Below are 68,375 nucleotides of genomic sequence, written 5' to 3'. Positions count from 1 at the left end.
TCCCAGCAGTCTTCGGGCGGAAGGCAGGATACACCCTGGACAGGTCGCCAGTCCATCGCAGGGCTAGATGTAGACATTGCATTGCAATTTCATTGCAGTGTACTTAAAAAAACTTCTTTTTATTAGGATGTGAAATAAATGAACTGTCTGATCAAAATAAACAACCAATGAATAATAGCCCTGTATTACTGTATTACTGTGATGAAGCACCCCATACAGGGTGCAGTCACAGGCAATGAGCTTTGATTGTTTGATTGTTTAACATTTCATCAGTCATACTGATTTCTATGCTTCTCTCATAACAATGTACATCACCATAATCTCCTTATTTATCTGTCTCATGTACACATTCCCCTCCTTTCACCATGATACACAGTTCTAATTGCATTCACATGAACAGCCCCTATTTAAATGAGAAGAGAAACAGATTCATTGCAGACCATTCTTAATTATTTTGTGATTGGGTAAGGTATTCACGATGCTCTTACTGATCATGTTTGCTATCCCAGAGTCTATTACAGGCTTTATCTATCTTTTCCGCATCTGCAAAACTCCAAAATCCTCAAGCCCCCTTTAATTATGTGTGTATCTAATGTGTACCTCCACACTAAAGTGGCTGGAGTTATCCAGGATCTTACTAAGGAGACACTACAAGAACACATCAAGAGCAAGAGCTGCACAATATAAAGTATGTACTTGAAAGATTTTGCCCATTTTCCTTTGCTGGGTACCTCCCGTTGTTTTGAACAAAACTTCAGAACCCCACTGAGATGATGCTTTAGTAATTACAGAGCGTTCCTTTTTCTCCTTTGGGTTTTTGAAAAGTTGCTAACAAAAACACAATGATTCAGAAAAGCAAGAGTAGCAAGGTGCTCTTCCTCAATTTAAACGTCCTCTATTGTAGCAGCACATTTTATACAAAAAGCTTTAAGATGTTACAGTGGCATGATTTTGTCAAAGCACCATTCAAAGCATGAAACTAACAGCTTTTCAAACCAAGGATGAATGCACGAAACATAAAGGTGTGATTGTGTAAAAGTATTGACTTTACACTGAAACGCTGCTTTTAAAGCAAATCAAACTTGTAAGTGCATTGAGCACATTCAAGTTCAAGTTCACAACTGTATGTCGCACTTAATGAAGCTCCACACAATGTCGCTTTTTGTCAGTTAATACTTTTGGCAAGGGTCCATCATGAAAGGGCCCCTCCTTCATTCACATAAAATTAGAGACAGTAGCAGTGCATTATGAACGAAAGGCATTCAGAAATAGCATTCATTAGCTCATCTAAACAAGGTTCTCGGTAGAGTGGGGGCAGAGAGCGGCGCAGCATTTGTACTGGCCTAGAGCCACGCCAACTGTTCTATGGACAGACACCCACCACTACACAGCAAGCCAATGCCTTAGGAGACTGTTCTAGAAACAGTCACCATTAGAAGGTCCATGCCAAGGATGTAACCTGTACAGTGTAGCTGTGGCTACATCTACTGCTCTAGGACCAGTGATGTTCGCAGGAAACCGTAGAGTAGTTTCATGTCGACAGCTTCTCAGGATTGACAGTGCTGTGTGAAACTGACATGAGTGAGGGGGGAGCCATCTGCCTCTGCAAGCACTGAGCCGAGCGTGTGCTGTAGATAAAATCACAAAGTCAGGATTACCTTTTCTCTACTTTCCATTTCGGAGACATCTACTGCCTCCAAAACCATTAAAGTCAGCAGTAACTGTTTTAAGAGATGTACAATCAGCCCTAAAGGTGTTTCAGCAGTGGTGCATACCATTAAATGGCGCTGTACTGCTGCATTCTGAAATGAATTGACAGTGGAAGTAAAGATTTTTCTCTGATGAAAAATTAAACAAGTCTTGTTTTCATACCTGTTTATTTGCACTTTTAATTTTCATTCATATATCACATTTCAAGTCGAAAATATTGAGATGCTTGACATACAAATTATTCAAAAATAAAATACAACTTTAGAGTTAAACATAAATCAAAACTGCAGTCATAAAGAATAGGCATGACACAGGAGATTAGTATATGTCCAAAAATGCTTTGAGTATATATATATATATATATATATATATATATATATATATATATATATATATATATATATACTCAAAGCATTTTTTGGACATTCACATGTAAATACCATAGCCTCTGTATAATTGCAACCTGAAGATGTCTGGGTGCCTTAGGTGCCCACATTAAAGCCTGCAGGCTGTCTTTCACCCCAGCAGGACATTATTTAATAAGGGTCAGTGAGTCAGTGCCATGTGCATGTCCAGTGGGCTCAGGGGAGTTTAGTTCCTGGAAATTACAGGCTTGTTTGCCTCAGTGGAGGGCGGTCAGTGTGTATGGTCAACATTTGAAAAAGAGCATGCCAAATATTGACTATCTGACTCACATGGCTGCAACATTTATGAAAATTCTGAGGAGCTTTTAAGAGGTCGCTTCTGTTGTGGTATTTTTTTTCTGTAGAAGCTTGTCAGTCACAAAATGAAAAGAAAACCTTTCTTTATAATATGTAAACAAATTTATTATGCCATCAAAGACCTGGAAATGGAAGTAGTAACAATCAGTACCCTCTCATTTAGTATTTATAGACATGAGAAGTAGCAAGAGTGTTGACAGGCAGGTGAATCACTGTAACTGGAGTGCTTGAAAGGAAGTACTGACAAAGAATTATGTACTGTTCTTTAAATAAAGAGACAGAGAATCCTATGTTTCTCAAGGAGAGAAACAGCATTGTTTTTTCCACAGTGCTATTGATTTTTTTGTGCTGCAGCTAGTTTCATTCTATCTCTGTGTGTGTTTTTTCTCCAAGTTTGCCAAACTCCTGGAATAGCAATTCTTCCTACAAATCGTGAGCACAAGAGAGACATTGCTGTCTTTTGTAACTTAATATTTCAGAGAAGATCAAATTTGGAAATATATCAAGCTGCTCACCCCCCACTGAACTCTCATTATTTTATATCAGTCACACAGTGCTGAAGGCGCTCTGATGGTGGCAATACAGTGTAGCCCATATGCCTGTGCAATAACCTGCCCAGTAAAGAAGGGGCTTTTAAAAGGTGTTGATTCAACTTTTTGATTCAGCAGACAGATATGATGGGGTCTTTGATGGGAGCATGTTTGGAACTCACCATACTTAATTTTACTTTAAAGAGAGAGAGAGAGAGAGAGAGAGGGATAGAGAGAGAGAGAGTCAGAAGAGAGAGAAGAGAGCATGAGACAGAGAAAAGAGACAGCGAAAGAGAGAGAGAATATTAAGAGAGACAGAGAACAGAGAAAGAGAGAAGTGTGTGACATAATAGTTAGAAATAGAGAGAGAAAAAGAGAGAAATGAAAACAGTCAAAGAGATCGAACAGAGACAAAGGAGAGAAAAGTGAGAAAGAAAGAACAGAAACCCAAGAGAAAGTGGAGGACAAGAAAGGTGAGAGACAGAGATGCACGAACAGAGAGAGAAGTGAGGGAGATAGAAGGAAGACAGGTAAGTCACAGAGAGAGAGAGAGAGAGAGAGAGAGAGACAGAAAGATAGAGGGAAAAAGAGAGAGAAATGGAGAGAGAGGGAAAACAGAGAGAAATAGAGAGAGGGGGAAAGAAGAGAGACATAGAGAGAGATTGTTCGTTCCATGCAGTTTCAGTTTATCAATAGCTGCCTTTCCTTGATCTAAAAATCTGTCTGCTCTTGTCTGTCACTCAGTCCTTTTGTAAAATACGTATCGACACTGCAGCGTTTTCTCTAAATGCTTTTGGAGACCCTGAGTGGAGAGATGAAGAGAACACTGCGCAGTGAGATTACCCCTGAGCCCAAAGGCTTTTCAAGTCGTTTGGACACTAACTGAAACTCGTTGGTGGCTTTCAGCCTTGCCTTACACTATCAGAGATGCACTGAGATGGAACAGGATCATTACATCTTGGAAGAAAGGCTTTATTGCTAATCAACACTGCTGTGCTGAGAGGTCACTACTCACACCTCCCCAAGGTGCCTGATCTGTACAGCTCGCTGGAGTTTCCTAGACAGAATTCATTTGGTCCAAAGTATGCATAATCAATGCTGGCTCTATAGGTTCTGGAGTGAAATGACGAAGAGTGTGCATGAATAGACTTTCAATTAGGATTAAGTTTGAAATGAATCAGCGGTCTACTTATTCCAAATTTTTCTCCCTGTGCATTCAAATTCTTCCGGCCATAGTTGTGAAGTGGTTGATGCTGACTCAGAATAAGGTAAAAACAAAATTTATATTATAAGATTCTGAAGGAAAATGCCATTCTAAGACTTCTGAAAGGTAATTTCCAGTTACATTTCTCCTGCCCTTTTCATGATGTGCTGAATTTTGCTTTTAGAATGGAATCTAAAACAGGTTCTGCCTGCAAATATTTCTCTTATATAAAAGAAAAGCTCCACAGATTGTACACGATATAATGCGTGACCCTCTTTGGGCTGTTTTTTGTTTACTTTTTTCATATGAGGAGGTCACGAAGGACACATGTTCCTTTCTTAAATCCTTCAATATATTGCAGACCTCCTTTTCATCACTCAGCTGAAGGACCTGTCAGGAAATTTCTGTTTTTTTTTTGGGGGGGGGGGGTTAACGTCCTCTTTTGGACCAAATTAGATTGTGAACATTGATAAAATTAACTATGGTCTGTGAGGGCAAAGAAAGCTCTCAGCTTTAGTGAGTGAGCTGTGCAAAGGCAGCTAGGGTGGTCATTAGAGTTGACTATTACACCACCGAAACCCTGGGGAGAGGATAAGGAAGTGTGATTGCAGCTTTGATTAGCTCTGCTTCTTCACGTTTCCTGCGTGACCTGCTTTCAAGAGAACCTCACTAGTGTGACACACACCACAGGACGTGCTGAAAATAACTCCAACAGCACCCAAACAAAGTCTGTTTTCATGAAGATGCTCAATGTGAGAGTGCCAATCCAGAATTACATCCAGTCGATCCATGATGAAGTGCTCAAAGAGTGAACTAATTTTATTTCAAGCTGAAGTGATCAAAAAATTACATTCTGGTCAACCTACATGTGTGGTGAATTATGAAATGTGTAGTTGCAGCCACAGTTGAAGCCACTGTAATATATTCAATTTACACACACCTATGACTGCCGCACTACTGAGTTCTATATCAACACCATTATGCTCTTATGGTCCACTGAGCATATTGATATATAGTCTGTAGTATATAATGCAAAAAGTATTAAATATACCTTACATAAGAATCCAGCTTTATTTTCTTATTTCTTAACAACTAAGGCTTAGCTAATTATCACAACAGAGTAATAAACTAGAAGGTCCCTTAAAAGTGTAAAAGTGCCCCACCTGGGATCTTGATGTCTACAATGCAAATATAACCATTTTATTTGATATCCAAAACTAACAGTGAACCTTAATGAGTCTTCTGAGTTACAACAATTGCCATAAAAATTATTTTACCTTAGAATACTCTTCACGTAACCATGAAAGGATTAAAAAAAACAGATTATAAAACATTTTAGACCAAAAGTTTTATGGTTTTCTCAGAGGGAGCTTTTAGCATATTTAAACATTTTAAATGTCTGGTTCCCATCACCACCACTGTGAACAATCCCGACTCCTGAAGTTTCTCTACAAATGAATTATTTTATATCAAACCATCAAGATGTTGTTTATATAATGACCACAGAATTATGCAAAAATCTTTTTAAAAAAAATTGTGAAATTCCCCTTTAATAGTCAGTGTTAGGATTAAGGCCAACATTTGGCGTTGACGCATGGCAACTCCATCACTGTTCAATTTCTCAGCGTATCACAGTACATCACTCAGCATTTTGCCATTACTATGTTCAATTAAAGTCATATCAGGACACAGAAAGCAACAGATGACATGTGGCTTGAAATGTACATGGAGAAAGGCAGTCAACCTATAGATAAACAGACAAATGCTATGGTCTGTCACCTCAGCCAATGTTACTACTCTTTTTGCATTGTATCTGTTAGCTAGAAAGCAAGTTTGTGAGGAGACAGTGAATTAATGCCTAGCATGACAGATCATGTTGAAAGCTTTATTTAATTACATTTATAGAGTAGAGTAGAGAACAAACTTGATAGCTATCAGCACTCTAATTTTAATGCATTCTATATGGCATAGCAGTGTGTAGTAATGTATCTGCTTTGTGACACAATGCCAGCGTGATACGGCACATCCAGTGTGCACTGGCTTTTAAAACTGAGGTATTTACTGAAACATTCACACCAAAGCTAATACATACAGTCCAGTATATGTTACATTAATGTATTGCAAGCTTCAAATGTCAATGTGTTTTTTGGTAAATTATTAAACCTAGTAGAGGAAAACAAATATGAGTGCATGGCACCATTAGCTTGACACTAACGTGGTACTTAGAGGCACTAGCAGAGTTTAGCATTATTGTTGCTGTAGTAATAAGAAAAAACTACCTACAAGGTGAAGGTGTCTTCAGTAAACATTGCTATATTTGTGTTCATGAATATATGACAAAAATGATATCATTCAAGAAGTGACCGTAATATGCAGTTATGAGTGACCAACTGCATTTGTTTATTGTGATTATTATTAATAATAAATCAAATTACTTATTAAACTTTTGTGATTTTTATCATGATTGTCAGAGTTTTATAAAAGTAGTAAGTCATGAGAGGCCTTGCATTACCACAGGTATGAGGGATACATGTGATGATGGCCTCTCGTGGCTCATTGCTTTATCTTTTACATTCTTGTCGTTCCACGTGTGTGTGTTGAAGAAAGTGAAATCGATTCAGAATCAAACACTTCTGATACTGGATACTATCAAAATTGGCCCTGAGCAAGTCACTTCCAGTAAGTCAAAGATGTAGGATACGCTAAGTGCTTCCTGTAAAGGAATATGGCTTGAAATGGGGCAGTCGTGGGCTGGAGGTTAGCGAATCAGCGCTGTGACCGGAAGGTTGCCAGTTCGATCCCCTTGGCTGATAGTCTGTGACTGAAGTGCCCTTGAACAAGCCACCTAACCCCCAACTGCTCCCCAAGCACTGTGGATAGGGCTGCCCACTGCTCTGGGCAAGTGTGCTCACTTCCCCTAGAGTTTGTGTTCACTAGTGTGCATGTATGTGGGTGTTTCAGTGCATGGATGGGTTAAATGCAGAGGTCTAATTCCACAGTTTGTAAACACAGTTGGCTGATGGTTCTGAATTCTATTCAAATAGAAGGATTTTTAGTAGCAGAACAACACAGATGGGTTTTTGATGTTTTTGTGTCACAAATAGCTGAGTATGACTTCCAAGAAATTGAAGCAGCTTGATAGAAAGACATGTTACACATCGAAATCAAAGATAAGTGGTACAAAAGCCAAAGGAGAATGAGAAAATTACCCTCAGAACCAAAGAATCCATATTATCAGTGAAGAGCTTGTAATGCTATATGATTACCACATCTTCAGCTCAGACATGCCACAGAACATATACAACATATCAAGTGCTGCTGTTTTTTGATCTATTTTTCGTACTTGATCATTTGAGCAACTGCGGCTTTCAGTTCACTGATTACGAAGAGAATAAGATAGCACTGATTTCAATGCCATATGCAGCTGCTACGAATGATGAATGTGGCAACAATATGATATTATTTGGTTCCAAAGTGTCAGGCATTCCATAATTCACAACATTCTATAGGATATTTGTACACCACACTTTAACCAAAACAGAAGAAAAAGCAGGCGCTTTCAAGGAGCAATCAAACCTAAAACACAAAAGATCTCTTATTATTATAAACACTCAATTTGATAACAGACTTAAGTACTGATGAAAGCCTTGCATGTGGGATAAAACATCATGCTTTTAAATGTACATAATATATAATTGTATTATTACTACAGAGTGGGTCTCACTGTTTTTAATTATTGCAGTAAAATAGTATGGATGTGTGTGTTAGGTTTGCACCAGCCAGCTTGCAGTGTAATGTTGTGCGGAGAGTTTTTTACTATAGAGCTCCAGACTGCTGGCCTAATCAGTATGCTTGTCAGTGCAGTACACTACAGCAATCACTAATCACCTCGTACTTCACCAAAGGGCCTTTCTGACATGAGAGAGAGCAAGAGGGGGAGAGAGAGAGAGAAAGAGAGAGAAGGAGAAAGAGAGAAGTTTGGCATTTTGAAAGAGAGGAAAAATTGGAGGGGGTGTGGTTGCTAGAACTCCATAAATCATAATAAGGTCCTCAAGTGTAAAGAAAGATGAAAGGCTGTGCTACACATTAGTGATTAACCCATTGATGAGTACTTGCACAAAAGTGTATTTTGCATAATAAAGCATCATGAAACAGTTTATCATCACAGGGATTGGATTAACAGACATGCGCAACCTAAATGGTCCACTGAAATGTAAGTTCATACCCTAGCCTCATTCTTCATTGTATGTTGTAATTGTAACCACATTCTTTCAACATTATGTAACCCACAAAATTGATTCAGTGGTGTACACAGGCAAATGGACAGAGGTTTTTACATTGTTTGCAATGCAGAATGAAAGCTATTTCCTTTGGCTTGAAAATGGAACTTGCGTTTGATGATAGCAGTGTAATAGAGAGATAACCATGCAGCGTTACTGTAGAAACTAAAGCACTGGGCAGGCTGAACAGCCCCATAATGGCTCTTGAGCCTACAGATCTAGCTGAGAGGAGTATGATTCCCCCACTCATCAGGACAGCTTCAACACTCACCCTTCAAAGAGAAGAAAACCAAGCCACAAAGCATGTGAGAGCACTGAACAAACAGCTTGCAAAGAAGTCGCATATCCATTCAATCCAATCCAACTCACTGATTAATTGAGGGCTTTTTTGTTGCTGCTATCTCTTCACAAAACTTACTACAGCCTTGTGGAGTACGCTATCAGTGTAGGCTTGTTATTGCTACTCATTTGATATACACAAAAAGCCAATATTCTTTGGTTAAAAAAATGGAGTACCGCTAACATAAAACAATAAATCAAAATGCCTCTCGTCAGGGCACAAACATCTATATCCAGAGTCATGATTCAAGTGCATGTCTTAAATATTTATGACATCTGGCAAGGTTTAGAGGAAGCCTGAGACAAATATTTACATCATTCTAACATTGCTTTGTGTCCGACCGCAGCTCAACCAGTTCTCCTCAAAGGACGAACCCGTATAACCTCCATCTCTCCTCCGTAGGTGTGAACAATGGTCTGGGGCTAAACTTAATGCTCTCAATAAAACATAACTCCATATTTCACACTGAGATAAAAAATTCATGGCCCTTCCCTCATAAGGCCTGCTGAGTGTGGTGCAGAGCTCTGCTCTAATATTAAAATGGCCTCTTGTTTCTTTTGCGGGCACGGCTGCGGGGGGAGCTCTCTGACATGACTCCCCATGACGCTCCTCACTCACTATGATGTATTAATGCAGCCATGTGTAGATTCATTACAGCAGAAAGAAAGCCCTACATCAATGCCCAGCTTGTAGCAACTGGAGCACAATTCCTGCAGTTGTGCGCCAACACATGGCCATATGGAGACGTACACACACATACACACACAAAAATTGGTTGTACATATAAAAAGGTCCAGTATGGCAAAGAGTGCCATCCATTTAGCCATTTTTAAAGCAAAGCATAAAGAAAGAGTGCCATACTGTACAAGGCCCCATCTCAGGACTTTTTTTTAACATGCCCTCACCAACTATGCAATGCAAAGTGTTTTCCTAAGAAGCTTGAACATAAAATGTGTCATTAATTGTTTTGTCTTGGTATAAATTTAGACGTGGAACCATTTCCCTTTCTAGCAGAGTAAAATAAGGAAGTTTTATCATCAGTCATGTATAATAAATAGAATAGTTTGCAACCTAAAGCCCAGCAAATCATATGTTATGGTTTTGAAGTTTTAGAAGTACTAGGCATTCAAGTACTTTTGAAAAGGGGTTGAAAAGGGAAGTGTGTCAGTTCACGATTATTTCTGCTGCTGAAGTCATCTGTGCTCACTCAGTCCCTCGTCCCTCCCAGGGCTCATCTAACACGTTGCACTGGAGCTAATAAAGTCACCCTTACAATGGCGTCAGGGATTCGCCCAAAGGAGCAAGTCTCTGACAGTGCAGGCCAGAAAATGTGGACCCATGGCACACACATCTTTTTTTGGGCCCTATTGCTACTTACACTATTTTTTAATATGTGTGTTTCATGAGAAGCCATAACATGTAACATGTTTCAACCAACTTGAAACACCAACTTAGTTGAAATTAAAATTGGTTGGGGCCATATCCTACATTTTTCTTGTATTTTTTTTTTTTTTTCCTAAAGGTCTACTTATGTCTGGATTTATGTACAAAAAAGTAATTATGACTGTTTTCCAACATCTTTTTGTCCCAAAAAACAAGCTGTTTTTTTTTGTTTTTTGTTTTTGTTTTTTTTTTGTTACTGTGCCTTTAAGACAAATATATGTAAATAACCTCAGTTCTGATTGGCTGTATTGTATTGTGACTATTCACAGATTAGCCCAGGCTGAAACACTCTTTATAACATGAACAGGCAGAGCCAAACTGCTGAAGGCTGAACAGGCATATATGTAAATGTATTTCTTTTTTTGATATCACAAAAACAATTGATTCAAAACAGGACATTCTGACATCTTAATTTCTTTATATAAACCGTGCAGAGTGGGGAATGAACAGTGTGTTTTGAAACTGTTTGCATACTACATCTAATTCTTTTATTTACAAAAGTGGGGAAAAATACAGTTTTCTGTGACATTTTAGTGATGTCAACATCTCTGTTTTTAGTATATGGAACATTTGCAGCTATTAGATTAACAGTAGGTGTCCAGCAGACTCTTCACTCCTTTGAAAAGACTACATCCATTAACAATGTGCACTCGTGACTGCATGAGTAGTGTGGAATCATACAGTGTACTGCAGGGTGTGCGAGTAGATGGATATGTGAGAGCTAGACCGTGTTGAATAGTACTGTCCTGCAGTTATGCCTTTATCTTCATGGCAACGTTATTGGACAAGCCATGTAATGTGGAATAAATTGCTTACTTGGCAGCACTGTAATTTTAAAATTGACTATTGTCTCCTTTGTTAAGTGATTTTCAATGGATTCAGATCTGTTAAAACAAGACATCAGTCAGTAGGTGGAAACTACCTCATCTCCATTATAGTACTGGATATTTAGGTCCAACCAGTATCAACCTACAGATCAGATCATAGTGTCACAATCAACATATACTGAAAATAAGTTATAAAAAGTGCACTACAATTCATCAGCCATCTACCACTGCTTGTTCTCTCTCTCTCTTTCTTTGTTTACTGTTACTTGGGACAGAAGCTCCCTTGGGTGAGATGTAAATTTCTCTACTGATTAAATCATTTGGCCAAATTTTATCACAACGTACTTGCTGAATGGCAATTTCATCTGGATGGCTGTATTCCTGAGAATTATGGGGGTCAGTTGAATAAATTGTTTTGTCATTGGATAAAAATGACCTATTCATTTATATTAAGCTACACAAGAAATGTTTTTAAAAATGCATGGTTGTGCAGAGAAGAGTATGTTTGGTTTTGAGAGTAAAAATATTTGTTTTCGTTTGAAAATGTAAAATTAGGCTTTTGGGGCAAGAAGCCCCCAGACACAGGCAAAATGTCCCCTTAAAAAATCACCTTAAAAATGTTTATTTTAGTTTCTCATTATGACTCACAGTTGTTCACTGGAGTTTCACTAGCATTGCATGCTAGCTATAGTGTTTGTTACATTGAATGAGATTGTAGTCTGTGAGTTTTGCACCTCGGCAGAACTTGTTTTGTCATGTGCGGGAATCATTTTTGAGCTTACTGATTAAAAATTGAATGCTTTTAGTTTGTTTACACCACTGTTGTTATTATTGCAATAATGATAATAATCCATCCATCCATCTTCTAAGCCGCTTCTCCGTCAGGGTCACGCTGGAGCCTATCCCAGCAGTCTCCAGGCAGAAGGCAGGATACACCCTGGACAGGTCGCCAGTCCATCACAGGGCAGACAGACAGACACAGACAGTCACTCACACCTAGGGGCAATTTAGCACGTCCAATTGGCCTGACTGCATGTGTTTGGACTGTGGGAGGAAACCGGAGAACCCGGAGGAAACCCATGCAGACACGGGGAGAACATGCAAACTCCACACAGAGAGGACCCTGGTTGCCCGGCCAGGGAATCGAACCCAGGCCCTCCTCGCTGTGAGGCGACAGCGCTACCCACCACGCCACCGTGCCACCGTGCCGCCCTTAATAATAATAATAATAATAATAATAATAATAATAATAATAATAATAATAATAATAATAATAATAATAATAATAATAATAATAATAATAATAATAATAATAATAATAATAATAATAATAATAATAATAATAAAAAAAACAGCAACAACAATTTTTGAAAAATAAAAACATTTGTAAACTGCAAGATTCACTGGCTTCTTACCCCGGGTAGGGGGGTTTCATGTTTCAGTAGTGGGACTAGATGCCACTTTCCATGACTGTGAATTAAAACAAAATTGACTGCTGTTTATTTGAGAGCATGCACCATTGAGCATTGAGGGGGCGATGGTGGAAAGGGTGAACAGCTTCAAGTTTCTTGGTGTCTACATATCCGAGGATCTCACCTGGTCGCTCAACACATCCCAGATCGTCAGGAAAAGCCAACAACGCCTTCACTTCCTCAGAAGGTTAAAAAGAGTCAACCTGCCACAACAGCTCCTCTGCAACTTCCACAGAGCCACGGTGGAGAGCTTCCTGACCAGCTGCATCGCCGTCTGGTACGGCAGCACCACTGCTGCTGAACTCAAGGCCCTGCAGAGGATGGTCAAAACTGCTCAAAACATCACCGCAACTGTCCTCCCACCACAAAGGACATATATGACAACTGATGTTAGAGGAAAGCCACCAACATATCCTCGGACCCCACACATCCCAGCCACCCCTTGCTCCATCCTCTGCCATTCGGAAAGAGGTACCGGAACATCCGAGCCAGAACTACCAGGTTCAAGAACAGTTTCTATCCCCGAGCTGTCAAACTGGTCACACCGGCAGCATCGACCTGTGCTTAACAACAACACTACAGTCCGTTACTGATCAGCCTGACCACCCAGCACACTACACACTGAGCTCCACCAGCTCAGAGGACCATATGCTGTGCACCTCATCTCTGACTAAGCCTTATTTCTAGTATATTTATATATTTATACTGTAACTGTTTATTTAAGATTTTTCCTGAACATTATGCTGCTACTCTGTAAATGCACTGTCCACTTTATATACAGATCACTATTTACATCTCTTTTTTTACCAATAGTACTTCTGCATTTACTGTACTGTACTGCAATTCACCATGCACATTTCTGTCTATATATCTGATACACTTAAATATCTGACTATGCACTAACTGTCTATATGTCCAGTACACTTGCCTATGCACATTTTGTGTATGTTTGACACCTGTACCTACTTACTATGCACATTTTGTCTTATCTTTTACTGTCTTTTGTCTTTGCACTGTTTACTATGCATCTTTTATTACTGCACTGGAAATGTAGTCAGATAGTGTTTGGTATACTGTACTACCCTGTATTGTATAATGGCAATACAGTTTAATTGAATTGAATTGAATTGAATTGAATTGAATTGAATTGAATTGAATTGAATTGAATTGAATTTCCCTAACTGCATATGTATCATGCATAGGCATAATTTAGCTTTAAAAAATTGACATCAATTTAATGTCTTCTTGCCCCATTTGCCCCTGTTTGGTATAAACAGCTGCTTAGGGTTCCTTTCACTTTGATTGTAATAAGTGTTTTTTTTTTTTTTCAAAAGTGCTGTAATTTTACAAAATCCAGTAGTGACTCTAGCAGAATATTTTAGTGCAAACAGCAGATGTAAGGCTTTGATGTTAGCCATTATCTGTATCTGTACCCAGTGTTTCTTTTATATTGTCCAGATGCTATAGGAAAATATTTTGAGGTGTCAGTGAATCTAGTTCAAAAGGAATGTAATGGCAGTCATATTTCATTATAATCACCATGAATCAGCATATTTCATCCTGATTATAATAGGATATAACTAATTTCTCTGTAGTCATGAGTAAATTGTTAGCTGCAGTTAAAAGTTAGCTAACAGGATAACATTACTTCTTCACAATTATGCTGTTATAAGTATATTTACAGCTATAGCTATAAATGACAGATTATTATAATTATTCACAATAGATGTGATTATTAATTGTAAAAATATTGCCAGGCCTACATGGGAGTGAGAAGGGGTAGGGGTCAAGTAAAATGTTGCTTAGGGACCTCAAATGTTGAAAAACAGCCCCATCTCTACTGCTCTCCATCTTGTCCTCATCAATATCCATGAGACTGAGAAACAAAGCCTTGGGTCTACACTTGACTACTGTCCAGGGAGATATTCAGTAATAAACACACAAAGCACATCCATCTGTTGTTTAAAGGGCAAGAGGCACTCAGTGAAGTCTAGTGAGTGCCCCGGTCGCCCTATTTACCTCATCTCCTCTATTCTCTCTCTTTGTTCTCAACAAGTGTCAGAAAAGACATGACACGCAAAAACAGAGCAGAAGGAGGGAAACAAAGGGAACTTAATTACAGCAGAGAGCATGGAGGATGGAGAATAAACAGATGAGTGAAGAGTAGAGTGCAGAGCAGAATGAAGAGATGAGAAGACTAGAGATTCAAACATAAGGATGCCAGCCAGGCATAGAATAACTACCTCTGGTCCATCAAAACCCTTTCAGTGGTTCATTTCTTCTTCAAAGAGATGTGCAAGTTAATAACTATCAAAAAGGGCAGAGAACCTGCTACATGTAAAGGTTCTATAGTGATTAAAGACTGGTTTTAGAAGCATACATCCAAGCCAAGAACCATTTAGAAACCTTTAGTTTTAGAAGTGTAGAGAGAAAAGCTTGTGAATTCAAGATGAGTTTGGGCTGACACTGGACTCGTGGGCCTCAGGCGACTAATTACAATCCCACCGAAGAGGAAAGGCCATGTTTCAGTGATGCATGCATTATTGATCAGTCCTTATACTCACCGCACACATCTCTCAGTCTGCCTGCAGCGCCACACACCTTCCAGCTCTAAATGTGTTACAGAGTCTCTCCCAGAGATGTCTCTGAATCAGCAGCAGCAGAGCCTTCCCAAAGCAACATAACAGGCATTGCAAAGCTGTTTTATGATGCCGTTTTTGGCCATTTGATCCATATCAAAGGTAATCTTATGGGAAGTAAATTGTTTAATATTTATGGCTTTAGGTCTAAACTTTCTTTTTCAAAAAATAATAAAAATACTGGAGGATCTATTTTATAATGATGTAAGATGTGCAAAACATTGCAGATTCTTTTAATTCTCACAACACCACACCGTTGATCAACAGCACCATCTTCTGAGCAGTACCGGAATCATGCACTGAGCTGTTTTATCTTGTCTACACAGATTCTTTTATTACTTATCTCAAGTCAATTCACTCACAAAGAGAGTTAATGAAGACAGTCTTCCACTTGATATTAAACTCTCTGATTCCACAGCCACTTTTAAGCCAGCATGAAGCAGAAATCATAACACATGGTATCAGGAAGAGTCTCTTAGCTGATTGAATAGGTGGTGGGTAATGGGGGGTGGGGGCATTTAAACATGACTGTTGGTTATATTATTTTTTCCCTCATCTGCTGGTGCATGGTAACGTGATCAGGTATCAGAGGATGTTTTAATTAAAGTAAAAAAAAAAGAAAAGAATTTAATTAAACATGAGAAAACAGAACAATTGTCTTTTTATTAGTATGGCTATGCCAAATATGACCAGGGCATGATCTTGAAACATCAGTTTTAATTTCAGGTTGACTTTAAGAGAGAAGGGCTTAGTTGTGAGTACGTGTAGAGTGTTTGTTTGTTTGTTGGTTTGTTTGTTTTTTTTTCATTTGATTTGCTTTCTGTATTTTTGATTGTTTTAACCTGTGTTTATTTATTGTTTTGTTTTTTTCATTTTTGTATTGCATCTTAAAATTTATTGTGAAGACCTGTGTAACCTCAATTTAGAAAAGTGCTATATATACACTATGTGGACACAGCATGTGGATACATAGCATGTGGACACCTATGCATGGAACCCATATAAACTGGTTGGACATCTAATTCCAAAGCTAATGGGATCAATATTGATTTGTAATAATAGCCTCCAGTCTTCTCGAAAGGCTTTCCACAAGTCAAAAGAACGCCTGTGCAGATGTTGAACAAGACCGCCTGGCTCATAGTCGATGCTCCAGTTTATCCCAAAGGTGTTTAGTGGGGATCAGCTCAAGGCTTTGTGCAGACCACTGGAGTTCTTCAAGCTTTCAGAGTTCATGGCTTGATTTATAGCAATTGGTATGGCTAAAACTCCTGAACTCAATAATTCAGAGGGGTGTCCACATACTTTTGGCCTTACAATATACATAAAGATTATTCACTGCCTGTTTTTTGAGGTAATCTAATTTTTGTAATGGGCAATATGTTTACATAAGGGTCTTGGGAAGTCATCATAATGTCCGATGCAATTTGGCTAGTGTTGGCGCTAGTGTCGAGGGGTATTATTGTGTTGCAGCCCTACTATAGTGTCCCTCTCTAGGCAGTTGTGGTTGGTGGTTCCTTACATATCATACTAATGGACAAACATCACAGTCTTTGTATGTGTACTTTCCACCACAGTACAACTTTGTTTACTGATGTATTTCTAATAGATATGAATGCAGATGTCACTCTTGTCACTGTTTCTATTGAAACACAAGTCAGTTGAGAAGTCTTTCTGACTTTGTTGCAATCTATGCCACAATAATGGACCCATCTTTTCCTCTTGTTTTAAAAATCCACTTCCTAGAATCCAACTGTGCCTGCTCTGTATTTTTATGCAAGCCATAGAGCATGGTAAGAAGTTAATTGCTCAATTGTATTATTCAGTACACCTGTCTGGAAGAATCTGCACTCATTGTGCTTATTTACACATTTATTCAAGTTGTTTTTTCAAATGTAACACATCTGAATATTTTTAAACCTAAGGAGATATGTTCCAGCAATGCTAGCCAGCACACAGAATATGATGGGGCTAGACTTATTGTAGGGAGAAAGAAGAAGAAAATTAGGGCATGTAAACTGAATCAGTCATAAACTTCAGCTCACCCTGTAAAACTCACATTAGTACACAGAGGCTGTAAAAGATGAGGCTTTAAAACTACAGAACCTGCGGTGTGGACTTTCTGCTCTGAGTCCAGATTTCCAAAATAATTGCAGTGTTGTGCCCTTGTAACCCTTGTGTCCTTGTGACCATGCTGGGTGACCAGCTAGACTAGCACCACACCAGCATAAACCAGCTAAGGCCAACATTTCTTAATTGGTCTAAACTGTGTTTTTTAGCAGGTGTAGTAACATTACCCACCTCATTGATTTCTAACCTGTCTCACAAGCTCCTAACCTTGTTACCTCCTAACCTGTCATGTATCCACATTTCTAACATCTTCTGTACCACTCAACACAATCAGTGGACTGTTTAGACCTTACACAAAGCTTAGCTTTAGCTACTTGATTGTTCTCGTGCCTTTGTATGGTTTAATAACAATTGTGTTAATGACTGGCATAATATGTACACTTTATGTTCAAAGGTTTGTAAACACCTGCTTATCCAACATTTCTTCTGAAGTCAGGGGTACTAATAGGGAACTTGCTTCTGCTTTCCTGCCATAACAGCTGTTCTGGGAAGGTTTTACACTAGATATTGGAACACAGCTGTGAGGCACATTCAGAGCATTAGTGAGGTTTGATAATCAGGTCCTGCTGTGGGTGTTGGATGATCAAGGCTTGTGTATGGTTGCTCCAGAGTGCCCCATTCTGTTGGCAATGTTTTTCTACAGAGATTATACAAGCTGTGTCAGCAATATGTGGACTTCACTGAAAGTGAAATGCTTTCTCATTCTTACCTGATATAGGATTTCAGTTGTTTAACAATTCAGTGTCTCCTTTGTCATAGTTTTAATTTCATAATGTGCAAAATGTTTTCTCTGGGTAACAGGTCTGGACTTCAGGCAGGCCAGTTTAGCACCAGTTTAGCATAGTCTTTTACTATGGAGCCATGCTGTCTTAACATGTACAGAAAGTGGTTTGGCACCGTCTTGCTGAAATAATATTATACAAGCTGTGTCAGCAATATGTGGACCTTTAGGCACAAAGTGTATGTTTCCCACACTAACTCAGATCTGTTGCAAAATCAGAGCTCATCTGGTTTTGAATGTGGTACAAGTAGCTTGTATTTAAAAAAAAATACTCACAATATGATTGTTATGAAAAGTTGGTCCAATCAAATATTTTGTTGATATTTGAAATAAAAAGAAATAAATACAAGCTCCTATTTTTGTTTTAGGCATTCTCACCCACTCTTCCTTGCAGAATGTTTCTATTCATTTCTGTCATATTGGAGCTTTGTTTTGCCTTTTTGGTCACCATAATAATAGTTTTAAACAGAGTTTTCTTGGGCTTCCAGATTTTGCCTTCACTTCCACATTTCTCCTTAATTGCCTTTCCTCAATGACATTTCAGACAGTGTAACTGTGAGCTGTGCCTTCATATCTTTTTTAGCTTGGCCCTGCTTTAAAAGCAATTAGCTTAATTTCCAGATCTTCAGCCATCTGCTTAGAAGAGCTTATGGTTGTTGACTGTTAGTACCAGAGAAGTTTGAACAGTTAGAGAATTTATCACAATCTATTCCTAATGACAATTCTTGACCTGCCTAGTCACTCCTGTTGAGTCAGTTAAGACCTAATGATTTATTTAAGTTTACCACTGGAAGGGTATGCAAACTTTTGCATGTGCCACCGTGAATGTTTTATTTTTTGCTAACAGCTGTTCTGGGAAGGTTTTACACTAGATATTGGAACACAGCTGTGAGGCACATTCAGAGCATTAGTGAGGTTTGATAATCAGGTCCTGCTGTTGGTGTTGGATGATCAAGGCTTGTGTATGGTTGCTCCAGAGTGCCCCATTCTGTTGGCAATGTTTTTCTACAGAGATTATACAAGCTGTGTCAGCAATATGTAGACTTTCTCATTCTTTCCTGATATAGGATTTCAGTTGTTTAACAATTCAGTGTTTTCTTTTGTCATAGTTTTAATTTCATAATGTGCAAAATGTTTTCTCTGGGTAACAGGTCTGGACTTCTGGCAGGCCAGTTTAGCACCCGGAGTCTTTTACTATGGAGCCATGCTGTCTTAACATGTACAGAAAGTAGTTTGGCATCGTCTTGCTGAAATAAGTAAGGCCTTCTCCAGAAACCATGTTGTCTGGGTGTCGATAAAAAGTTAGATGGTCCTTCTCGTCTTAATCTGGAGGATATGGTGCCCATTATTTCCAAAAAGAATTTTAAATATTGATTTTTCCACTTTACCTCAGTCCATGAGCTTGGGTCCAGTAAAGGCGGTGGCATTTCTGGATCTTGTTCATTCATGTTGTCTTCTTTTGGTGGAGTTTTAACTTATATTTGTGGATGTAGCAAAGAACTTGTCTGTATCACAGACAAGGGTTTTCAGAAGTATTTCTGAGCTCATGCAATGATTACACTACAGAATTGCCTGAGGGTCTGCAGATCACGGCCAGCCAATATTGGTTTTTGACCTTGCCCCTTGCATTGAGAGGTTTCTCCAAATTCTCTGTTATTTGCTATTTTCTATTCTCAAGTTTTTTGCTACTTTGTTAAACATATTCTTAAATTATTGCACTATTTGACCACACATTCTTTCACAGAGTAGTGAACACCTCCCCATCTTTACTGATTCAGCCTCTAAGGAGATGCTCTTTTCATACCCAATCATTTTACTGACCTGTTGCCAATTAACCCTTAGATGCACAAGTGACTGGACCCTACACTCTTCCATAAGTGGGTCAAAAAATGACCCACATTAGAATCAATGTGTTTTTATGCCATTTTTGTCATTTTGGTTAAGAATAATCACTTGTATAATATTTAGTATTATATTTAGGACGACCACACAAGAATGATTTCATGTTTGAAATATCTTTATTTTTCACTTTTTAACATCTTTGAAAAAGAAAATTACCCAGAACAGTAATAGAAAAAAGTGAACATTGCGAATCCAGTGTGTGTGTGTGTGTGTGTGTGTGTGTCTGTAACTGTCCAGTCATTGACAGTTCCTCTCTCTTTTCTCTCTTTTCCCTGTTTTGCCTTCTTCTCTCATCTCTATATGCAGTTCAGACAAACTACCTGTTTCTGGCTGTGATCATTGCACACAGGTACATTGCATTTCCCACACGTATTGCTGACTTTTCGATCTTTGTTACTTGGGCAGATCTGACACCTCTTTCTCTTTGGTTGGCCCTGTCTGCTTCTTTTCTGTGGCTGGGTTGTGGCTTTTGTCACCCCACACCTTTCCATTGCTTTAATAATCGGGGTTTGCAGTTGGGGGCAGCCTTCCAGTCGATTCCTCATGTGTGGTGTGACTAGGTCCTTTGACAGCTCTTTGAGGAAGAGCCGTCGTGCACTGGTGATGCCACTCTTGAATTCTGGGTTCTGAGACGTGAAAAAAGTGTAGGCATTCAGGGTGGCAATGTCAATTAGGTTATACCACAGCACCATGGGCCACCTCTGTGTTTGGCGCTTGCAGGTGTAGGTGCCAACCATCTAGTCAATGGTGTCTACACCTCCTTTTGTGTTGTAAAATGTGATCACTTCTGATTTTTTCTTTCTGCTATTTTCATCCACTAGTTTGTCGTGGTGCATCGTGCTCAGGAGCACAATAGCTTTTCCTTTCTTTCTGACATAGCTGACCATCATAAGGCAATCGTTGAAATCTAACTCTGTGCTGTGAACCTCCCTGGACTTGGAAGGCTTCATCAGAGGAGGGATGTCTGGCTTATTCTGACGAAGAGTCCCAACAATAGTGAGATTCTTCTCCAGGAGATGCCGAGCAAGGGGCACACTGGTGAAAAAGTTGTCCATGGTGATGTTGCGACCTGTGTGTGATAATATTCCTGAGGGATGACACTTCTGATATAATCTGTGTGGTCCACAGTTAATTTATTCCTGACAGCCACCGTTGATAAGAATCAAAGGTTCCCATTGGATTCCATAGAAAATGCATGCGGGTCATTTTTGACCCACTAAAGGAAGCTTGGGGTAGTAATACAAAAACTACAATTTCTTAAAATTTATAAAAGGTAAGTTAAAAATATAAATGGCATTATGTCAAAAACATGTTTTTTGAGAAATACCTGGAATATGAAAACAATTTTTCATTATGAAGATATTTCAAGAAAACAATCTCACCGGTCATTTTTGACCCAGTTATGCATCTAAGGGTCAATCAAATTAGTTGTGAGATGTTCCAGGTTTTTTTCTTATCATTACATAACTTTAAAAGTCTTTTGTTGTCCCATTGCAACTTTTTTGGAATGTGTTGCTGACATTAAATTCAAAATGGACATATATTTTTCAAAAAACAGTAAACTTTCAACATTTGATATGTTGTCTTTATGCTATTTCGATTAAATACAGAGTTTAAATTATTTGCATATGATTGTATTCTTTGTTTATTTACATTTTGCACAGCATCCCAACTTTGTTGGAAACAGGGATGTACATATTTGTACCACTTTACTACATAATGTTTGAAAACAATAAACAACAGTAAAATAAAACAATACAATAAAAAGCTAGAGACAAGACACAATGTGTGAAGTCAATACAACTTACAAATTCAATGCATTATAGTACAATTACATTCCCTAACAAAAGGTACTGAAGATGTACTCCTGAGGATTTCACTCACTTACTGTTTGGTACATATTTTCTGAGAGTTCTTTAATCCTGTATCGCGTGAAAAATAATAAGTGCTGCGCAGTACTTTGTGATTCATGCTGAAAAATGTAACTGCTCAATTCCCATTTCTCTATGTGAGCTTTTCAGCCACTCTCAGTCATCGATATGGTCTAACTGCAATAAAACACTTCATGTTTCCATCCTCTGACACACATCTATGACATCTCCCTGTACTGTGCTTCCTTTTTATGTAAAGTACTGATTTAATTCTCTGTTACCTATCCACGTTCTGGTATATAGAATGTCTCTGAATATGAGAGCACTATCCACAGACTAGTTGAGCACAACCATTAATGATGATGTATGAGTTAACGTCAGTATTTAATGCATGTTCCACCCATTAGCATATCAGTGGTTCATGATTATATGTTATATTTGAGAAAATTACTAAAATTATAAATGTAAGAGTAAAAAAAATAAATGGAGAGGAAATAAAGTCTGGAATCAAAATCATTACAACTGTTTTTGTTTGCTTTTGTAAACTGAAAAAATGGTATGATTTGAATTCTAGTTAATACTTGATGTGTTTTCATTTTATTTCAGTCTTCTTATTTGGTCTTTACTCAGTCTTGCCCTCCTTTAAAATGGTTTTTACTCAGTCTTGAGTATTCATAGTTTTGGACATAGTCTTGAACTCAGCAAAGATGGTCTACAGCCCCAATCTAAACATGAGACACACTTCCATCTTTCAATATTTTTTGAAGGACATGGCCATGGAAGTTTGATGACATTAAATGTTGACATTAAATGTGCTGTGATTCATCTCACTCTGCAATCCTACATCAGTAGAAGGTTAAAGCGGGATAAAAAGTTGAATGAACAAAGTAAAAAGCAAGATGATCGTGGTGATCATAGAGATGAGTTATAACTCTTTACTGTCACTAGAGGGAGGCATAATACAATTTTAAAGACTTTCCTTCAGGTTTACCTCAGACCTTAAATAAACTATGCATTTTGGGTTGAATCTTTGTAGATAAGTTGATTAAAAAGAATTTCATAAACATAAAAAGCAGCAAACTCAGCTGAATTAGTTCATAAATAGAGGCACCTTTCTGTATTTGTGAAAATAATTAGGGTGTGAAAGGTATTTCTGACAACAAAGTCACATCTCATGAAAATCACAGTACTGTAGGCCTATTTACTGCATTTTAGGTACAAGCAGTGCAGCAGCTGAGTGGGTATTTACTCACTGATCCACTAATATAATACCAGTCAGCTGATTCTGCCTCCCTCTACATCTCCAAAGTCCCTCCCTTAATCCTCAAACAGCAGCTTATTGAAATCAGATAAGACTGACACTACCAAGACTGCCAATATCCTCAATCTGGACACAGTCATCGTTCAAATTCTCATAAAATCCAGCAGAGAGGGCAGTAATGCTGCTGTGGCACAGTGAGCTCAGCTCAGCTAGGAAGAAAATCCCTTTACAGTTGGGCATGTCCATCTGAGGTGCAGTCTCAAAGAAACCTGTGGTCTAGAATATATATACATGCATGGTCACATGCTCAGGGAACTACTGCATTGTTGTCAAACGTGATAGCAAACAAGGAAGGGGAATGCTCTATTGGAGCCCACTGTTAAGATAATGTGCTCAGCCATTAAAGAGCTCATAATCATCCAGATCTATTTAGCCAGTGAAGGAAGCAATTTATTCAGAAAAGAGTAAATCAGACAGGAGTTTCAACCGCAAGCAAAGAAGACACGAATCAGTGTCATGTGAGCAGACACTGCTGGAATCAATGACCTGGTTTATTGATTTGGATTGGATTATTAATGTAGAAGCTCAGTGCTCAGAATAACCATAAGTGAATGACGTGCAACACGTAGCTTACCAGTAGCCTACAATGAAGTTCAAATAGACAGTAACGAACGAGAGTCAAATACCAGAATTTCACTGAACAAGCTTCTCTGAACGGCTGTCCGCAGGTTTTTAAAGATGCTACATGAGGCCACAAATAACTTGAGCCTGAGTGAAGAGCTTCAATGTCATCGACGTCCATGTCCAAATGAAACGTATGGGCGCGTCTGCAGCAGAGACCTTTACGCCTGCGCGCGCTCGCGCTCACACACGCACACACACACACACACACACACACACACACACACACACACACACACACGCACACTCAGAAGGTATGAGGTCATTGTTTGGTCACGTGACTCCTGCAGTAGCTGTCAAAAGTGATACAGCAGCGCATCCCTACCAGCCCACCCGCTTCCAGCTGATTGGACTGCCATCAGGTGTTAGGGCTCATCTACAAATTTCATTGTGGGATGAAAAAAACATGCCTTTCAGCTTTTAACAGCATACGTTTCCACCACACCACATACACCCCATTAATTCTGCTACGGAGCCTGGCTATACGATATAAGCCCATTATTTTTTATGTCACCCCTATTTTAATCCACTTTTAGAATATGGTGCACTATTAATGGCACTTGAAGTAGATAAGTCAAAGACAATGTGCAAGGATCGATGAAGCTCTTTATGCATTAAAAGTTAGTTGAACCAAAATGTTACTGTCTATTGATAGCTGGAAATATAGACTGAATACTTTTCTGTATATTTTAGTCTTTGCAATGAAAAGAAAGTTATTAATCATTGTTTGATGAGACATGATGCACTGTAGAGAAACTTACTGACACTGATTTCTTTACAGTGCTGGTGATGGCAACCAGGAGTCATGATGTCTACAACACACACACACACACACACACATTATATATATATATATATATATATATATATATATATATATATATATATATATATATATATATATATAATATACACACACACACACACACACATAAAAGTATTCACTCACCCATCCAAATCACTGAATTCAGGTGTTCCAATCACTTCCATGGCCACAGGTGTATAAAACTAAGCACCTAGGCATGCAGACTGCTTCTACAAACATTTGCGAAAGAATGGGTCGCTCTCAGGATCTCAGTGAATTCCAGCATGGTACTGTGATAGGATGCCACCTGCGCTACAAGTCCAGTCATGACGTTTCCTCACTACTAAATATTCCAAGCCTTACATCACCAAGCGCAATGCAAAGCGTCGATTGCAGTGTTGTAAAACGCCACCACTGGACTCTAGAGCAGTGAAGACATGTTCTCTGGAGTGACGAATCACGCTTCTCCATCTGGCAATCCGATGGATGAGTCTGGGTTTGGTGGTTGCCAATAGAACGGTACTTGTCTGACTGCGCCAAGTATAAAGTTTGGTGGAGGATATATTATAGTGTGTGGTTGTTTTTCAGGAGTTGGGCTTGGCCCCTTAGTTGCAGTGAAGGAACTCTCAATGCTTCAGCAGACCAAGAGATTTTGGACAATTTCATATTCCCAGCTTTGTGGGAACAAGGGATGGTCCCTTGCTGCTCCAAAATGGCTGTGCACCAGTGCACAAAGCAAGGTCCACAAATACATGGATGAGCGAGTTTGGTGTGGAAGAACTTGACTGGCCTCCACAGAGTCCTGACCTCAGCCCAATAGAACACCTTTGGAATTAATTAGAGTGGAGACTGCAAGCCAGGCCTTCTCATCCAACATCAGTGTCTTAACTCACAAATGTGCTTCTGAAAGAACGGTCAAAAATTCTCATAAACACATTCCTAAGCCTTGTGGAAAGCTTTCCCAGAAGAGTTGAAGCTGTTATGGCTGCAAAGGGTGGGCCGACATCATATTAAACCCTATGGACTAAGAATGTGATGTCACCCAATTTCATACGTGTGTGAAGGCAGACAGACGAATATTTTTAGCAATATAATGTATACTATATTTTGTGTGTGTGTGTGTGTGTGTGTGTGAGAGAGAGTGAAAGTGAGAGTGCTGGTATGAGTGGATAAGTTGCTGGAGCTGCTGGAGTTTTTAAACACTTCAGTGTCACTGTTGGACTGAGAACAGTCTAACAACCAAAAATATCCAGCCAACAGCGTCCTGTGGGCAGCATCCTGCGACCACTGATTAAGGACTAGAGGATGACCAACACAAACTGTGCGGCAGCAGATGAGCCTTCGTCTCTGACTTCACATCTACAAGGTGGGCTGACAAGGTAGGAGTGTCTGATGAGTGGACAGTGAGTGGACACCGTGTTTAAAAACTCCAGCAGCACTGCTGTGTCTGATCCACTGAGACCAGCGCAACACACACTAATGCACCACCTCCATATCAGTGATATTCCAGTGCTAAGATCAATCCACCACCCAAATAGTACATGCTCTGTTGCTCTGTGGTGGTCCGGTGGGGGTCCTGACTATTGAAGAACAGGATAAAATGGGGCTAACAAAGTATGCAGAGAATTATTTGTGTGTGTATGTGTGTGAGACATATAGGGACTATATTTTCAACACACTACATCTCCTCATGAACTTTTGCCTCGGTCCCTTCCTCCGGAGCTGTGACCCCGCCCATGTCGGGAGTCCTCTCGTGCAGGCTCGCGAGTCACAGGAGGTGAGGAGCGTTCAGAAAGTGGGGAAAGTGGGGTCGTGGAGAGGGGCGCTGAGGGGCTGCTTTCACAGGGCAGGGCTGATGTCTGTGGGTTTATAGAAGGTGTGTGGGTAGCTGAGGTGTTCAGAGTTCGCCGAGTTCGTCGAGGAGGAAAGACGGACGCACGCGCGCGACTGTGGGTGCGGGGGGTGGGGGGCGGTGTGTGTGTGTGTGTGTGAGAGAGAGAGAGAGAGAGAGAGAGAGAGAGAGAAGGGAAAAAAAAACTGAACACCAAATTTGGGAAGCGGGGAGGAGAAACGGTGCTTCAGCCTTTCTTTTCTCTCTGCGAGTAGCAGACAGAGCGGGGCGCTGGTGACGCCTGAAGAGGAAGAGGAGGGGGAGGATGATGATGATGATGAAGAAGATGATGATGATAATTTCGCGTGTGTCATGGCAAACGGAACCGGCACGATCATGTTGAAGTGCGTGGTGGTCGGCGACGGCGCCGTTGGTAAAACTTGCCTGTTGATGAGCTACGCCAACGACGCCTTCCCTGAGGAATATGTGCCCACTGTCTTCGACCATTACGCAGGTAAATAAACACAGAGCTTTCATGGTCATCTGTTCAACGTGATAGTGATAGCCTCAGGGCTCTTGTATCAGCAAGAGTCTGCACTGTCATACCAGTGGTCAAAAAGGGTGAAGAAACTGGTCTGAAGTGGCACTGTGGCTTTTGTCTGCTGCTGCCTCTGATCAAAACCACCTGTGGGCTTCAAGGAAGGAAAGCAGTTGGTGTGTTTTGCCATTTTCTCCCCCCACCCCCATCAGCCACTCACACTTTTTTAGTCCAGAAACCACACATCCTGCCGGTTTTCACCTCGTTCGCCCATATGCGACTGAATTATTTCATCATGTTGCTACGTTTGAGTGTTAGATGCTGCTGTAAAGTAACCTTTTTCCTAATTTGATTTTGCAGTGAGTGTGACAGTGGGAGGAAAGCAGTATCTCCTTGGGCTGTATGACACTGCAGGTCAGGTAGGGACCAAATCCTGCTTTCTGTCTGTCTTTCTCTGTCTGTGATATATTTTATTGGAACTGACAGCAGCTGTATCAATGACACCAATACATGGTGACCTGTGTGCCTGTATTCATCAATGGGGGGACATGGCAGACTCTGCTTCGGCAAAATGGCTCAGTGTCTGAGTCACTCAACAGGTGACTGTTGTCCAGCGTAATGGGTTTCATTTACACAGTAGAGCTGTTCAGTATATTGTCACTGCAGTATTGCCAATATTGTTGATGCTGATAATGCAGAAGGTTGCAATATGTAAATGAACTCCAATAAACCCCCAATGACCAACCTCAGATATGCCAGGTGGCATTCTGTATTTTGGGTGAATCAAGGTGTTCCAAGTGATCTTGCAATAAAATGCAGGGCAGTCTTTATAGAACCTGTATTCTGCTATTTTTTCTTCTTTTACTATTTTTCCTGCAAGGTCCTCTTATCCTATTTGCATCTGTTTATGCACTAAAATAGCCCTAATTCGTTTTAACTTGACAATTTCCCAACCTCTATTTATACCTCCCTTTATTTAATAGGTTGTTTTTATTACTGTGGCTTTAAGACTGAGATATTAATGATCTCTATTCTGATTGACTGACCTGTAAAAAGGAATCCAGACTGAAGCACTTCTTAGAACTCCAACATTAACTGCTGTAAGCTGAATGGGCGAATATGTGTAAATGTGTTTGTGACACAAAAACGTAAACTATACATTTTGAAACTTTAGCAATATTTACATGCTCTATCGAACTTTTACTTTATAAAACGTATCTTATGTTAAATGTATGATCATATAAATATGTAAAATGTATGATTGTCAAGGACAGTTAGTTTTTTTTTCATGATATGAGCCATTTAAACATGTCTCATTATATTACATGACACATCTCAGTCGCACTGTGCAGCAATATAGGCACAGTACTGTACCATTTTTGAGCAGCACTGGCCAAAAGCTTTTCAACAAGCTCATTACAAGTCAACCTTTCTTTCAAATGTTATGATTTGGGTCCATTTCAGCCCACAGTCACAGTCCTACGGTTTGGGTAACTAAGCAAATTCAGTCGGGTTTAAAAAATGGACCTGGAAAAACAAGGCTGATTTGCTTGACTGTGGTCACAGTGTGTAAATCAGGGAAGTTGCCTCAGTGCTTCTCACTGAATTAACAACAAAAGTGCAACCATATGATCTGAAATGAGGATCTGGAGGAGTTCAGCCGCTCTATGCATTAATCAGCAGTATACGCTGTGTCTGCTCTCGGGGTTTGAGAGGAAGTTTTTTTTTCTTCTTCTTCTTCTTGGAAGGTGGTCTGCTTCATAGAAAATGAATCTCTATGGGTCTGACACACTAATGAGTAGGCCTAGGAGTCATGAGCTGTTGGAATGGAAACAGTTCTGCTATTCTGCTCTATGAGCGTATAAGAGGAGCTCAGAGACCGAGCCCACTCTCTTGGGCAAAGTGGAGAGCCGGATCTGACATGGCTGCTGTTTTTCATTCAGAGAGCACTTTAAAGAGTGCTCGAGTTGAAGGAATGAAAATGTGGGGAGTGGGCCAGATGTGGAGAGGGGTCAGGAAGGGCCAAATGCTGGGTTTTTCTTTCAAAGCAATTTGAAACCCAAAAGCTACTCCCTGCTCTCACCCCCCCTCACAGCTGGGTTCAGTTAAAAACTATTCAGAGACTGTGATTGATCAGATGATCAGAGGCTTCATTTAGATTACGAGCGAGAGGGTGGGTCTGCAGCCCTGACTAAACTAAAGCTGATAGAAAGAGAACAAAGGAAAGTTTTCATTGGAGTTCACCTCTTTGCTAATTACCATCAGTTTTTTTTCCCAGTCGTGCTCCAAGATGTAGGCTAAGTGTGTAGTGAGTGAACCTGATACACACACGTACTACTTGAGGAGAGATCAAAGCAGCTGCAGCATTTGGCTTTGGTAGTGTACGCCGCTCTATCAGCTCTGGGAGGCTTCACCCACACACCTACTTCCCTGCCGGCCCACTTTGAACTGCTCTCCTCTACTGCATCGTGTTGCACACACCAGGGCACTGGACAAATATCTCACACAATGGTGCTTTGACTTGTTTAGCTGAGAACGTCCAAGTTTATATTTTAGTTGCCAATTTTTTTTTTTATCTCTTTGAACCATCAAAAGCAGCATGGAGAGCAGGTATGTTGTCCAGAGCCATGTTTGAAGCAATGTATAATTTGCCATCTTGTTGTAAAGCTAATGCAGCAAGTCGTCTACTTTGGTATTGCACTTGCTCTTTAATTCTACTTTTTGACTAGTTTGTACGTTAAAGCTCCAGCCAGGTTGCCAAAACAGTACCACTGTGTTGCTTGAAAGCCTCTATTGTGGTATCAAACACCAGTTTACAGCACTGTAAGTTTGGAATACTAACTCACATAAGGAATGCAAACTGCGGTACTAAAATCAGTTTCTACTAGGGCTGTAATAATACAATCAGCTCACGAGTCGACTTCAATTCACAATAGTGGGGTCCTAATTCAATATTCTGAATTATGTCATTTTTACATTAAGTATTATGGTGCAGTGTTTTTCCTGAATATGATCGCTGTTCTGAACCCAGAACTATCCATACTCTGCTCAAGTACCCATGTCCATTTCCCATTGCATAACAGAACAGACAGAGTAGCCGGACATCTCTGGATTTTGTGTGGTCATATGATTTTTCACATGAATCTAGTGGTAACAGTAAAAAAAAAAAAAAAAAAAAAACCTAACAAAAACGAAAGACATTTAAGTTAAATTTTGCTTGGGTTTAGCAGTATACCCTTTTTAAGATAATGCAGCGCCCCTTGTCCTATGTCATTTCAAGATAGAAATAAATAAAAATTAATAGTATGTGGTCATCATAAGCAAACACAGTCCGTGATGTCCAAGAAATCATTCAACAAATGTCAAATTTATCTAATGAATGATAAATGTTAATCAGTGCTGATAACAAGGAGAGAGGAGCTTGTTAGCATTGGCTTAGCTAGCATGATATCAGCTCTGCTCACCACAGAACATGTTTTATTCTGACTAACTAAAACTACCTGGCTAGCTTTGCTACAACCAAGATCACTAGAGAATTGTGTCCCAGCACCTAAAACTTATTCTTAAATGTCTCAAGAATAAGAATCTACAAATGTAGCTCAAATGCAACTTGCAGGGTCTCAGTTTGCTTGGTTTTTAATGGATTTTTTTATAGGTATTCTGCCCGTTTTTTTATCTTAGTGAGAACATGGCAGAATAAAAAAAATCATGTAGTGTCTGGTGTGTATAGTTTTGCTGTGAAAAAATAGTGTCTTAATATTTCACATTTTTGTGTCATTTATTTGCATTACATTGTGTGTTATGACATTTTGAAAGCTGAAATCAGAACAAGTTATGTAGTGCTCTTATCCATTATTAAGCCACTGTCATGCTGTTTTCTGAGGTTTTTGCTGGCTCAGATTTTTTTTTCCCTCTTTCTATCTGTGCCACCTATCCGTGAGCTCCCTGAACACCAATCAGTGAGCCCCTCTAAAATGTAAATGGGTGGAATGTGTTGATTTATTCTGCACAATTTCCACACATTATTGCTTTGGCAGGCCTGGTAGCCCAACAAGAAATGTAACAGTATGGGTATTCTTGTCCTGTAGGTATGGCTAAGAAAATGATCACAGATTTGAAATTGTGCTGTACCACACCCAAGGATTGGTGGGAAAACATAAGCTGGGGTGACGATTGGCCTCGAGCTGTGAGTGTGGTGGAAAACAATGAATGTGCTGATGAGGGTGAAGTTGGTTGTGACCTTTGTGTACAGTGCTGTTGCATCAGATGGCATAATAAATGTAACTGATTTTGCCCACAGATATGCATATTATTACATTTTTGCATTGTCTGGTATCAGTGTTCTACTACACCACTTCCTGGATGAGCCGAGTGTGTATAGTGCTGGACAGTATACCATATTTGTGTCACATAACAATACTTCTTTGTTTTGGACAGCGACCACATATTCCTGTTACAAACTAGCATGTCGCTACATGGTTCCCTGTGGAGAAGAGACCACTTTTATGAAGGCAATGTGTCTCCCGCAGCATCTGGAATGGTACTAGTTAGCTCTATTTGCTCATTAGCTCATCTGAGTGGGTAGCTTTCTTAAGTCATACTGCACGAAAACCTCCTGATTTCCCTTGGCTATTTTTTCAGCACACGTTTTCAAACATGTTTTAAAACATGTTTTCAAATGTATACATCTGCACAAGTGCTGTCTCTTAAAAGGTAAGCCTGCAGCCCTACATTACTACATTAGTGTTTGCTGATGATGATTTTCTTGCCAGCAGTTGAGTGATCATCTTTCCCTTAAGCCTTGTGGATACTGGTATTGATAAATATCAAAACATACTTAACTGAAATGTGTGTTATGTGCTGAGTAGTTCTTTGTTTTTAAGACCATTTTGAAATACATTGAAACTAAATATATAGTAAATTTCATGTTTGTAAACTTCTGCCTAATGTTTAGAATACAACGTTTCCTTTGGTGTAATTGTAATAAGAGAGAAAAGGAAAAACAGTCCAATCAAAACAAGCAGTCAGGTATTTAAGACATTCCACTACCACTAACCTTGATTCATAAACTTTATACCAGTAACATTATTATTAAAAGCTGAAATAGCATTGAATATTATGAATTTTACAATGTTGAGTTGTATCAATTGAATTCATTATAAGTCTAAATCATAATGATATTAAATAAAGCGTGCACTCATTTTTTCACAGTTTGAGCATGCTTTCAAATGTAGAAATCCATTTATTTTGATTAACACTGAATATCAGTGCTGCGGAGCCCTATTTGTGCACTTGTCTAAGTGTCTCTATCTCTGGTTTTCTTTATGGGTGTGTGTGTCTCACAGCTCGTGGGCATGGTGTCTGGGTTTAGGTGGTGATGGATGGATGGACTGTGCATGGACTGTGCTGTCCGCTGCACTCCATATTCCCCACAGCCATAGAATCATCACACATAGCTGACCATATCTGACACTAAGTCTGCAATGCTGCATAGTACAGACTGAACAGGACTATGAATACATTGTGGGGAGGAAAAAAATAGGCAGATAGTTAGCTAAGGTAGCCACAGGCAGGTACCAGTAATAGTCCAGCTGGCTGGGATATCTTGTTAGAAATGTCATCTCTCGTCTGTAGTTTCCTTCATGGCTCGGAGCAGAGCGTCTCTCAGCTCATTGGCAGATGCGCGTCAGTTGAATGACTTCATACACTCTGTCTGATTGGTTCTGACATGTGGAGTGCTCTAGCAGCAATCTGGGAGAGAGAGGATAAAAGAGGCAGGCGAATTCTCTCTCTTTCTCTCTGTCTTTGTTTCACCCCACCTCTCCCCATTTTCAGAGACACTTCTTTACAGAAGCTCATCCTGTTCCCATTCACAGGTCTGCCTCATAATTCTCTCTTTCTCACTCTCTCTGTATTACCCTATGCTCTACCGTTACACTGGGTTCTGAGCAGCCCCGTCTGTCACTGAGTTTCAAAGAGCCCCAGATGTGTGTAACAGCTGTAGTGATTGCATGCTGCTTTCAATTCAGGAAAACTCCCACCTTGGAGAAGCTGAGAGGAGAATGGCATGGTGACATCTTCAATGGAAGGCAGGGCAGGTTCAAGGTCAAAATCCAGAAGATTTAGGACTTCTCATCGCTTTCTTTCCCATATGTTCTCTTTCTTTTGGTCTGCATGATACTCACGAGTTCTTTGATCCACAGTAGTGGTGTAAAAATGCACTGATGCATTTTTACACCAGTGGTTAAACCACCACCTTCAGATCAATTCATCATAAATAGAGATGGCACAGTGCCACCTTTTCTTTTCCGATACCAATCTGATATTTATAAAAGCTACTGAGCTTTAAAATGGGCTATTTTTAACAGAAGTACTTTACATAAAATGATCATCTAAAATCTTGATCATGCTCAAACTACTCAAATTCTTCTACCTTACAGGAATAAATGCACAGCTAACATCATATAATGTGAGTGTGTGCTATTTCAGGCTAGATTTGTTACGTGGTATTTGATGTGTGCCATTGATCTGAAGGTGGTGGTTCAACATCTTAGAATGCTATTAGTTAGAATCAAATGGAATAATATGTAAAATGGTAAAAATTTTAAAAGGTATTTCAAATTTGAAACAGGTTGTTGGCAGTTGTAAAATTGTAATGCCCTCTCTTGCTTCCAAGCCTAGTCTCTCTCATTTGTCACCAATGCCAACTATGAGAACATGCCGTCTAAGTGCATTAGAGTAAAATGGATGGTGATGGGCGGGGCCTGTGTTATGCACACTTAAATGACTTATAAATGGCTTTTTATAAACTTATATTAAGTTCTAGGGGTTGTGATTTTGGGGTCTATTTTGTTAGAGAGAGGCACAGCAGTCATTGAAAAAGTTCTGTTTTGATAATGTTGTATATCTGAGCCAATCAAGACATGTTTAATACACAAAATATTGAAAATGTAATTAAATCCCAGAATTGAAAATCTAACTGAAACTGAAAATATGTGCATCATTACACAGTAAGTTGTGCATATCATGCAAATATCAATTTATTAACATTAACATATAATGGCACATATTCAGTCACTTCATTTTTGCTGTATCACAATTGAGATCCCACTGTAACTAGACCGCCATTCGTTTGTTTAAGAAGTCAAAATGTAAAAAAGTATGTTATTCATTTTTCAGGAGATGTATTTGAGGAGATATTAGATATAAGATGAAGCACTTGCATAAGTAAGGGCAAAGGAAAATAGTTGGAAAATAGAAAGGAATTACTGGAAAGAAAGAAAGAAGTTCAAGAAAATCAAACAAAGAAGCTGCTGGTGTTCTCAGAACAATAAACTGACTGCCCCAGGGCTCAGAGCTCAGCATCATTGAATTGGATAGTGAAATACAGAAAATGCAACCAGCTTCTAAGACTGAACTTTGGTGGTGTTGAAAAACATCCTTGCAGGTTCCTTTGAAAAGATGAAAGCAGACTTTCCAAAAAGAATGAAAGCTGTAATAAAGGCAAAAGATGGACACATTAAATGCTGAAAATTGTGATATTGTATTTAGTTCATATGGTTTTGTAGTTATTCAAATAGTTAGTTAGTCTGTATACTTCGCCGTTAAATATTTTCTCTTTCTTTCCCCCCCGACTCTGAAATATGATTAACTTGTACTTAATGCCTGTTTTAACAAGAAATTTTGTCTCTGAATTTTGCACAGTACTGTATGTCTTAAAATAATGCTGAATACCAAATGATGCTGAATACCAATATAACTGAATCAGTCAAGAGACTCTATGATTCGTGGAATTGTTTCCTAAAGAATCATGATTGGATCATGATGAGGTAAAGATTTACACCCCTGCTCTGCAGTTTTAAATCACTGTGTTCTATTGTGGATTTCTGGAAGGAAGAACAAATATTGATTTTGATCAGCTTAATCATCATATACCAATCATCATAGCATACAACATGCACATAGTGACACACACCCACAGTCTTACATGTCATAAGCTATCAGTCAGTGAAGACAGCACAGTTGAAGCAGGCTGGTCGCAGCTGATCCCTTCCCTTCGGGTGCGCGTGTAGCATTGTTAGCTTTCTAGCAGCTCGAACAGTTTGTGGAGGTGTTAGCACATGCAGAGCGTGTGTAATCCCAGGTGCGGGAAGCCAGGAGCATCATGCCGTGGCATCTGCCTTGAGCCTCATTCAGCCTCCATAGGAGGCAACAGAAAAGGCAAAAGAAGAGTTTCAGATGAGGGAGTGACTCTGCCTCAGCACAGTGTGTCTGTGCACGTCTGTGTGTGTTGGAGTGCGCAGCAAGCTTCATTTAATCTGCATTGGATGAATAAATACAGGCATGAATTATTCTCTTTGGATAACAGCACAGAATCCCCCTCCCCTCCACCACCATCTTTCTTCCACTGCTAGCTGTCTTCTGCCTTCACTATTTTCTTTCCCTGTTTGCATTAGCTTGGATGTAAATATAGCTGCCTTACATTCACTTGCTCTTGTGCTGTCTTATGTAAGGAACCGGGCGCTGTCGGTAATCAAACATTCAGCTCCAAATTGACCCATTTACTGCTTAACACCAAAATGGCAGGTCCACATGAGTGCATACGGGCAAACAGACACATTTACAAACAAATGGATGACTTTCTCCAATGGGAATTAAAGAACCAGACAGAGATGGATAGAATAGATCAGCATGCACACAGAAAGCCAGACACATGCATACACAGACAGAGATGTTAGTTTTACTATGTTTGCAAGGACTTCCATTGGCCCACGCAATATTCTACACTCCTAAAAATGATAGTTCTTCAAGGGTTCTTTAAAATTATTCTATATAGAACCATGAACACTCAAAGAACCCTTTGCATGATTAAATGTTTCTTTACATCAAGAAAGGGTTCTTTAGATTGACAGAGAGTGTGTTTTATATGGTTCTATAGATCTTTTTGTAAATGGTTCAATATAGCACCAAAAAGGGTTATTCTATTGCTATGATGTCAAGTCTGTAACAATAGAAGAACATTTTTGTGCTATATCGAAGCCTTTACAAAAGGTTTCTATATAGAACCATTTTCTTTACTAAAGAACCCTTGAAGAACCATCATTTATAAGTGTGTAACTGAATAATGCTACACTTAAACTTAACCTTACCTCGATAATGAGGTTGGACGTAATCTCATAACAGGGACCTCTGGGTACAATCATGAGAAATGTTGGGCTAAATTCTGGTGGGAATGTAGACGTGTTAGTGTGGGAACAAGCTGTGTGAAATGTTTAAACAAATCCAATACCTCATGAAGGCAAAGCTCAAAGTAGGGGTGCAACAGTGCTGTCGTCAGCAATGTCTGACAGACAATGAGCCTGTTGTTAACGGATAAATGTAACGTGAGTTAACTAAAATGATCCTCCTAAAATCTCCAAATTAAGCATGTAGATGTGTGTCGTATGAGAACACATTCCACGGGGTAAAAGGGAACATTACTCACGAAAGAAAATCTAGTGAAACTTGGAGTGGGTTTTAGTGGGGACGTAGCCTTGTTTTAAGTAAATTTCGTCACAATGCAGCACTAAATATTTAACAAGAGTACTCAGATGTGTATTCTACTTCTGTCCTCAGACTACTGTTTTAATAAAGGTGTCAATATATGTGTTTGTTTTCTTAGTTGGATAATATGGCAAAAGTATATTACAATATTTAAAGACATTTTCACCATTCACAATAAGCATCTGTATTAAAACTGTGAATGCAGTGATTTTTGTTCAATGATTCACATACTGAGCTGCACTAAACCCAGTTAACCAAGTCTATCTATGCCCTCTTTGTGGTGAAACATGCAATTGTTTTGAGCTTTAAGTACTGGCGATAAACACAAAATGCTTAGAGAAGCCTATTGTTGCAGATTGAGATAATTATACAATAATGTCCTGTGAAAAATACCGAGATTAAAAAATATATATACATACACTGCTCAAAAAAATAAAGGGAACACTCAAATAACACATCATAGATCTGAATGAATGAAATACTCATTGAATACTTTATTCTGTACAAAGTTGAATGTGCTGACAACAAAATCACACAAAAATCATCAATGGAAATCAAATTTATTAACCAATGGAGGCTTGGATTTGGAATCACACACAAAATTAAAGTGGAAAAACACACTACAGGCTGATCCAACTTTGATGTGTAATGTCCTTAGGCTCAGTATTGTGTGTGGCCTCCACGTGCCTGTATGACCTCCCTACAACGCCTGGGCATGCTCCTGAGGAGGTGGCGGATGGTCTCCTGAGGGATCTCCTCCCAGACCTGGACTAAAGCATCCACCAACTCCTGGACAGTCTGTGGTGCATTGGTGGATTGAGCGAGACATGATGTCCCAGATGTGCTCGATCAGATTCAGGTCTGGGGAACGGGCGGGCCAGTCCATAGCTTCAATGCCTTCATCTTGCAGGAACTGCTGACACACTCCAGCCACATGAGGTCTAGCATTGTCCTGCATTAGGAGGAACCCAGGGCCAACCGCACCAGCATATGGTCTCACAAGGGGTCTGAGGATCTCATCTCGGTACCTAATGGCAGTCAGACTACCTCTGGCGAGCACATGGAGGGCTGTGTGGCCCTCCAAAGAAATGCCACCCCACACCATTACTGACCCACTGCCAAACCACGGCGTCTCCAGACTCTGTCACGTGCATAGTGTGAACCTGCTTTTATCTGTGAAGAGCACAGGGTGCCAGTGGCGAATTTGCCAATCCTGGTGTTCTTGCCAATCCAGCGTCCTGCACGGTGTGGGCCCAACTGTGGACGTCGGGCCCTCATACCATCCTCATGGAGACGGTTTCTTACCGTTTGTGCAGACACATGCACGTTTGTGGCCTGCTGGAGGTCATTTTGCAGGGCTCTGGCAGTGCTCCTCCTGTTCCTCCTTGCACAAAGGCGGAGGTAGCGGTCCTGCTGCTGGGTTTTTGCCCTCCTACGGCCTCCTCCACGTCTCCTGGTGTACTGGCCTGTCTCCTGGTAGCACCTCCAGCCTCTGGACACTATGCTGACAGACACAGCAAACCTTCTTGCCACAGCTCGCATTGATGTGCCATCCTGGATGAGCTGCACTACCTGAGCCACTTGTGTGGGTTGTAGAGTCCGTCTCATGCTACCACGAGTGTGAAAGCACAACCAACATTCAAAAGTGACCAAAACATCAGCCAGAAAGCAGAAAGGTACTGAGAAGTGGTCTGTGGTCCCCATCTGCAAAACCACTCCTTTATTGAGTGTGTCTTGCTAATCGCCAATGATTTCCACCTGTTGTCTATTCCATTTGCACAACAGCATGTGAAATTGATTGTCAATCAGTGTTGCTTCCTAAGTGGACAGTTTGATTTCACAGAAGTTAGATTTTACTTGGAGTTATATTGTGTTGTTTAAGTGTTCCCTTTATTTTTTGAGCAGTGTGTGTATGTATGTATGTATGTATGTATGTGTGTATATATATATATATATATATATATATCGCCCATGCTTAAATTTATGGTAAACAAAATCAGCTTTTTTCTTGTGAGGACAAGCCAGAAATCTCCACATGTACACAACTGTCATATTTTCGTATCATTATGATGACTTCAGTAGTTGGTCACGTCAAAAGGAGGTGTGGCATGATTCCTGAAATTAATGTTTTATAGGACCAGCAGTGTGAAACATACACACACATATACACACACATTCTTTTTCCCTCCAGTATGCTTCAGCAGGAATTTCACAGAAATGCTGCGAGAGCTTTACAGACAGCAGTCTGATCTAAAAGACAAGGGTAGAGATGGGACTAGATGGGAGCGGCTGCTTTATGTATGTCTGTGGAAACGAGTAGATCTCGGAGGAGCAGCAGAGGCAGCAAAGCACCCCCACTACAGATAACACATTCATCCTAATCCAAAACACACATTCCATTCCCAGCCCATATCAACCTCTCTATGAGCATGTGTATGTGCTTGTGTGAGGGGAGTGTGTTTAGGAGGCAAAGAGGGCCTGATGTATGAAGCCTTTTGAGGTGCAAATCATATACTTTCTGCTTCCATATTACGGTTACAGCAAAAGTTTGAACACCCCAAGTCAACGTGCATTTTCATTTTCTACATTAAAACATTAGTTAGCGTCCTCTACAGGCAACACATTTATTAATATTGATATTATATTTTTATTCAAATAATTGCTTTTCAAAGAAAACTTTCCAAAATATTAACTTTACAGGAGAAGGCAAAAACATTCTTAACTTTTAAAGCAAGTTAAGGTCAAGTCTTGAAAGTGATTTTGAAGCATTTCTATTGGTCCATTGATCATAAAATTTTCAAGGACAGCTGATGTGGTCAAATAATGTTAAAATAAAAACTGACAAAAATGTACATGGTTTTTATTTAGACTGCAATTAAATTTGAACACTTTCTGTTTTTTTTCTATTATTATTATAATTAATTTTTTTTTAGGTAAAAATATGTAATTTGGCCAGGGGCGGCCAAAGTTTTGCATACAGCAGTATGTACGAAACTGGTATAAAGTCTAAATGACCAGAATGCCCATAATATGCACTTCTCTTTCTTATGCATATGCGTTTTAGGGAGTGTCAGAACAGAATGTGGGAGAATGTTGCAAAAACTGAGTGGAAATATTGCAAATGTGGCTAATTGCATATTCTACTCTATTTACTAAAGTTTGAGTAGTTCTGCCTTTTTAAAAACCAGATATGAATTTGCATTAGTGTTTCAAAGGATGTGTTGTTGAGAAACATTTAACAATAGCCAGGTTTCCATCCAGGTCTTATATTTAATTCAAGTGAATAACTCAAATTAGGCTGCATTTCTATCAGCTCTACACAAGAGAATAAATGGTCGGGTTCATAAAATACCACTCCTGAAAAATATGGTGTGTTTACACAGAAATCTTTAATGTTAAACAGGTTTTCACAAGCCTCAAACACATGCTGAAAATGTTTGCCACCAAAATAATACTGTTTAACTCTCTGGCCAGAATGAAGTAACACCCCTGTGTTGTGTTTTGGTGGGAAAGAATTTCATTTATTAAGGTTACTATGAGCATATTGATAATTTCAATGCCTCTTTTAAACCCTGTCCCTCATGAATGAGCAGTGAGAGGGTGTGACCACGTGTGATGAGCTGCAGTCTCAGTAAATCGAACATTAAATTGATGTGGTTGTTCACATCAAGGTAGATTTTTTTTTTTGCTGCACCTTCAATCAGACATCTGGCCCAGAGATTGCTGGATGACTGTACATGGTGCAGGAGCATGCATGTGTTTGTACAATTGACTGTATTGTCACTTGGTGCATACTTCAGCGCAGAAGACAAGCATTGAGGGCATGTGTGTGGTGTTGAGTGTGAGGGCTGTGCAGGGTGAGCGGCAGCAGCTGGAGACAGAGAAAGAGAGGGAGTGAGAGAGAGAGAGAGAGAGAGATAGAGAGAGCTTTATGGTAATGCTGTAGGCACACAGGGAAGGGTGTTTCCAGGTTAACTGCATTAGACTGCTGTCTCTGTTTGTTCCAATCCATTTCCCTCAGTCTTTTAACAGAGCTGGGTCAGTGCGCGCAATACACACACACACACACACACACACACACACACACACACACACACACACACATACATACACGAAGAAGCAAAGACGTGCATGGGGCCTTCTCAGAAATGCCTTATACTTCATTATTAACGAGGTCTAGATCGTTGGCCCTGGTAATCCATCACAAGGCGTATCCAAGGGAGTGAAGTGCTGATCTAATAGCCTTTTAAACAGAGTGACATTCACATCTATGTGTCAAAATCAGAATCACATCAGTTTTAGTTCACAAAGTATGTTATACATACAAGGAATTTGTCTTTGAGTGTACACATGAATAGAAGGTAACGTTAAGCAGACCAGACAAGTCTGCAAGTGTTGCTGAATATTCAGGAGAAAATCATGGCTTAATGACCAAGGTAAAAAAAAAAACCTGAAATAGAGTAAAGTAAAAACAGGTAGGTAAGGTATAATAAGGACCCAGAAAAGATGAATATGTATATATGCTCATACTTCCAGGGTATGTGAAGACACAAGCAAATACACACATCATCTAAACCGTTTATCCTTCTGGGTTGCGGTGGGGTGCTGGAGCCAATCCCAGCTGTCATTGTGCGGAAGGCTGAAGACACACAGTGAGGTCCAAAAAGTCTAAGAATACATTATTTTTTCATTGTTTCTTATAACTTTTCTTTGTTTTAATATTTCAAACTAAATGAAGAAGAAATAGATTCTGCTCTATTTCTGGGTCACTATTCAAATTTAAGCAAATTTATGAAACTGACCAATATCAAGTACTTAATACAAATGTCATGTTTATTTCAGTCTTATTTTTTTTTCATTGACGCTCGAGTTCGGACGACTCTCAGGTGGATTTGATCTGCTCCTCAAATGCTTTTGCACAAACTTTATGGAGTCCATGCCAGCTTAAGTGCATACTATCATTACAGCAAGAAAATGATGTAATAAATGCAAAGACATTCAGACATTTATGGTAAAATTTCACAATTTTCATTCAAATGGTTGTGCTGATAATAGAGTTTGAAATAAAAATCTTCATATTAAAATGAATGCAATTAGAAATTAATGGAAAATAGAGATATTTTCACTAGTGGTCTCACCAGTTAACTTTTGGACCCCTCTATATCTGATGCAGTGGAATACACAGTATAATTCTTTGTAATATATGCGTTTGTGGAGTAACGGTAAAAAAAAAATGCATCCGTACTTCACAATCGACAAGCAATCAAACCCCTCACTGAACTGCTGTGCAGACGTGGTGCTGCAGTTTAAACATGCAAATCCTGTACTTTCAGGCGAGGGGAGATCCAGAAAGGTATTGGGTAGATGCTGATGTGTTGGCTTATTCCAATTTTTGGCTGGGCTGAGGCCAGCTGTAAATAATACTCCACTCTCCCTCCCTCCCTGCAGAATGTTTCAGCAGGCCAGAGGAAGGGCTGGGGGGTGTATTTATAACGCCATCGGCCCATCACACACACACACATGGTCACACAGCAGACGCACCTGCTCAGTGTTGTTTAGCCAAGTCCAGTTCCAGTAAACATTGGGCTGTCTCATTCTGTGATTAAGCCAGTTTATCAACAGGATGAGCAGCTCTGTGCATGAAGCAACCCAAACCTAGCCTCATCCTCAGATCTGATAAATAAAGTTTGTTTGCTATTGCTAGTAGAAAGCAGTTGCATGCCTGAAGAGGAATTCATAACAGTAAAAAGCAAAGCTGCCGCCACTGCCCCCATGTTAGTGCTGATTGGAGTAAAAACTGTTTCATATTCTTGATGTTTTTAACTGAAAAGCAATGTTTGTACATGACTGACATAAAAAAAATGTGACCTGAAAAGGACTACAAGGGGCCAACCTCCAGCAGGAGGCTGCCCATAATTGGTTCAAGAGTTGTTTATAATCCAAAATTGTATATCCATAAATATCCATCAATAAAGAAGTTTGATTCCAAGCAATTTTGCCTATGGGAAAAATAAACGTTGTACATAGAATGCTTGTAGCATAAATGTAGCGATATTAATTTTTCGACTGCTGTATTACTGGAATTCAGAGGCATCGGTGACGGGGGGAAATGTACATATAGAGCAAATGTATTGGGCTTGGAACATTTCCATTTATCACAGAGTGCAGTGGCTTAAATTTTAAAAAAGCCATTAATTTTTCTCATAGGCAAAACTTCTATCATTCTACAAAATGATGACATGAGGTCTATGGCCTACCTCTGCACATCACTCAGTCGGTTACTTTGTATGTCAGTCAAAAGACTTGCTGCTTCCTGTCGAATAGATGGTTCTTGACCACACTGAAAGACCCACAAGACTCTCTAGCAGTAGTTAACAGTCCAGTGGGATATCTGCTTGGGTTATTCCTGTGCTTTTGTAATCATTGTGCAAGATATTATCAACCAGCGTGCCAGCGAAGGCTGTGTTGTGTAAAAAATAATAAGGCTCATCTGTCTCTGACCTTTGGCGATGTGAGTCAGTGAGCTAGTGTCAGCAGCCACCAGGTTTGTATTCACTGTGGCACACTGCTCTGGCCCACGGGACACGAGTGAGGTCATGCAGCTTCGCTCGAGGGATAGAGAAGGGCAGCACTGCTCAAAAAAAAGGAAACATGACAATAATAAGAGTGAGACTGTAGCCTGTTTAGAGCTGGAGTCTGAGTCACCCGCTGCTGTGTGCAGATGATGAGATGGTGCATGCTCTGTGATCTCACACTACACAAGCAGTGCAGAAGCCTCAGTTCTGGTAAATGAAGCTCTGTCTGAAGCCCTCTCAGCTTCTGCTTGTGCCTCTGAGGCTTCGTTTCTGGCAGCCCAGGGCCAGTGCTGACAAGCGTCTGTCACTAATGAAACGTTTATACAGCAGTGTCTGCATGGCCAGAGGCACGCACTGTAACAACTTAGACGCTCACATTTGATCTTTCTCACTCACACATGCACATGCACACATAAAAATCTGAGCTCCCAAAAATATCAGTCACATGTCCTCTGTAAATCCAGGCTTATCTGTTGTAGTGTGTGTGCTCTCTGGTTTCCAGAGGACACTGTGCTCTCACACTCTTTCTGCAGGCTGTTGGAGGGCACAGGGGCAGATAAGAGAAATGCTGGTGAATAAAACACATCTATCTGGGTCATAAGTCCTAATCAAAATCATAATAATCTCTCTTGGATCATCAGGGGTATTGTGCATTCATGCCTCTTCTTAGGCAAGTTATTAATGAATTACTGCCAAGCATTTGGCCTGAATGATTTACCAGAGGGTGAGCTGCAGTTATAATTGTTTTCTTCTGATTTTACACCGTAGAGGAAAACAAGACAGTATTAGCTCCAAACCCAGTAGGTAAAAAATGCCTTTATATGCATGTAAAAAATTGTGTGTGTGTGTTATGATTATTTGATCTTAATCCATTGGGATTAATATGATGTTGGCCCACCCTTTGCAGCTATAAGAGTTTCAACTCTTCTGGGAAGGCTTTCCACAAGGGTTAGGAGTCTGTTTATGGGAATTTTTGGCCATTCATCCATAAGCGCATTTGTGAGGTCAGACACTGATGTTGGACGAGAAGGCCTGGCTTGCAGTCTCTGCTCTAATTCATCCCAAAGGTGTTCTATCGTGTTGAGGTCAGGACTCTGTGGAGGCCAGTCAAGTTCTTCTACACCAAATTCACTCATCCATGTCTTTATGGACCTTGCTTTGCGCACTGGTGCGCAGTCATGTTGGAACAGAAAGGGGCCCATCCCCAAAAAAGTTGGTTGGGAGCATGAAATAAATTTCTGCATTCTTCACAATGCAGTCAGACAATTACCGTTCTCCTGGCAACAGCCAAACCCAGACTCGGCCGTTGGATTGGCAGGTGGAGAAGTGTGATTCATCACTCCACTGCTCTAGAGTCAAGTGGTAGCGCTTTACACCACTGCATTTGATGCTTTGCATTGCGCTTGGTGATGTAAGGCTTGGATGAAGCTACTCGGCCATGGAAACCCATTCCATGAAACTCTCTACACTGTTCTTGAGCTAATCTGAAGGACACATGAAATTTGGAGGTGTGTAGAGATTGACTGACTGATTTTACGTGGTCTACCATTTTGTGACTGAGTTGATGTCGTTCCCAATCACTTGCACTTTGTTATAACACCACTGACAGTTGACTGTGGAATATTTAGTAGTGAGGAAATTTCATGAATGGACTTGTTGCACAGGTGGTAGCCTATCGCGGTACCATACTAGAATTTACTGAGCTCCTGGGAGCGACCCACATTTATAAATGTTTGTAGAAGCAGTCTGTATGCCTAGGTGCTTGGTTTTATACACCTGTGGCCATGGAAGTGATTGGAACACCTGAATTCATTGTTTTGGATGGGTGAGTGATTACTTTTGGAAATATATTGTGTGTACATACATACATACATATATATACATATGTGTGTGTGTGTGTGTGTGTGTGTGTGTGTGTGTGTGTGTATATATATATATATATATATATATATAATGTGTGTGTGTGTGTGTGTGTGTGTACATTTGTGAATTTACATTCACACACACATTTCTGTTTCCTGTGTCAGTATTAGTGCATTACAGTTAATGAAGAGAGAGATGTTTAACTGAAAGGAGGGGAAAAATGAGGTTAGTTTGCACTCCTGCCTCTTTGGCCTAAAAATGAATAACCAGTAGGCGCTGGAAACAATGTTTATGTTTCCATTGGTAGCAGAGAAGTGAGATGCTTGTATAGAAAATACTAATCTTGCTTAAATACATTTTATTTAGCCCAAACCAAAATGCTTCCCAGCAAGGTGCAGCAGTTCTCTAACTGATTCCCAGACAGTTTGCCTAGGGTTAGAGCAAAAGCACTGACTGTCTGGAGATTCCTAAGGACTGATTTGAGAATCACTGGTGTAACAAATACTTGAATAATGGTTTCAGTGATGAAATACTGGCAGCTGGAACGATGAACCAAGTATTCAGTTATGCTTGCAGATCCCTACTTCATATTGTGATTTGTCTGGTTAAATCTGTCCGTACTTTCTCCTATAGGAGGACTATGATCGTCTCCGGCCTCTGTCTTACCCCATGACCGATGTCTTCCTCATTTGCTTCTCGGTGGTGAACCCTGCCAGCTTCCAGAATGTGAGGGAAGAGTGGGTGCCTGAGCTTCAGGAGTATGCTCCTAATGTCCCGTATCTCCTCATCGGCACTCAGGTATCCCCTCCATCTTGAAGGGTCACATCCCCATCCATCTTAAGACTGTTTATTATTATTATTCAATTAATGTTTTAATGTGTGTTGTGAGCATCCTGGGTTTATTGTATAATGTGTATCACTATCACAAGAAGTAGCAAAATAATTGCATGTAATCTTAATCACACTCCTATCACCAGTGGTGTACTGTGGTTTTGCCAACTGGGAGGGTGCTGTTATTCATCACTCTAACACAGTTGTCCAGTTTCTTTTCCCTGTTCATATTGCCACAGATGAAAAGTTCCACTCTTTCATAGTATCCCTACTGCTTTTTTCCTGTGGTCACCCACAGCCTAGCTGATGAAGTGAATGTTCCTCAAATTACAGAATTGTAATTGTTTCCATAAATGTTATTTACGTATTCTCCATTCTAATAATGCACACAAAATCTACTTAAACACTAATAAGCCTTCAGCCTGCTGTACTTAGGTGAGGGTAAGCAACAAGCCAGATGAACATAAATACATGAAAAAACAGTTTCACAGCACAATTTTATCAGCATCAAGCACATCAACCTAGAGATAAACAGCAGAAGACCATCTGAACCTTATCACAACTACCCTGTTTATAAACACAGCATTCAACAAGTAACACCACCAAAATTAAACTTAAGACTGGTATTGTGAAAATACTACTACACAGAATGTTATGTTAGCAATGTTTGCTAAACCTGCTGCCTGAAGCTTCTGATACCACAAATGTTGCAAATCGTATTGTGTTATTTTTGTGCAGGCTATTTCTCAACTATCCCATGTTAAATGTGATTATAAACTGACATTTGTTTTTTCACCCTCCTGCCAGTTTCACAGACCTATTTCAAAACAGAAACAATTACCAGTAGGATAGCAAGCCCTGCAGTAATAAGATTGTTATTACTTAGTAATAATTGATGAAAAGCTCCTGTCTGTCACTGTAGATGAGTCTATAGTGCACACTACTATAGTGGCCAATCAGGTGGTCAGCATAAAAAAATCTTCACACCTTTGCTTTGCTGTGTGATGTGATTTTAACACTGGCCATTCTCCCACACTGGGTTATAATTTCCATCCTTCTTGCTAATAGACAAACATGATGATGCGGCTAATGTAATTAATTACAGTTTAGTGAGGGACCTGTTCATTGATATTGATTGGTCTTCATTGTAACAGTGTTGCAGCACTTGTCACCTGTTGTAAGTTTGTTCAGCAGGTGTTTTAAGGCCAGTGCAGAGAGCAGTGAGAATGCCCACATTCTCATTGAAAGTGACACTGTAGCCAAAGTATGTAACTATTAGGAACAATTTAATGTTCAGTGCTGCTATTTCTTCTCCCCTGATGGGCTGAATCTCCAGTGGGCAACTTTTTTTGGTTTTGTGAAGAGTAATTAGAGACATGGAACAGCGGGTGATGTACCCTGTGTGTGTTGTTGTTGTATATGTTTGTAATTAACCCTGATCTTGTCAGGATGTGTTTATCACTGTGTCGGCTCCAATCTTGTAAGGTCCATGTGTGACGAATACAGATGCACAGTTGATCAATAGAAGAGGAGGCTATAGTGAGTCACAGAGCCAGAAACATCATGTCTGTGTTTACAAACCTCCATGGTGTAACTGCTGTACAACCAGTACAGTCACTACCAGGGAATGCACATATACAGTGAGACAGTCTTTGCTATTAACCTTCAGTCAAGGGTTATTGCCTTTGTTTTCCCATTCTATTTAAAGGCATTTCTGTAGTTAATTACCTAATAATTATATAATAGTTACAATTCATAACTGCTGTAGAACCAAAATATCACCAGCAGGGAATGGATACACATACTGAAACAGCCTTTGATATTAACCTTTAGTTGAGAGTTACTGCCTTTCTTTAAATTAATTTTACAGTTAATCACATAATTATGTAATGAATGTTACATTCAATTTACATTCTGTATTGACAGCTTTGAGTCTTTCAGACTTTTGTTTTCATGTCAAGCAATAATGAAATCTGTAAAAAATAAAAAAAAGTTTGTCTTCCCACAAAACATTGTATGAACATCAATATTCTTATTCTGTAAATTCTCCTCTTCTACTTAAACACAAATGTGGTATTGATTAAATGTTTAGAATCTAGACTTCTGACAGACCTTTTGTTTGTCAGAGACATAATTAATATTGTCACACCATGTTTTTGTCACAACAATCATTAAAGCATCTTTCAAAGTTGGTCCAAGAATTGTATCCATAATGTATTCATAAATGCAAATGCAAAAAGTTTTTGCAAAAATTCCCGTGGCAACTTCAGACAGCTGTCATAGTGTTTCTTTCATTACTTGCAGATGATGTTATATTGTTTGATAGAATTACAAGTACATCACAGCAGGGTATGGCTGAAAATCAGTCTGAGCAGTAGGGGAATTTTAATTGGAAACAGGGATATAAAGAGAGAAGAGACCCTCCCACTCAACTGTAATGGAGCTTTTTAGGTGAAAGGGGAGTGTGTGCAGACGAATGCCAGCATCTGGCCTTGGGTCAGATTTCCTGGAGCCTTCTGTTCTAAAAACAAACCCCAACATATGGAATCCCGTCCACCAACCTCAGAATAAAGGCGCTAGCAGCACATGTGCAGATAGAGCCCACCACCCCTCAAAAAGTTTTGGACTTTCTGAGATCTAAGTCTAGAGAACTTCTACTTTGTAATTCTTGTTTTTCTTCCCTTTATGTTATTTCTGTATTGCTGCAGATTGACCTAAGAGATGACCCTAAGACCATCACAAAGTTAAATGATGTGAAGGAGAAGCCCATTGTGACAGAGCAGGGGCAAAAGCTGGCAAAGGAGGTGAGGAAAGGAAGCCATGCCCAAAACTAAGCATAAACTAAAAAAGTCTAAATATGTTTCGGCTGAAATGGAGAACAAGAATCAGAACAAGCAAATTGGTCATTTATGATGGCTTCTTCCAGATCCAGTAGCAAATCAATATGTAAAATATTCATGTGTTTTAATGTTACAGAGCGGTTCCACAGCTTTCCTTATTAGCCGCTGTGTTGATAACAACTAAGGCAAATATGAAAAACTTGTTTTGGAGTTTGGAGGAGAACTCCACTGCTCAGTACTTGGTAGAACATGTATTATAACCCATATAAATTAAACCCACTTTGTGCCTTTGTAGATTGGTGCCTGCTGTTACGTGGAGTGCTCAGCACTAACGCAGAAAGGCTTGAAGACGGTCTTCGACGAGGCCATTATTGCCATTCTGGCTCCAAAGAAGGGGGCATTAAAGCGGCGCCTTGGTCCACGCTGCATCAACTGCTGTCTGATCACGTGAGCAGCCTGTCACACCAGTTCTAGGGCATTTCGGGGCGTGAGAGAGCACATTCCCCACTGATGATGGGGGGGCAGATTTTCAAGAACAACTGACAACCAGACCTGAACTGTTCATAAACAGATGACAAAAAAAATAGAAACATATATTGAAGTATGGAAGGAGAAGTACAGACACAAAATCTTTGCTTGGAAAATGAGACTCATTCTGTCATAAGCAATGAGAGGGAGTGAGTAAATCAACTGACAAAAAGAACGTCAGCATTTGTCAGCAACAAGTGACCTACAAAAACACTAAACATGAGGCAACACAGGAACACATGACATTGACTTTCTCAACACTGAAGCACAGAAAAGAAACTTTCCAGGGAGAGATGTTGAATGGCACAGTGGAACACTCATGAAAATCAAAAACAATTCATTTGTATTTCTTGTTGCTTCTGTACGCATGTGTGAAAAAAAATCCCAGACAGCCTAAAGAGCACAACCAAACCCAACTGACATTTACAGAAGTGGGACTTTATTTGGCTGAGAAAAAGGGAAACTGCGTCTTGCAACATGAAGTTGCGAATTGCTTACCTTTCACAAAATTTCTCTTAAATCCCTTATTTACCAGAAAGATTAGAGGAATGTTGCAACAGGTATACCACTGCAAATATACAAATAATTTAATACCAGAAGGAAAGTGACATTTCTATTGCAGAATCTGACCTCAAAGGACATGTTTCAAAGGGTTTGGGGCAAACCAGTGGAACTTGCTCTAGGGTGGATGCTTTTTTTTTTTTTGACTATCACAGCCCTTCGATGTCCATCCACAACTTGGCCTTTGCCTGTGAGTTCAGTGTTCTTCACTTGAGCTTGTAGGTGAGCTGCTTGCGATGCCAGCGGATCCAAAGCGGGGCTGTCAGGAGCCCCGTCAGAAAACCTATGGTTGTCCCAAGGGAACATGAAATAGGCCACACCTAGAGGGAGGAACCACAGGAATCAGCAACAACCAATCAGCCCTGTCCCCATATGGCAGGAGCACAACTATCTGGCTGCAACGAACAAGATCACTGTGGTGTTTTAATGGTCAACTTTTGTACTTAAAGCTTTAAACTGCTTTTCTTTGTTGTTTTTTACTTTAGGGTTTGATTTTGGTGTGCATTTTTGCCTCTCAGCTCTGCTCGGATTGATCTGTATTGTTAAATTTTAAGACAGAAAGAAGAAAAAGCCAGTGACTTAAAGCATTAGTTGCTGTTTTAAAGACATTTGTTGCACAGTACATGCAAACAGTGATTTGAGTGTTTTTGAAGCTTCTAGCATCTAATGAAGTTTTTAAAAAATAAGAGAAACTTTTATGAATATTATGGAGTAAAGAAGTAGTCAGTTGCAAGCAGAAATCCTCATTAAGTTTAGCAAATGGCGCAAATTATTTTCTTAAGTGAAAAAAAAGTTGCAATGACTTTCTAAGCTCAGTGAACAGTGATTAATACTTTATGTACATTTTGTTAGATGACTTGCCTCAAAAATGATGATTGCTGAATATAAAGTTGTTTTTCATAATGGTTGTCCCCGTTCAGTCTCATTGCCTGCTTTTGTCTCAGAATTTAACGAAAAGCACACCCACTGAGCCTTATTTGTTATAGTTATTTACAGATGGAAACATTTTTATCTTTTGCAAGTAAAGCAACTGGTGGTGAAACAGGGCATCTGATCTAATCGCTGCTTGTGATCTAACCATTGTTCATGAGTGCATATGGCATTTATGTGAGGTTTAATAAATTTGTTCTGGTCTGATGACTAAATATCTCCGTAATGCCAACCTTTTGAGAGATGGAGAATCATTTTTGTAGTACTGTGTTGTCTCGGTCTTCATGGAGCTTCAGAAGGTCTATTACACATCTTTCGACTGATACCAAAATTAATACTGCAAGATTTTTGTACTTTGATATTCCTGTTGTCATGTTCAGTAGTCATTTGGCTGCAGCCACCATGTACTGAAACACTGGAGGAAATTTTGTGCTCTACAGACTTTTTGGAAGAAGAAAGCTCTCTCCATGTTTAAAAAACACAGAATATTCTCAGAGTGGGCCAAAATTAAAAACTGTCAGCAAGACTGATTTTTTTAATTATGTGTGAGCTGTGCTTGTGATATGGGCTTCATTACAGCATAGTGTCAGGGTTCTGCCATGCCAGCTTCTCAGCGCTTAAGGCTCTCTTCATCATGCATTTCTCTGATGAGGAGCTCCTTTATTGCTTTATTCCAGCCTAACTGCACACACTGCCATCCCCTCACTGCCTGGTTATGTCGGCCCTGTCTCGGTGGTCTAGTCTAGACATTCACCGCGTGTGTGCGTGCGGGAAAGCACACATGGGAGACTTCAGTGTGACATTTTGAGGGCAGAACGAGGGCAAACTCCAGCCCCGTTCTCTGATCGATGTCTGTACCATGCATGAATAATTCAAGTTACAATGCAGTCCTTCGATGCTTTGAGAACTTTTAATTTTTCATGAAGACTGGTTGATTCATAACAAAACCCCTGCTCTGGCAGTCACAAGAGATTTGTTGGTCACTCATATCCAGCATTGCGTTGTTTGCCCAAAATGTGTTTGGTACTTGAGTGGTGTTCCTCCACTGTCATTACTAGGATGATATTATGTATTGTGGCTGAGTCATTCTGAAATTTAAAAGTGATATTATTTAAGATGAATGTACTAAATACTGGACAGGACAAAAAAAGTATTCAAGTATAAAAAAGAAAAGGGAAGAAACAGCCACTGTCCTACATATAAAATCACTTCAATTACTTGAAAAGTTGTAGTTCAGTGGATTTCTTGAGAATGAATTCTGAAATTGGGTCATTTTGCAGGATATAAGAGAAGGAACTGGAGATGTGCTTGCTGGAGGAATGCTTTGAATGAGTTGTTAAAACTGGTGAGCAGGATAAAAATAGAAGCTTTTCAGCATATGGACCGAATACAGCGAAAATCCATATTCAGTCAATGCACACCAACACTCAATCTTATCTTAAGAGTTATTGAACAATGTACGATACATTATAAAACATTCTACTGGTCCAGACAAAAAAAATCTCTTACACAGCTACACTTTTTGCTGTGTTCCAACATTCTGAGGTTCTGTATCTCTACATATATGATTTACAGCAGATAACCAAGTAACATAAAACTAAATCTTAAAGTGCCCATATCATGCAACAGCAAATTTTCCTCACTATTTTAAATGACAGTCTGATGTGATATGTAACCATTATTCATGTTTCACTCACTAGTCCATACAGTCCATTTATGAAAATTAAGCTGCAAAAATTCACAAATTCATTGTTTTTGTGCTGTCACAAACAAAGTCGACTTGGACTCTCCATGCCATGGAACTTTAACCAGCAGAGCCAGAGCCATCGCTAAATGAATATAACAGATTAAATGATGATAAGATGATAATTCATGCTTTTTTTAATCTGCTCCCCATCACTCACCCTACACCTAAATGGAGTGTGCAGCTAAGAAGATCGATATGAGACATGCTTTTGTGCAAGAATGTGACATGATCAGATGTAAATTATGTAAGGCTGTATTAAATTTAGCACAAAAACAATGATGTATCAAATCTACAGCTAACATCTGCAATCACAAAACAAAGAAAGACAACTATTTCATCCATGTTCTCAAAAAGTACAATGCATGGCATTGAGAGAATATTTAGCTGCATGCACCGTGCTAAAAGAGACTACAACTGATTTCTTTTTAAAATGTCTATGTTGTATAAACTATGCATGAGCCCTGATTAGGCGATACATGTTTATTAATTTGGGCTAATAATAAACTACAGTCATGTGTTTAATGTTTTCATTGATCACATCCATGATTTTAGTTTTATTAATCACTGACTAATAATGGGCAGTTATCAATTAAAAGAATTTGCATCAGCAATCAGCTCGGACTGCTTTTTGATATAGGCACAACACAGGGCAACACAGGACACTCTGTTTGAGTTTAAGGGATAAGGAGAGGTTGGAAAACAATAGTATGAAAATGGTTATAATGTACATAAAACCAGGCAAATGCCATAGAAAATACATTTTAAAATATAAAACACAAAGATGTAGAATATGGGTCCTTTAATATTTCAAAAAATATAGTGTCTTCCACACTGAGAAACACCTAGCACAACTAAAATAACTAAATGCCATCTGGTCACTGTTTTGTTCAACTAAAAATGCTTTTGCAGCACTGCAGTGAATCTCTGGCATAAGTATAACACACATGAATTGATTCTGGCCCACGTTGTGCTGTTTTTCTGTACACAGACTGAGCTTTTTCCTGGACTGAATGCACTGACAGTGGGTGTTCTCCACTAATACTCCACCAGATTTTTTAGTCTAGGATGTTCAGTATTAATAATGCAGTATAAAGGCCTGTATTGTCCACTGCAACTGAAAGGACACAAGTTGTGAGGACAACAGTCTATTACTGTATGTGGTGTGGGCGTGTGTATATAGTCTCCATCAGTACTGACCTGCCAGGGTCTGTCCCAGTCAAGAGGAATAGGGAAAGCTCCAAGCCAGGCCCCAACTACACTGCAGCCGGTGGTGATTTGAAGAGATGTGTCCCACACTGACATTGCTCTGCCACAGACATGCATTTATTACTCAACAAAAACTGAAGGTGAAATTCTCTCAAAATTACAAAGGGCCTTGAATGACAAAATTCTTCCAAGTAGAAACCAGTAAAACTACCTTTTTAGCTAGAGAAGTTTTGTTATTATATAAGATGAAAATGTTTGTCTCATTATCTGTCTCATTGTTAATGAAATATTATTCATACAAACCTAGGAATTAATTGTTCCAAGAGTAGCACACTTTTTTTAAAATGCTGATGTTCTCATTAGTAGCTTGTATGGGTCTGCTAACTTGATCTAAGCTGGACAAGAATGCCCTTTGTTTATACAGCTGTGCTATCTCTACCTCAGAGCCACAGGAAATTTTTCTCTTGCACCAACAAATAATTGAAATTTCACTCACTTGCAATGAAGTGCATGATTTGTTACAGAATTCTTAATGGCTTGGAAGTTAATAACTTATTAATTTGCTCATGCATTTGTAACAGATTGTTTAACTGTATTTTTATGTGTAATATACTGCATATAGGCACATCGATGTAGGATCTCATATAAACTGTTTAACTACACATCATTTCTAAAGTTCTTTTTGTAGATATGCAATATAACAACTAATACAAGAGACGTATTCATGCCTGTTGACTGTAGTGTTAACATGAGAACTGTCAAGTTTACATTTAAATGACCTATAACAGTCGCAGACACTACATGCCTTAGTTTGATTGTGATAATTATAAATACTTTTAAATGAACACAGGTTTGACTTTGAAACTGCATATGTTGCTCCCAGCCCAGTTCAAGGTCTCCACCTAGTGGCATAGAACTGTAAAAAGAGCAGTCACCTTGTAATGATTCAGACAACTGCTCATAGAATGTTGGAACATGGTTGATAAACTGTGGCCTTCTCATCAGAGAGCAGTTTGACTTTATCTCACTTTATAACAGAGTTTGAATTCATCCCGTAAGGACAAAAGTGATAAGTCAGCTCTGAACAAACAGCACTCACCCATCCCTACTGAACACACGAATCCATGCCTGTACATTTGGGCCCAGGATACACAGACACCTCAGTGTGGTGAAAGTGGAGAGCAGCACAGCCAGGGAAAATGTCTCCAGGGCTGACCTAAACAATGACCACACATTTAAAACAGCATCCGGTTAATCATCTGCTTCTTGACAGCCAGGGGCAGCAATTGTGGTGAAACAGCATAAACCTTGGAAGTTTAACATGAGACATTATAACTCAGTAGAGAGACAAGTTGTTTGGAGTATTTTTTTTACACAATGCTGCTTTACTGTCGTTGAAAAGTTTGTAGTCACTAACAATAATAATTGTTATTTTATTCAGTGATAATTTATATTGTGTGGGCTCCCCAGCACTGACAGTCCATGACTGAGGTGTCCTTGAGCAAGACACCTAACCCCCAATTGCTCCCTGGGTGCCGTGGATAGGGCTGCCCACCGCTCCGGGCAAGTGTGCTCACTGCCCCCTAGTGTGTGTGTTCACAGTGTGTATGTGGTGTTTCACTTCATGGATGGGTTAAATGCAGAGGTGGAATTTCCCCATTTGATTTAAAAATTAAAAAAATAAATAAATAAAGTATCACTTAACTTAAATGCTAAAACACTAAAAATGTATTTTAAGATGGTTTATTCAATATTTCAAGTTTCTTTGGAACATCAAAGATTCAAATGACAAATTATATACTGTAATTATTTATTTACAGTAATTTCTTGATAAGTTATCTGTCTTTAATATTTCAAATACAAGCCATTCATTATGTTCACTTTGATTTTTCATTTATTCTTATTATTTATATCCTCATTCTCAATGTCTTACAACTTTCTCAATCATTAGAAATTTCGTAATTTTTTTTACAGCTTCATGCTAATTATTTGTGATCTACAAGGTTGTAGAGTATTAGCATTCTAGCAGAATCATTTTTATTGATGTACCTGCAACAAAAATGGTTCTAAACAAATAAAAACAGTGATTCCAAAATTTTAAATAGTATTTCAAGTTTCACAGCCCATCTTTCCTTTCAAAAACACAGAAATTACTCAGAACTATGCAAATCTTTTCAAATATAATTGGGTCCACTTTCACACAGTCACCACTTGAGCACATGATCACCTAGTGGAAGTTCATATAAGAAGGCATTTCTGACCAGATGCAGGAGATTTGTGCTTTACAACCTGTTATCTAAACTCAACGTACTTACACATAATACTCACTCTAGCAGCGGCGCTCCATACAGCACAACCACAGTGTGGAAGAAAAGACATGACAGTAGGAAATACACACAGGATCTGAACAGTTTAGACAACTGAAACAAAAGAGAAAGAAAGAGAAATATCATATATAAACAATCCAATCTATATAGAATTGAATTTTTTCCCCCCATAAACCTCTGTACCTTATAACTCAGTGTGTTCTTCTTTGTTGGTGGACTAATGCCAAGAAGCCAAAACACAGCTATGTTGACAACAGCAACAGACCCCGCTACAGAATACAGCCAGACCAAGTGGGTCCCATATACAGAAAACTTCTCCACAAGAACAGCTGGCATAATCGTCGCCATGAAGATGGAGGCAGCAATGATGGCATGGGCTGAAGCCATGCCTCTAATCTCGACGTCCCACATGGTTCCGACTGACCTTGTTTTTTTTAAGACACATTAGATAATTTAATGAATGAATAAATGAATGAATTAATGCACAAATAGGCCATCTATCACATTCTATTATAGGCCAGTCTATTCTGTATATATGCTATATAAGGTTTTATATTATGTAGTTCAAGTTTTGAATTGTTTACATCATGGACTGTTTTATATCACTTATTTGCACAAGGACATGCTACCTTGCAATCTTTTATTTTGAAATAGCGTATATTTTTCTAATTCAAACAAATCTGCATAGTATGTAACTCGAGCTCTGTGAAAACGACACATTTTAAGACAAAATATGAATAATCAAACCTTGACCTTAGAACCGAAAACCGTATCGAACCTAAAAATATACGTATCGTTACGAACTTAACAGATATTTGTCTTGAGTAACATTATGTGAAACAAAGTGATATAAAGGAATTTGAAAATCAAAATGTGAAAATAATCAGTCGGCCATAGCTACAAATAAACTATAATAAAACAAAACATACTGCAATATTTACATTTCATAGGAAGTTAAGTTAGTACTAACCTAGTTATCGGAGAGGCTGCCTGGCTTCTGCTCTGGCTTTCCTTTTAGCTGCCGAGCAGCGCTTATACCAACTTAAGTAACTACTGTATCGGATGTAATGTTACTGGATGTAACAGTAGAAGTCAACCCAAAAAAATAAAATACATAAATACTAGATTATCACAAAAAGGAATCACAAAAAGGCGACATATGCCATTTATTTTCTACGGACAATCAACTGCTTCCGACAACATGAAGTAATCCACCATAGCGACTGCTCCTCAAAGGTTACAACAATTCCAAACAAAATAAAAGACTCCCACATTCTCCCGTCATCTTCTCTATTTTGCCACAAACTTGAACATTATTTAAACAAATAACTTTTAACGTTAAAGCACCGAGATGTTTTGCTCTTTCGCTGTTAAAAAGAATACTGTCCGCTCAGGTTTTGCAGCCTTTAGAAGAACATTAACTCAGGATGCTCATACCAACAGCAATAAATATGTAAATATGTATAAAAAACACAATTTAACGTGTGCGGCTTTTAAATAAAATATATTAGTTGTGACACTGCGAATAATTAACCCTGTTTAATCAAACAGGAGTTTTCTTATTCCCGCTTGAGTGGGGCTTTTATTTTGAAATGTGGTTGCTTTATTTCTGATCTTCACAACCGTGATAACTTGGGTCTTGCTGTTGTTTTGGCGTTGTTAGGCCTCTAGATTGTATAACGTTAACAAAATGGTTTGTGAAAAATGTGAGTAGTTTTAATGGAATAGCAGTATAATGTATTTACTGTACATTAATTAATTTCCTTACTTAGGCAGCCAAATGTCGTTTTACAGGGGACACTTTGTCTTTGTTTTTTTCTGTTTTGGTTGTCATTAAGACTGACGTTGGCATTCGTACCCACAATTGACTTGTACAGTTTTACAATGAGAACTGTCCGTTAGTTTCGTAGCCTTACACGTGTCTGTACAGTTATTCCTGCTATTTAAGCTTTTTAAAGTTGGAACATATTTCGTAGAACGCCTGAGGTAGCTAACAGCTAACCTAGCTAGCTCATCAAGTTAGCTTAGCCTTAGCTGAGTTGGAAAGAGCTCGTACAGTGTAATGATGTTAATTTATGTGGTAAACAACATTGTAGTCTGTGATTTGTTTTTTTTTTGTACAGCTAGTTTACATTATGTAGCTTCCTTATAAGGCACCTATATAATGGATAACCAAATGTTTATCACTTATTTGAAATGGTACTCTAAAGTGTATTATGTAAATAATGTTAAAATACTGTTCTTACAGTATGTAGAAAGATCTGTTTTGATTTCATTGTTTTTGTGATGTCTCAAAAGCCAACACATTGACCCCCCCCCCTTTTTTTTGTTTTTGTAAACAGTATTTTAGCCCATCCATTCATGTTAAGGTTAACGGAGTGTGTATTATTTTTAGAAATGAAAGACAATGCAGGACATCCAGTCAACACAGACATTATGTACATATATTAGTCTAAAAAATGAATATGAATTTCAAATCATAATACATGTTTCTAAAATATATGAAAAAATGTAGGATATAGGTTCTTTTAGAGGCAAGTTATTGAGACATTATTGAGAGTCAAGGCAGAGATGCTTTTAAGAAAAATGCTTTGGCATCTTGGGCCTTAAAAAGTTGCTTGTTCATTCTTTTGTATGTTTATTCTTAGTTTTTAGCCTCCTGACTTTTCTTTCTGTTTGTCGTTCTTGATTGTAACTTTAAATGTTGTTCCGTTCAGGTGAGAAGAAACTAGGACGAGTTATTACTCCAGATACCTGGAAAGATGGTGCAAGAAATACAACAGGTAATACAATTTATCTGTTGTCAAAAAATGTTCTCTAAACCAGTTTACCATAGGGCTACAGGTGAACCAAGACACAAAGCTGAGTGGCTTATCACTAATAAATGGATAGCACTGAAAATTGATTTTCAGAATGCAAAAAAAAAAACAGGTAAACTCTAATAAATGTCACAATATGACTGTGCTTTTACAGAAAGCGGTGGACGGAAACTTAATGAAAATAAAATGCTGACATCAAAAAAGGCCAGGTAAGGTTATTTTTGTGGTTGTTCTACATTTTGTATGGAATCTTGTTCTCCTTTTGCTGTTTCTTTAAGCATAATCCTGTAATAAAATGTTTTACATCTTTGTTAGGTTTGATCCATATGGAAAATCTGGATTTGCCACATGCAGAATATGCAAAAGCTCTGTCCACCAGGCAGGATCACACTACTGCCAGGGATGTGCTTACAAAAAGGGTAAGTTAAGGGTAAGAAGTAAGTGAATGTTTTAGTGCTACTTCATTTATACCAATATATTGTGATAGTTTTTTTATTTTAGCAATATTTTTAGCAACATGATCTTAAATAATGAGTAATATGTCCATGATGTAATGGCTATAAGACAACAGTCTCCTTGATGCAAAGCAGGTTTGTGTCCAGGACCTGACAGTTAACTGTAAAGTATAAAATTTATTGGGTGCTTCAGATTGTTTTGAAAGAAATCTGTAAAAATCAAATGAATGAAGTTTCCTTGCTAGAAATGTGGTTTCGAACCACATGAACTAAATGTGGTTTTGAACCACATGAAATGTCTTTACATTTTAATTTCAAAGAAGGTTCAGCTCGATGTTCAGTCTCAAAGGCAAAATCAGCATACTGATAAAGACATGATGACAATTGATAATTCACTTACATTCTCAGAAGACGCGTCTTTTACCATGTTTTGACGGAATACTCTTTGTGAGCTTGTTGAAAGAGTATTCAGTCACCAGACTCATGCGCTGAGGGAAGAGGTCTGAGGCACAACCAACGTTACAAAATATTCCTCTGCATACTGCATGCAAATACACATTTCTATTATAGAGGTCTCCAAAAATGGCAAAACGTAGAGGCAGCTTTGATGTTATGTTTAATAGTTGATATTATGCCTACTGAAGAGTGTTTCCCATGCTTTTCATTTGACAGGGATCTGTGCTATGTGTGGGAAGAAGGTTCTTGACACCAAGAACTACAAACAGACCTCAGTGTGATTGAAGTGTTGCTGGCAGAAAATGTTTCACCTTGGAATTGAGAATTGAGGGAGGAAAGCATAAAGGTGATTGTGACTGTCTTCAACTCAAAACTCCCACATGCATTCAGTTTGTTAAATTAGTGGAGCCAAGAGTGTTCACCAGTTTGTGGTGTTGTATGTGTGATAGTCCAGCACAGTGGTGCAGTAGTTAATAGCTGTATCAATGCTGATATCCCTCCCTCTATTGATAACTTTAAAGCAATATATGGGCTTGCACTGTTTGAGTAAAATTAGATGCCTTCCCCAAGTGAAATGGTGGAGTTCTTGTTTTGTTTCCACCATTTTGGAACAGACTGTAAAGAATAATGTAACATCTACTGTATTACTTCAATTTAAATGTATTTCATTTCATTAAACATATTCTCTCATTCTCTTTCTCTCTGAAGTATACATTCCCATGTAGGAACTGCTTGACCAGTTAACAGTGATTCTTCATTACTAAGGTCTTGATTTTTGCAGACAAGGCCAAGTCCAATCTAAGGTCCCAATACTGACATTTAAATACCATCCATTCCCTGAGGTGATTTTTTTTTTCTTCATTCATAACTCATGATTTCCCTTCTATTCTGAGGAACATTAAGTAATGCAAATGAGTTATGTGAGTTTGCATAATGTTTTATTGTGGACTGTATTATGTCAGTAGTCATATTGACAACACATTTTTTTTTTGTTGTTATTGTCAACACTTCTATGAGCATGTATGGTCTTCTGTGCATGTCATCGTTTTATCATTTTAAGCCTGTAAATATGTTTGATTCTTTTGCCTAAATAAAATGGTAGAATAACAAATGGATGTAAATGTTTTTCGTATATAAGAAAGAAAGATGAAATGCAAAGTATTTCATAACAGCATTTAATTATTTTGGGAATATATTACAGGGTTTTATTTTAACAATGTAACCTAACTAGACAGTAACTTAGTAATGCACAATATTTCAATGGCAGTACAACAACAGCAGAAAACTTTTATGTAGTCTGCACAAGTTACAGCGTATGTATTAATTACAATAACATTTCACAGGAATACATGGCTCAGATTTAAACCAAACACCACATGTGCTTCAATTTCATCAAAAGATTGTGCAGAGGACAGAAATTGACACTAAATCATTGGTCTTCGTATACACTACAAAATATATACCAGTTCTTTCTGTCACACCAGTTTGCTGTGAAAATGTCTTCAGGCTCCATGCATGTATCTAAAGGCAGAAGGTTATTCATTCAGATGCTGGTTTCAAAGGGCCTGTGATTCTGTATAACATATTTAAATAGGGAACTCGCATAATATACAGAAATATTACAAGTGCTTCATCTTGAACAAGTCCTGTGTGGTCTGCACTACCAGGTTTGTCAAGATACAATTAAAATGGTTTTGTGTGCATTTGCAGATGCCACAAATGCAGTAATAAGTAAGATACTCAAACAGTCGCCTGCAAAGAGTCAATGACAATGACAGAAAGACAATGGAGGCAAGAACACTGCATGATCACTAAATGAACTTAATATGAAGGCAAAAATAATTCATTTGTCAGTCTTTAAGGCAGCTATAATTCAAATGATCTGTATATGGCAAGAGCTTTATTGGATAACATTATAAAATTCACAAAGCTATGTAGATCATAAAAGTAAATAATTAATAATAGTGAACCAAAAAGCATTTCAGAGTTTAGCTCTAAAACTCCCAAGCACTACTTATGATTGAGGTGATGTATGACAGGTAATATTCATTATTTCGTCCATTAGATTGGATAGAGTGGTGCTGGTAACAATCAGTGAGGACACCTGAGGTTCTGCTGTAGGCAATACAGTACATTGAAAATGGAACTAGGTGGCTGATGGCCAGCTTTAAAGCTCTGGCTCAGTAAGGATCTAAAAGCACCATAAAAAGTTTTATAGGTATTGATTTTTCAGGAACCTACAAATACTTGCCCTAAAAGCAAGCACTGATTTGAGTTGTCGTGAGTCACCAAAGCATGAGTTGTATCATCAGAGGTGTATGGCATGGCTCGGCTCAGTAAAGCTCAGTTTGCATTGCCAGAGTTGCTCTACAGAGGTGCTGCTCAGGTTTGAGGAGATCGGCAGAACAGAGCGGTTGGTACTATGAGTTCTTGCTCAGGGCCAGGAACTCCTCCCGGGTTTTTGGGTCTTCCCTGAACACTCCCAGCATGGTACTGGTCACCGTGCGGCTGTTCATCTTCTGGACTCCACGCATGACCATGCACATGTGACTGCAACAAAACACAAAACGCGTTCAGTTTAAGACTTTGACTATGGTTGTATACTCAGGATGTGTATGGTAATTTGATAATTTTGAACACTTTTTTGCACTTTTATTTAAGTGACTAAATAAAAAAGTAACTAAATATGAAAAGAAAACTGAGGCCATAGTATGTTTCTATGGCTGCACATGGATTGACAGAGTGTGATACTCACGCTGCCTCAATGACTACAGCTACTCCTGCTGGCTGCAAGGCCTCAGAGATTGCCATGGCGATTTGCTTTGTCAAACGCTCTTGTACTACAAAAGATGTAATGTTACAGAAAGAGTTAGGAGAAAGTAAGACATCAAGCACACAGCATACGTTATCTGTCCATCTGAGACACATTGACTAAACATGCGGAAACATTCACTGCATCAACAGTGAGAATGATTACCTTGAAGTCTGCGGCTGTAGATTTCCACAATCCTGTAGTGACAATATTGGAATATGATGTTAAATACATCACATACACCAAATCTTTGGCACTTATCAACACTGTATTCCTCCAAAATCACTCACTGGATTTTAAGTATTGGCCTAAGTACAATGCTTGGGTCATCTCTGTACAATGTACAGGGCTGAAGTGCCCTGCAGTAATCATTAATCCTATGATCAATATACTTTTTTGGTCTGGCACCATGTATCCCCTGAACTGCAGTCCTGATGTGACATTATATAGGTCTGGAGGTGAACCATCAATCATTTACGTCTCTATCTATACACAGAAACATTTAATCGATCTTTTTAACCCTATACAGTATATCTGTGTGTACGTGCTGAGTCACAATGCAAGTTTGGGGTTCTGTATAATATGGGTTGATAAGAATGTATACAAATGTAATGTATGATATATGAATGACTGATTAAGGTTGGGCATAGCTGAACAGTGTTAATATGTAGAGTCAGCACCAAAGGGCTTCTTGCTAAATGTACCAAAGAGTGGCATAGGATCTGTGTGGTTCCCACAGCCAGACAGAGGTGGGAATCGAGGCTGAGGGGGATTTCCTCAGTGCCAGAAGCTAGCTGGTCTGGCCATGTCTAGATGGGAGAGGATGCAGTGCCAGGCTTTGAGTCTAAGCCTCAAGTCAATGGGCTATGATAACAGAAGAACTCAGCGGCTCGTGACTAATATGTCCCCTTATTCTCTCCCACTCTGATGTGACAATGAGTGCCTATATAGTCAGTATGGATGGTGCACAAAATTTTGTATGTATGTCTGCCACATACTCACCTGGCAAGCTTACTAAGGCCAACCACTTTTTTACTTGGCAAATATCCTATGTGAACCTGGGGGTCAAAGAACAGGAGAGTATGTAGTTCAGTGAAATGTACTGTTTTTTTCTCTGCCCCCTGAACCTATTCACCTCTCCCTGTCTCTCTCTCTCTCTCTCTCTCTCTCTTTCTCTCTCTTCATTTGACCTGTAAGCTTAAATATCCAGGAAGACATCTATTTGCTTACCTTGCCAAAGAATGGTACTAGGTGGTGTTCACAGAGGGAGAACATGTCGATGTCTTTGACTATAACCATCTCGTCGTGATCTTCATCAAAGATGGCATCATTAAGGATGTCTGTGGAGAGAAATCAGCAGTTGGAGCCAATATTGCATGATTTAAAAATTCTCCTTAAATTGAATTCTTGCATGCAATTTGGCATGCTCGGTGTGCAGATGACAGACTGAACAATGTCCTTATTAACACTACTTTTCCATTAACAAGCTCAGTTCATGAGATAAAAAAGCACTTAAAACACAAAAGCATGAAAACAGGAAAAAGGTGCTAAAATTTCAGAGACAGTAATGTACAAACCCTTCATGTCCACAAAAGTACATGTAAATTGATTTTATTCTGAGTAATTTTGGAGCATTTCAATAGGTCCATCCGTTATGAAATGGCCACATAGTGTAAAGGACATCTGATGTGTTCAGGTGACTTAGGCTAATAAAAACAGAGACATGTCTTTTTGGACAGTGAGGATACATGAACACAGCTCCAGATTTACAGCAGTGTACAGAAGACGATTACTAACTCTGAATTTTAGAATACTGCGCGTGTTTTCGTGTTTTCCTGCTTTTCTATTTTTCCTGACCCCTGATTCAGCCAGAATGGACTTATGATGGTTTAATAGTGTTTCACGGGTGCAGGAGAAACTAGGACAAACTATAGGACAAGCGCTCCTCGTATAGACTGGTCCAGCTTTTAAACTGCACCATGCGTAAAAACGCATATTCATCGGACGGAAAACGACGTTTTTAGCCCCTGCCATCTCAAGTTAATCATCGAAACAGGCTTACTGTAGATTAACTTCAACAGAACTTCCAATACGTACCGTATATGGTCTCGTGGTAGCCCTTGGTGAGGAACTGCATGGCTTTGGCCGCGCGCAGCGGTGTCCTCAGGAGCCCCTGGCGCTCCGTGTTCTCACCCAGGCCGCGCAGGATGGTCGTGTAGGCAGCCTCCAGCGCCGGCAGCCGAGACTCGTCCTCCGCCTTCTTCCGGGACGTCTCGCTCTGGTCCTGGACGGGCAGCTTCTTGGACTCGATGGTCAGCTCGCCGAAGCCGTTTCGGCACAGGTACTCTGTGACCAGCTTGCTGCTGCACACGCCGTTCATGTCTGCGCTGCTCTGGTACTCCATTTGCTCTGTTTAGGCTGGTTTGGTGTGTGGAAGAGTGAAGTTCACGGGTGTAAAGGGAGCTTCCGTCTCAGGATGTCTGTGGTCAGCTGTGGTCTGCTGCTCGTGGTGCCGGTGTGAGTGCTCCTCGGCGCACACCTCTACTTATACACCGCTGTTTTGTCCCTACCCGTATTCAGGCAGGTCCCGCCCCCTGCGCTGGAATTGGTTGCTGGATCATACTTCCATTAAGACCAATATTAGACACACTACTGCAGTTGATTGATTTTGAACGTGATGAATCGTGTGATTTTCTTCAAAGACCAGGCACGAGACACAAGCACTTTCATGTCATTTTTAATTGCATGTTTTAAAATAACATTTTATTATATAAAATGGTTACATGGCAACCCTCAATAGTAGGGCTGGGTTCACATTTAGCTTTTATAGAAGCGGTCAGATCAGAGGTGGGTAGTTCCATTTACTTAGTAGTCTAGAAACAGTTCAATGAGTTTGTACTTTCCTGATTATTTTCATATGATAATATCTTTACTTCTACTCAAATATGTAGTAGGGAATGCAATCTACTCTACCAGGCTTAACAGGCAGATAAGTTCATGTTTCGTAGTACATTTTGAGCTGCTGCTTTTGTACTTAGGTTGTTTTAGTAAAGATACTTTTACTTGTCTCATTATTCAACCTAAGTAACTATACTTCTACTTGAGTTTGAATTTAGAATATTCTAGTTTGTGTATAGTTTTATGGAATATGGGTATAAATAGCTCTGTTATCTAAATGTGAAATTTCAAAGTAAGGAACATAGTACAATTACAAAAACAAGATCAATTTGTGCTATGAAAAGAGTTCAAGAACTAATGTTACACACCTCATGTGCTCAATACAGAACTACCACTGAGGTATAAATGTGCATGTGAAATTAATCAACCCCAAATGTGAAATTAATCAACCCCCATATTTCTTACCAGCCTTCAACAATGGACACCATATGACCAGCTGAGCTATATTATAGAATAGTAGTAAAGAAGTAAAAAAAAAAATCCCAAGCATGAGATAATTATGCCTGAGCCTTTTGTGTGTAACAGTGAGGATTTCATGTGCTTGGTCTTTGGAGGATGTCACACAATTCATGATGTTCAAAATCAATCATTGCTTTTAGGACTGTGTAAGGCTGATCTAAGGAATAAAACTCTTATCTCCACAGAAAGGTCAGTAGGATTCCTTGATGGTGAGGAACTTTGTTTTACAGTAGGTAATGTAAGAGTCATGCATGGGGTGACCAAGTGCTCTTCTGACAGTAACATAAACCCCACAGGTCTGTATTATGGCTCACATTTCAGTTCCTCACTGTCCTAGCCACTCATGTTGATTTCAAATTAGTTGCATAATAACAAGTTATAAGGTTACTAGCTGAAAAATAAGCACAGGTTAACAATTCTTTGCATCATGAAAGCATTCTTCAGATTGATGGAGTTGATTCAGATTGATGAGTTGTACACAAAAGCTTTTCACAAAGAGTTCTATACACAACAAAAAAGGCTTTTGTTTCTAACAATAGAAGAACCCTTTTGGTGCTGTATAGAACCCTTTTTTAAAGGTTCTATATAGATTTACAAAACCATCTAGATATGAAATATGCTTTGACGATGCAAAATACCCTTTAATCATGTGGAGGAATCTTTATGATTCAGTATAGAGACGTTTTCTTTACTAAAGAACCTTTGAAGAACCATCTTTTTTAAGAATGTACTGTTTATCTAATGGTAGCAGTTGGTGGTCTACCAGGACTACAGTTGTTAGAAGTCCTATTTTGTGTATATCTTTAAATTTCATTTCATTTTTATTTATGGCATTTTGCTGACGCCCTTATCCAGAGCGACTTACAATTTGATCATTTTACACAGGTAGGCCAAGGTGGTGTTAGGAGTCTTGCCCAAGGACCCTTATTGGTATAGTGTAGGGTGCTTGCCCTGGTCGCGGATTGAACCCCAGTCTACAGCGTAGAAGGCAGAGGTGTTAACCACTACACTAACCAACCACCAATTTCAAATAATTTTGAAACTAATTTTTGGAAACTACTGCTTTTTCACTTATTATCCTCTGACTGTCTCCTTCCTTGTGTAAGTGAATTAGCTCGTATCTAATCTTCACAGAAATATCTCCTGAAAATATCTTTCACTTTTACACGACATTGTATGGTTTGCCAGGATTTAGCATAACCTTTCACAGTGAGGTTGTATTTGATGAATACTGTAACATGTCACATGTGAAATGTTACTCAAATTAGTCAAATGAAAACGTCTCTGATTTTTCCTTACTTGCAGTAGTCTGCCTCTTGCCCAAGCAATTCTGTTTTGCTATGTTAGTCTGACCTACAGCAAACCACTAGTGGACAGTGTGTTTGGTCTTTATTAATTTATGCAACCTGTTAAAGTAGCTCATTGTACTAAATTAGCAAATATATTGCATCAGCATGTTGCGTCACCTGCCCATTTTTCTGCTCTGGATCCAGGGCCAGGTCAGGAGAACTAGGGAAACAGGGGAGGGTATGCAAGAGCTCATTGGCTCCTGAGCCCACGTAGTCAGGCTTACAGCTTAAACTGCTTCCGGCTTTTCTTTCTATGATGGCTTACTTGGGGCTGTTAATGGTAAATATATAGATCAGATATGATATCAGATATGAAGGCAGCGTTTGATGTGTGCAGGGCTGGTGTTGCCATGCCATGTGCTGTAGAGCTGCTGTGACGTGGCAAGAGAGTGCTTTGGCTCTGTGCTTTCCACCAGGCCTAACGGCATCAGTGGATGACGGGGTCGTGCTATCAGAACGTGGCATGAATCACAGCAGCCCTGGAGCCAGATCCAATCAGCCATGTTGTCATGGAGACCAGGTGACCTGTTAGCAACCGCTGAAGCTTTGTGAGTGGTGTGTCCATGAATGTTTAAATGTCCAGGGGCAAGAGACAGGGGGCTATAGTAAAAATGTCTCACTCTGAGAAGAACTTCTCATCTTTTAACAATAAATAAATAAGTATATAAACAAAGAAATATAGAAATGACTGTCCCCAGACTTTCAAAACAAAGATATTAAACTGTTTTGGGGACAAATGCTATTACTGGGGTACCTCTTCAATACCGTTAACCAGTGAACATAATAGTACCATCATTTTAGAATTTCTATTGTATGTTTAATTTTTTTAAATGCCAAATTTCACAATTTTACTAAATAAATGTTTGCTGTAGGATGTAAACATTGCTGAAGTTTCAAAACATGTTATTCACTCCCCAGTCTATGGGGATTCATATTCCACTCATGGAAACTAAGCTGCATAAACAGCATGTTTTCAATTAAATATTTTTGTAATGTCATGAAAACCGAAACACATACATATAGTCATATGTAAAAGTTTGAGCACCCCTGGTCAAATGACATGTTTTGTTGATTTCATAAGTGAATTAACATAACACATCCTCTACAGCATGGGTGGAGAGCTCCAGTTCAGGAGGTCAGGAATCTGGAAGA

The 68,375-nt window shown here is 39.2% G+C and overlaps 4 protein-coding genes across 5 annotated transcripts; 2 read left to right on the top strand and 2 right to left on the bottom strand.

The window, feature by feature from the left end:
• Positions 1-26,305: 26,305 nt before the first annotated feature.
• Positions 26,306-52,993, top strand: rhoq (ras homolog family member Q). 2 transcript variants are annotated; one of them, XM_017703134.2, is made up of 6 exons: positions 26,306-26,372; positions 26,702-26,940; positions 27,325-27,383; positions 45,579-45,743; positions 48,485-48,580; positions 48,912-52,993. In XM_017703134.2, the coding sequence occupies exons 1-6, from the start codon at positions 26,332-26,334 to the stop codon at positions 49,065-49,067; spliced, it is 756 nt and encodes a 251-aa protein (XP_017558623.1). In that variant the 5' UTR covers positions 26,306-26,331; the 3' UTR covers positions 49,068-52,993. The 2 variants fall into 2 exon arrangements, with proteins under 2 accessions (XP_017558623.1, XP_017558641.1); XM_017703152.2 differs by lacking the exon at positions 26,306-26,372 and adding an exon at positions 26,468-26,544.
• Positions 49,836-57,133, bottom strand: pigf (phosphatidylinositol glycan anchor biosynthesis, class F). The gene is made up of 6 exons (XM_017703164.2): positions 56,886-57,133; positions 56,099-56,339; positions 55,917-56,008; positions 54,688-54,804; positions 53,580-53,688; positions 49,836-50,025 (listed from the first exon to the last, which is right to left on the bottom strand). Exons 2-6 carry the CDS (start codon positions 56,324-56,326, stop codon positions 49,912-49,914), a joined length of 660 nt encoding a protein of 219 aa, XP_017558653.1. The 5' UTR covers positions 56,327-56,339; positions 56,886-57,133; the 3' UTR covers positions 49,836-49,911.
• Positions 57,134-57,516: 383 nt separating this feature from the next.
• Positions 57,517-60,756, top strand: cript (cysteine-rich PDZ-binding protein). The gene is made up of 5 exons (XM_017701016.2): positions 57,517-57,621; positions 58,633-58,698; positions 58,889-58,943; positions 59,050-59,153; positions 59,862-60,756. The coding sequence occupies exons 1-5, from the start codon at positions 57,606-57,608 to the stop codon at positions 59,924-59,926; spliced, it is 306 nt and encodes a 101-aa protein (XP_017556505.1). The 5' UTR covers positions 57,517-57,605; the 3' UTR covers positions 59,927-60,756.
• A 48-nt stretch (positions 60,757-60,804) lies between these two features.
• Positions 60,805-64,964, bottom strand: gch2 (GTP cyclohydrolase 2). The gene is made up of 6 exons (XM_017701030.1): positions 64,555-64,964; positions 63,688-63,797; positions 63,460-63,515; positions 62,623-62,654; positions 62,401-62,485; positions 60,805-62,195 (listed from the first exon to the last, which is right to left on the bottom strand). Exons 1-6 carry the CDS (start codon positions 64,859-64,861, stop codon positions 62,066-62,068), a joined length of 720 nt encoding a protein of 239 aa, XP_017556519.1. The 5' UTR covers positions 64,862-64,964; the 3' UTR covers positions 60,805-62,065.
• Between the last annotated feature and the right edge of the window lie 3,411 nt (positions 64,965-68,375).

Source organism: Pygocentrus nattereri, chromosome 13 (genome assembly GCF_015220715.1).
Source record: "Pygocentrus nattereri isolate fPygNat1 chromosome 13, fPygNat1.pri, whole genome shotgun sequence".
In the NCBI taxonomy this organism is placed as follows: domain Eukaryota; kingdom Metazoa; phylum Chordata; class Actinopteri; order Characiformes; family Serrasalmidae; genus Pygocentrus; species Pygocentrus nattereri.
Note: the sequence above shows the minus strand (reverse complement) of the source record. Positions and strands in the feature narration are given on the sequence as shown.

Bases quoted from the DNA above. Each gene is read 5' to 3' on its own strand.
- rhoq (XM_017703134.2), top strand. From the start codon at position 26,332: ATGTCGGGAGTCCTCTCGTGCAGGCTCGCGAGTCACAGGAG. The intron at 26,941-27,324 runs GTAAATAAACAC...TTGATTTTGCAG, and splicing joins TGTCTTCGACCATTACGCAG to TGAGTGTGACAGTGGGAGGA. The intron at 48,581-48,911 runs GTGAGGAAAGGA...GTGCCTTTGTAG, and splicing joins GGCAAAAGCTGGCAAAGGAG to ATTGGTGCCTGCTGTTACGT.
- cript (XM_017701016.2), top strand. The intron at 58,699-58,888 runs GTAATACAATTT...GTGCTTTTACAG, and splicing joins TGGTGCAAGAAATACAACAG to AAAGCGGTGGACGGAAACTT. The intron at 58,944-59,049 runs GTAAGGTTATTT...CATCTTTGTTAG, and splicing joins CTGACATCAAAAAAGGCCAG to GTTTGATCCATATGGAAAAT.
- gch2 (XM_017701030.1), bottom strand. From the start codon at position 64,861: ATGGAGTACCAGAGCAGCGCAGACATGAACGGCGTGTGCAGCAGCAAG. The intron at 63,516-63,687 runs GTAAGCAAATAG...TTTGACCCCCAG, and splicing joins TAGTACCATTCTTTGGCAAG to GTTCACATAGGATATTTGCC. The intron at 62,196-62,400 runs GTGAGTATCACA...GTTTTGTTGCAG, and splicing joins GCTGTAGTCATTGAGGCAGC to TCACATGTGCATGGTCATGC.
- pigf (XM_017703164.2), bottom strand. From the start codon at position 56,326: ATGTGGGACGTCGAGATTAGAGGCATGGCTTCAGCCCATGCCATCATT. The intron at 56,009-56,098 runs GTACAGAGGTTT...CTTTTGTTTCAG, and splicing joins AGAACACACTGAGTTATAAG to TTGTCTAAACTGTTCAGATC. The intron at 53,689-54,687 runs GTGAGTGCTGTT...TGTCTGTGGCAG, and splicing joins CGTGTGTTCAGTAGGGATGG to AGCAATGTCAGTGTGGGACA.